The 71,656-nt window shown below is 44.7% G+C and overlaps 2 protein-coding genes across 9 annotated transcripts; both read right to left on the reverse strand.

Moving 5' to 3' along the window:
• Positions 1-32,997: 32,997 nt before the first annotated feature.
• On the reverse strand, positions 32,998-36,862 carry LOC133912483 (putative pentatricopeptide repeat-containing protein At5g13230, mitochondrial). 3 transcript variants are annotated; one of them, XM_062355246.1, is made up of 2 exons: positions 34,030-36,862; positions 32,998-33,912 (listed from the first exon to the last, which is right to left on the reverse strand). In XM_062355246.1, exon 1 carries the CDS (start codon positions 36,747-36,749, stop codon positions 34,266-34,268), a length of 2,484 nt encoding a protein of 827 aa, XP_062211230.1. In that variant the 5' UTR covers positions 36,750-36,862; the 3' UTR covers positions 32,998-33,912; positions 34,030-34,265. The 3 variants fall into 3 exon arrangements, with proteins under 3 accessions (XP_062211230.1, XP_062211222.1, XP_062211239.1); XM_062355238.1 differs by having other exon boundaries at positions 32,998-33,921; XM_062355255.1 differs by having other exon boundaries at positions 32,998-33,729; positions 33,816-36,862.
• A 6,229-nt stretch (positions 36,863-43,091) lies between these two features.
• On the reverse strand, positions 43,092-50,663 carry LOC133912498 (light-mediated development protein DET1-like). 6 transcript variants are annotated; one of them, XM_062355307.1, is made up of 11 exons: positions 50,250-50,663; positions 48,656-49,068; positions 48,325-48,553; positions 47,213-47,308; positions 46,838-46,906; positions 46,543-46,599; positions 46,374-46,454; positions 46,126-46,290; positions 44,723-44,818; positions 44,065-44,164; positions 43,092-43,754 (listed from the first exon to the last, which is right to left on the reverse strand). In XM_062355307.1, exons 1-11 carry the CDS (start codon positions 50,328-50,330, stop codon positions 43,618-43,620), a joined length of 1,524 nt encoding a protein of 507 aa, XP_062211291.1. In that variant the 5' UTR covers positions 50,331-50,663; the 3' UTR covers positions 43,092-43,617. The 6 variants fall into 6 exon arrangements, 5 of the variants coding, with proteins under 5 accessions (XP_062211291.1, XP_062211279.1, XP_062211270.1 ...); XM_062355295.1 differs by having other exon boundaries at positions 46,126-46,293; positions 47,231-47,308; positions 50,250-50,489; XM_062355286.1 differs by having other exon boundaries at positions 46,126-46,293; positions 50,250-50,489.
• Positions 50,664-71,656: the final 20,993 nt, after the last annotated feature.

Genomic DNA, 71,656 nt, shown 5'->3' on the forward strand with positions numbered 1-71,656 from the left:
TGACTGAGAGTTCAACAATAATGCCTATGCCTGCTAATGGGCACTAACCCAACCCAAACCCAACTCCACCCACACAACACAGCCCAAGAAATCCAACCCTACCTACCCCAAAGAACAGCTATCATAGACCAACCCAACCCAACCCACCAATTTTTCTCACCCAACCCAACCCAACCAAATCTTTGAAATGGGTTCAACCAATTCCCCAACCCATTCTCCAACCCATGGCTGAGGAACTACCAAACCCACAGGCCACGGCCCAATGCGAGTGTGGCACTGCTGCAGGTCGACAGCTAAGGATAAGGGGTCTCCTGAGTCCTGACTCCAGAGTCCTACCACAGCAAACCTAGGGGGCGGCTTCTTGGGCACTCGGCTTCTATGATGGCGGGCAGCAGCGGCCACTTCTATGTGGTGCCTCACCCTCCTCGTCTCCCCCTCGCTGAAGCGACGCCACTTCCTCCCGAGCTTGCTGGCCTGTTTGTCCTAAAGAAATTCTCACACCACATCCAAGAAAATCATCTTCGTCAAATACACGCGAGTGCTGGTCGCGACCTCCTTCCATTCAAGCGAGGCACTCCACTTTCCTCTCTTGCAGTCCTCCTCCTCTTTCCCTTCCCCTTGAAGTCTTCAACTGTATCAGCGTGGAGTCAAGATCCATCCGGACCTGGATTCATTTCTTCTTATTCTTGGTAAGGGAGCCATAGCTTGATGGGTGGTTTGTCCCAACTTGTAATTTGAGTTCTGTGCTGCAAGATTTTTGCTTTGCTACGAGAAATGAGATCCAAATCTTTCTTACTATATGGAGGGGCACCACAGTGTTACGTCCAATTTGTCGCGGATCTTTTTGCTATGTGGCAAGGGTACTAATAGCGCTCTGAGTTTTGATCCTTGACATTCTATTCGTATCAACAAATATGAACATTGCTTTCTTACCTTTTTTGATGTACCTTTATATTTTTATTTATACTTTTTCATTAAGCATTGTTCCCCTTATCTGTTCCCAAATTTAGCATACTTGTTTAGTGATGTTTGATGAAAATTGTTCTTATGAATGACTGTGAGTACAAGACGCGTCACACGATGAAGAGTTTGTGTATTTGAGCGAATATGCAGTTTTCTATTGGCTCGTGGTTTTCTATTGACCAGAGAAGACCCCGACGGCATCGCTATGCCCCAATCTGCTCGGCCTTCGCAGTGCCGCCGCTTCTAGAGCTAGTTTGTCGACTCTTACGATTGTGTGAGGATGGGGCGACGACCCATATGGGACCCATGGGTTGAACCCATACGAACCCGCAAAGACAGAACCCATTCCAACCCTACCTAACCCGCTTTCCCTGCAAACCCAACCCAACCCAACCTGATAGGTATGCAAACCCACTCCCACCCATCCAAAGCAAACTTAACTGTCAACCTAACTCAAAAAGTCTATTTGAACCTGACCTATTAGCATGCCTAACAATGCAGCATGCTCCTTCCTTCTTTCTCTTAGCATTCAACTTCGCCTCTCGTGCCCTCACACCTTTCAACAAAACGGTAAAGCCGAACCGTCATTCGGACTACAAATAACATCATGCGCTCCTTGCTGTTCCAAGCATCACTTTCTCCATCATTTTGGGTGGAATCTCTACACACAGCCACATACCTTCTCAACAGACACCCAACATAAACCCTCAACCACTCCACACCCCATCATGCCCTTTTCGGCACTCCTCCTACATATAGTCATCTCCAGCTTTTTGGGTACCGATGTTATCACAATCTATCCGCCACCATCCCACACGAGCTTGAGTGCATTTTTCTTGGGTATCTGGCTAATCATAAGGGCTATCGATGCTTGGATTTATCCACCAATCACATTGTTATTTCGAGACACATCATGTTCGAAGAACTCACCTTTCCCTATGCCTCAAAATCCACCCCTACACCCTCTACGTACTCATTTTTGGATGCAAATGATGAACTCCCCACCACTTTGGTGCCGCTCATGCCCTCCGCGCAATCATCGACCACTCCTTCATGTAGAGTCGACACATTTGTGACAACTGCACCTGCCGGCAACGACACCTGGTGCTGTCGCGCCCTCCCGCACGGACTCGAACCTACCAACTTTCGATCCTGCCGCTCGATCCAAACCTACAGCTGGGCTCTCTCCGTTCACGTCTGGCCCTTCCACGACAGTGCCTGGGCCTCCCGAGGCTTTCTCCAGAGCGGAGCATGTCATTCTAGCAATCGCACCTGCCGGTCACTTTGCGCCCGCTGTACCTGCCGCACACGAGCCAGAAGTGGCTCATTCTGCACCACCTCCAGCTCCTAGCTCCTTGACCGCCCATGTCATTCTTGTGCTGCCAACGACAAATGCCCACCTAATGGCAACATGGGGCAAAGACGGTCTTCGAGTTCCGAAACCCATCTTTGATCTCCAGGTGTATACAACCAAAGGTCTCTCTCCACTGCCCAAAACGTACCACAACGCACTCAATGATCCCAACTGGCTCTGTACAAGGCCCGATGGGTCTTGCGTGGCTTCTCGCAGCAATCGAGTCTCAACTACGACAAAACTTAAGCCTTGTTGTCAAGCCAGCGACCATCCGAGTCATTCTCTCGGTTGCTGTCTACAACAATTGGCTGGTGCATCAGTTGGACGTCAAAAATGCCTTCTTGCATGGCACTCTTGATGATACCATCTACTGCCAACAACCTGCCAGCTTCGTCGATCTGACTCGTCCCCAGCATGTTTGCTGCCTCAACAAGTCCTTATACGAGCTCAAATAGGCTCTGCACACCTGGTACAGTCGGTTCCAGACCTTCATTCTATCCATCAATTTTCACATCTCCAAGTCTAACCCGTCCTTGTTCGTCTACTCCAACAGCAACGAGATGGCATATCTACTTTTGTATGTGGACGACATCCTACTAGGCCTCCAGCATGGCCCTTCTGCACCAGGTCAACTCCTCACTGCGTCGTGAGTTCACCATGACAGACTTGGGCTCGGTACACTACTTCCTCGGCATCTCTACTCGTCGCACATCCAGCGGCATTTTTCTCTTGCAAGAGAAGTATGCTATTGAAATTCTGCAACGTGCTAACATGTCGCAGTGCAATCCGTGCGCTACACCCATCGAAGCTCAGCCCAAGCTCCCTACTGATGCAGGTGACCCCGTCAGTGACCTAACTCTCTATAGAAGTCTCGCCAGCGTGCTCTAGTATCTCACTTTCTCCCGCCCCGACATCGCTCATGCCATTCAGCAATTTTGTCTCCACATGCATGATCCTCAGGAGGCAACACTTCTTGCTGCTGAAGCGCATACTGAGGTACATCAAATGCACCATTGGCCATGGTCTCAAGCTGACCTGTGGCTCTGCCAGTGATCTTATTGTATACAATGACGCCGACTGGGCTAGTTGCCCTAACACTCGACGTTCCACCTCAGGCTATTGTGTCTTCCTCGGTGACAACCTCATCTCATGGTCATCCAAATGGCAACACATCGTCTCCTGCTCCAGTGCTGAAGTGGAATATCGTGGTGTTGCTAATGGGGTGGCTGAGGCATGCTGGCTATGCTAATTACTCAGCAAACTCCATCACCCACTCCGAAAGGCCACCATCGTCTACTGCGACAACATCAGTGCCGTGTATCTCTCCACCAACCCGGTTTAGCATCAAAGAAGCAAACACGTGGAGATTGACTTGCACTTTAATTTGTTCGCGAGTGTGTCGCTCTTGGTGACGTCCACGTTCTTCACATCCTGATGACGCTCTAGTACGCCGCCATCTTCACCAAAGGGTTGCCAATTGTCATCTTCACGGATTTCTGGTCTAGTCTCAATGTCCACTCTGCTCCCAGTTGACACTGTGAGGGACTGTTGGAATATAGTTGTATATGGCGTACATGAACTTGTGCTTATCCTGCATATCTAGCTAGCCACCTAGTTTAGCATAGAATAGATCTCTCCCTGATCTTTTTGATTGTTACAACCGTGTACATCACCTTGTACTATATATGCCTACGTGCATCAATGAATCAAGTGTAGTGTGATTCTCCAACCATCTCCAGTCTTTCAAGTTGTTTTTCGTAGGAGTAATTTAGGCCTTATCAGTGTAATCTAGACTTGTTGAGTGCCTTTGTATTTGTACAATTCAGAAAGAAAAATGATACCATATGTGGTGTTTGTTTCTGCATGTAGAGAAGTGGCGACGATGAGTGACTGAATGGCTGAACGCTGGGAAAGAAAGCATTCGGCTCTCGAATCCATACGAAGACTTGGCAAAGTGCAGTCTCCTTAATTTAGTGGTGATTGATTTTTCGTTGAATCTTTTTTTACATAAGTGCTACGCACTCGATAAAGAAAGTTTTTATTGAACTCAGTCAAATACATCGAGTTGTGAGAACACTCCCGACCTCTGTATATCTAAGATACACACAACTAATACCACATACCTTGATGCCGACCTAAAGGATCTATTTTCTGACCTAGAGGATCCATTTTAATAATTCCACATTAGGATCCAAATATAAAATTTGTTTACCAAAACTTAAAAGATTTCACTCAACTAGGAACTCACTAAGGAAAGTAAGTACTAAGAAGCTTCCTACTTTCAGGACCGAGAGACGGGTGCGATGGCAAGTAAATTAATCCTATGACATATGACCTCTCGTATATTTGAGGGCAGGATCCAGTTCACGATTTGACACGTGGCTTCCATTCCTCTATTATTTTTCTCACCATGATTTCTACTAATTCATTCATCACTTGTATTATCAGTTACACCATGAATTGGATATAGCCCTCAAATATGTGATATCGAGTCTCATAGGATTATTTTTGAGAAGGCACTGGTTGCAAGAAGATGCATGCATCTCTTCGCTACACAACATTAGTTTACCATCTAATCTATACTTGTTGTACCATCTAATCTAGAAAAATGATACCATATGTGGTGTTTGTTCCTGCATGTAGAGAAGTTGGGCATGTGGCGACGATGAGTGAGTGAACGGCTGAACGCTGGGAAAGAAAGCATTCGGCTCTCGAATCCGTACGAAGACTCGGCAAAGTGCAGTCTCCTTAATTTAATCGGTGATTGATTTTTCGTTGAATCTTTTTTTACATGAGTGCTACGCACTCGACGGAAAAGGAAAGGTAACATTCATTGAATTACTCCAGTATAGTAATCAAAAGGAAAGGTGGAACTTTAACTAAAGAAAAAGAGAAAAGGTGGTGTACATGTCACCTTCAGCTGTTGCATCAAAAAGTATAACTGGCCAATTGGGTAGCTTATTGTAAGCTAATATATGAAGCTTTAAGTGCGTAGCAAAGAAAATAAACAGCAGGCCAAAGAGGTGGCATATGTCCTTTTTTCGTAGAGGTGGAAAAGAATTCAGCGAGACGGTACGAAGACTCGGCCCAGTCTCCTTGGTTGCGGTAGATCTGAAGTCCGAAAGGGATTTTTCAGAATCTTTTCCACTCCAAAATAAGTACTAGGCTGAAGAGAAACGAAACGATGTGATGTATTGCAGTATTACTACTTCACCATACAAAGCAAAACAAATAAAAAGGAAAAGGACATTGACAAGGTAAGGTATAAAAAATGTAAGTCGTTATGACTATCAATATATAAAGAAATACATCGATTGACAAACTAAGATTATAATATAAAATACTTTCATGACATGAAATTATTTTTATTTGAAATATCATAGTTTCATAAAAATTGATAGTTATGATGTTATCTTGTATACCATATCCATGTCCTAAACGACTAGCATTCTCTATTAGAGAGAGCACCAATGAAAGAATGACACATAGATGCACTGCTAAGGGACAAAACAACACTGACACATTTTCTTTTCACATTCAGCTAGAAACTGCGCCAAAATATATGCAGAAAAGAAGTAATTGTTTTTTTATACTGAAAAGGAGTAATCGCTGTGTGCTTCAAGAGTGGTGTGAAAATGTTGTAGCCATTTACAGCCTTCATGCATGTACCAGTTTGTTTGTGTTAGCACTTCTCAAGGGTTTGTTTGGGCACACGAGGATTAGCACTGTATGAAAAAACATATATTTAGCACTAAGACACAAAGACTGGTGCACAAGGAGAGGAAAAGAAGTGTGAGGAAGCTTCCTAGAAGGTGCGATGGCAGTGTGCACTAGGAAGATGGTCTCTCGCCCACTACATTAGATTTTTTTAACTTTTTTAAACTAATATTTCATTACTAATCCGTCCTAGACTACATTCTCAAGAAGTAACCATGTGGTCATGCCAAGCCACATGCAATGGTGTGGCAGGGTGTTTGGAGCATGCCGGAAAGGTCTGTCAGCGAGGGTCATACGTGGCAGTTTTGTCACGTCATTCAATCATTATCTTGTCATGCTGGCGTGACAACATTTCTTCTCGCTTTAGAAAATCATAATTTTTTCTAAAAGATAAATGGAGATGATCATTATATAAAAATTATAGATTTTGATAAGATCTACAACTTTGTTATTATAAGTTTTCTCATTCCAAGTCTTCAGGTATCTAAATAATTAGTATAAGCTTCAAACAACATATTAGGCTCTCAGCTGTGGTGGCATGACATAGGGGTCTTCTACAAATTATTAAGAGTGAACCGTCCTAATGAGGAATTGACAATTAATAATTAGGGATGCATCCTACGGATGGGATAACCTCCGTATATGTATCCTTCATCCAATACGGTAGATTTGATAACCACTATGAGATAAATAAAACATGTGTGGGAATTTTCTTATCCTACACGAAAACCATCCCGGGATTAGGAATGAGTCATCTAGATATTCAGAAGGAATGCAATCTGAGAAGGTTATGCTCAGAGACTCCGAGTATGATACATTTGTCTGACCTGACTATATAAGAGGGGAGAGGGTACATCAAACGTGGAGGTCAGATAGAAGCAGAAACTACCCATTGAGATCAATAGTGGATTCAAGCCATGATCAGATTCAACCGACAAGAGCTTCAAGATCTAGAACACGAGAGAACTCACCAAGATTCATAGGAGTAGATCTAAACACACCTCTGTTGTAATTATCTTCTCCTAAGATTAATCAAGGCAGCACAGGACGTAGGACTATTATCCTAAGGGATGCATGAATCTGTATAAAATCTTGTGTCCTCCTCTTCAATATGCACTGTTAGTGAATAGGTATCCCTACTTTCAATAAGTATTTGCATACTTAACTTTAATAATCATCGACAGGTGGTGCCATCCAAAAGAATACGACAGACATACTTCATCAACTAAGCACATCAAGTTTCCGGCAATGGGCTACTCTGATGATAGGTTCTATGACAACTTCAGACCCGACATCTACATGAAGCCTGAAAAGTTGACGAAGGTTCCTCAATATGTGATGGCGAATTTTGGCCATTGATCCCTAGAGCTTGAATTAAGATGATTACTCACGTGATCATACAGCTGGTAAATCAGAAAACCCGACTACGACGGCGGCCTCAGTATCTTGTGGCTTTTGCCACTGAGTAGTCGCCAACATAGAGAATGACTTTTTGGATGATGAACCTCGCTTCTCAGATTTCGACACATCTACAGATGAAGAAGACATGCAAGACTACAATGTCAATACGCTCTCTGCTGATCACCAGGAGGACCTAGAGGCGGTTAGTATCGCAAGGAACAGTGATGACAGGGCATGATAGGAAGAGTCAAGTCCACCACACCCCACACCAGCATACGTTCGAGATGAGTAAGAACGTCGCAGGAATTGCTAACGGTCACCTGGCCGAATGATTTTTCGGCTCATTTGGCCATCAAGGCCATCAAGGTAACAAAGGCCAGTTTATTTCTGGTACTACCTAGTACCTGAAAGGTGCAAAAAAACCCTACTCTCTAATCCACCTCAAGGGATGTTGAATACTCTATGCCAGACAAGCAATATAAAGCAAGCTTATTTAGATAGGAGTAGAAACAACCTATTGAGATTGGATAGGAGTAGAAACAACCTTTTGAGATCTACAATAGACTCATGCCATGATTAGATACATCTGACAAGGGATTCAGGATTTAAAATGTGAGAGAACTCGCTGCCGAGATCCTTTGGATTAGATATAGACACATCCCCTTTGTAATTGTATTTTTCCGAGAATAATCAAGGTGGAATAGGATGTAGGGGTATTATCCGAAGCGAGGTATGAATCCGTATAAAATATTGTATCCTCCTTTTCGATATGCACATTTGATGACCAAGTATCCCTACATTAAATAAGTATTTACATAATCAACTTTACCAATCATCGACAGCTAGCGTCGTATGTGGAGCTATGACAAGACATGTTTTATAAACTAAGGGCATCAAATCCCCAGTAATGGGCAACTCCGATGACGGGTTTTACGATGACTTCGAACTTGACATCTACGTGAAGCCCGACGAATTGATGGAGGTTCCTCGATCTCCGGTGGCAAATTTTGACCATCAAGCCTCAGGGTTCGATGGTCAAGATGATCACTTACGTACATGATCATATGTCTAGTAGGTCAAAAAGCCCAACTGCAACTATGGTCTCAACATTCAGTAACTCTTGCTACTGAGTAGTCACCAATATATGGAAGGAGATTCTAGAGGATGAACCTCACTTATTGGAATCCGATGCATCTACAAACCAAGAAGACATGGAACATTATGGTGTCAATGCACTCTCTATTGATCATCAGGGAGACCATGCATATGTTAGTCCTGAGCATAAGAGCCCCATTGCAAATAAAAGTGATGATGGTGCTCCATGAAGAGAATTGAGTCCAACAAAATTCCCCTCACAAGCACACAACCAAGATTGACACCAACATCGCAAGAGTCACCAGATATTGCCTCACATTTCGTGTCGGGTTCATTGGTCCAACAAGGCAACGATGCACAGTTTGTATCTGGTACTGCTCGATACCTGCAAGGCGCTAGGGCTATACTCTCCAACCCGCCTCAAGGAGGGTTAAATACTCTAGAAGGGGTGCGGTGGTTGGAAGACATTGCTGGGATTATCACCGATGCATAGCAACGGGTAGAAGCCTCATGATCGGCAAGATCTACCACTCGGACTAGTAGCACACTCTTAAATGGCTCCAACCCAGTTTCTCCAACTCGGAGGAGAGAGGCTTGACCAGCTTACGAAAGGGTGCACTCCCAAGACCGACAAGTACATCGTGCGACACCTTCCAGAGACCGCTTGATCGAGATCTATGTTACAACATCATTGAAAGTCGCAATAGAGTGGAAAACTGAGATAGGTTTCCCAGAAGGATCTGACCAAGTTCCGGGAATCATGCTAATAATGTGATTCCTAAGGGTCAGGGCTATGACTCCAACTACCGGAGAGGCACTGCAGTGGTTACCGGCTGTCGATCTTTGACACTAGATCTCCGAGAAGTACGCTGGCTAGATAGATTCCGACTCAGCACATTGGTGAAGAACTGTAGAAGTTCTAATCCGTTATAATTCCTTCAGATCTATACAACAACTATCCAAGCAGTCGCAGGAGATGAGAAGCTTGTGGCCAATTACCTCCCCATGACACTTGAAGGGTTTGCTCATTCATGGTGATCAATTTTCCAGCAGAGTCGATCTACTCTTGGGAACACTAGTATGACCTTTTTCTAGCCAATTTCTAGGGGACCTATGATCGTCCTAGGAAGAAAGATGACTTGCATTGCCTTCGCCAATGGAGAATGATGAGACTCTATGGAAATTCATCAAGAGGTTCAGTAACATCAAGAATATAATTCCTGAAATCATTGACTCTTCTATAATTTGAGCTTTCCGACCAGGAGTGCGGAATAGGAGGCTAACTAAAGATATGGCCATGTGTCCGCCTCAAAGTGTCAAGGAACTATTGGATATGGCTGACTGATGTGCTGCAGTAGTAGAAGTAGTAGAATAGCGTCGTTACCTTGATAAGGGGGAAAAGATGCCTTAGCCTAGCCGGGAGAGCGAGACCTCCAAATCAACTGACAAGCACAAGCTTAAGAAGAAAGTCGATAAGGCTAGGAAGAAGAAGAAGATTGAGGCACCAAACATTATGGCTATGATTTGAGATACGGACTTCAAGTATCATTGTTTTCCCGACAAGGGTAAGAAACCCTCATTGGAGGAGGTCAAAAAAAGTGGTGTCCTATTCACAAATTAGATACAAAGGACTTGGCTACTTAATGTATCATGCTTAAATAGGTAGAAAAGAACTTCGGAACAAAGTCCTCAAGTAGGCCTTCTGACTCTAAACCCCAACAACATGAAGAAGATGATGAGGATGATAATATGCCATTTTAGAGTAGTGAGCATACCATCAGCCACATGTTTGGGGGATCTGCCACCTACGAGTCAAAGTGACAGTACAAGTGTATCAAGTAGAAGATTTGTGCCACAATTCCTTTGGTGCCAAAGGTCCTCAAGTGGTCTGACGTCCCAATCAAGTTTGAAAGAACAATTGTCTTGACTCAATCAGCCACCCTGGTCGTTACTCGATCAGGGTCAAGCCCATCATCAACAACTGTAAGGTAAACCGAGTTCTTGTCGACGATGCAAGTTCTTTGAATATCTTGTTTCTTGGTACAGTGGATGCTATGCGGGTACCTAGAACCAAGATCAAGCCTGTGAAGCATGCTTTTCACATTATAATCCCGGGCTCTTCAGCCAAACCTATTGGCCAAGTCTCCCTCCCGATCATTTTTGGGACGCCCAAGAAGTTTCGAACACTAAAGATTATGTTTGACGTGGCGGATTTTGAGACGGCATACAATGCTATTTTCGCTCGGCCAACTCTAGCCAAGTTCATGGCTAGTACTCACTACATGTACCGGTGCATGAAGTTGCTAGGGTCAAAGAGAGTCATTACAGTGCATAGAGATAAGCGTATGGTTCTGAAGTACGATAAGAAAAGTCTTGAACTGGTCGAGTAGTTTCCATTGTATGATGTTAATGTTGTACAGAAGCAACCCAAGCACTCTCGACCAAAGCTAACTCCTAAATCTAATGATGATATTAAGATTGTTCTATTGGTGCAGCCTAACTGGAAACCGTAGAGCACGAAGTAGGGGACCTCAGAGAGATCTCTCACAAGCCCAAGAAGAACTCGCAAGAACAAAGGTGTGTAAGACACTCAGCAGCTCGGCTGCAATACCGTATCGGGTTCTCAAATGATCAAAAGTCCTTTTCTAGTAGCATATAGGTGATATTTATACTAGGAACAACCCTCCTAGTTGGGTATGAACTGAAGTCACCACGTTGGAAGGTGGAAGGCCAACTGGTTGAAGCATTCACGAAGTGGTCTTCAATTCCTGCGCATCTCCTGGGCTTCTGCGCAGCCTTCAGTATAATGGTCATTACTCTCTGCTCGGAAGTCCAAATGACGAGCCGTTTGTTGGGTTGGAAAGTGGACTTGATAAGCTTTCCAACAAGTACTTATTCACCTCCAAAGGTTGCGGGATTAAGGAGTTATGGCTGCTTCTTTTGATGGTCCGAACTGTCAAGGTCAGTCTTGATGGCTTGTTGGTCCGATCCTCATGGTCCGATTGCTGTAGTTCGTCCCCACGTAGAGAAGCGTCCTCATCTTTATGTGTATACCTAAGTACAACCAAAGTAGAACACTTAGGTAGTATAATATTCTCATGTATATTGAAGTTAATTTCAGCTAGGAGTGAGTTCACCTCTTTTTGGAGTAGTTTTGCACGGCTACGCGTAATTGGCCCTTCATACACTTGCTTATGTGTAACTTGAGTAACCGGTGGCATGTCCTCATCATCCTCCTCCTCTTGAAAAGGAATCGTCCTCGACTCTTCCAATCCAAAGAATGGAGATAGATCGGCGACATTGAAACTTGTACTCACACCATAAGTACTTGGAAGATCAATTTCATATGCGTTGTCATTGATCTTGCGAAGCACTTTGAATGGACCATCGGCTCGGGGCTGCAACTTGCTCTTGCGTTGTTCAGGAAAGCGATCCTTGCGTAAATGCACCCAAACCAAGTCTCCTGGTTCAAATAACATCTTCTTGCGACCCTTGTTGGCGCGCTTCTCATACATCTTGGTCATCTTCTCAATGTTTGCTCTAGCTCGATCATGAAGGTTCTTGACAAATTCAGCTCGCTTGCTTGTATCAAAGTTCACACGTTCCTGCATAGGCAAAGGCAAAAGATCGATGGGAGCAGTAGGTTTGAAACCATATACAATCTTAAATGGACAAAATTTTGTGGTTGTGTGTACCGCCCTGTTGTATGCAAACTCCACATGTGGCAAGCTTTCTTCCCATAGCTTCAAGTTCTTCTTTAGGACAGCTCGTAGTAACGTTAACAATGTACGGTTCACAACTTCGGTTTGTCCATCAGTTTGCGGATGACACGTTGTGGAGAACAGTAACCTTGTCCCAAGTTTTCCCCACAAGGTCTTCCAAAAATAGCTCAAAAACTTTGTGTCACGATCAGAAACAATAGTCCGTGGCACTCCATGTAAACGCACAATTTCCCTGAAAAATAATTCAGCAATATGTGAAGCATCATCACTCTTATGGAAGGGAATAAAGTGCGCCATTTTGCTAAAACGATCAACCACAACAAAGATTGAATCCCTCCCCCTCTTGGTTCGAGGTAAACCAAGAACAAAGTCCATAGAAATGTCTTCCCAAGGGGTACTAGGAATAGGCAAAGGGGTATATAAACCATGAGGGTTCAAACGTGACTTAGCTTTGTGGCATGTTACGCAGCGAAGAACATGTCTCTCCACATCTCGCCGTATTTTTGGCCAAAAGAAATGATCAGCCAGCACTTTCTCTGTTTTCTTGGCACCAAAGTGGCCCATAAGTCCACCGGCATGAGCTTCCTGCAAAAGCATGAGACGAATAGAACAATCTGGAATGCAAAGTTTGTTAGCACGAAACAAAAACCCATCATGCAAATAGAATTTTTCCCAGCCTTTGCCATCACAACATTTAGAAAATGGTTCAGCAAAATATGTGCCAGTTGCATACAAATTTTTAATACTTTCCAGTCCAAGAATTTTAGAATCAAGTTGTGATAGTAAAGCATGTCGTCTAGACAAAGCATCAGCAACAACATTATCCTTCCCTTTCTTGTACTTGACAATGTAAGGAAAAGTCTCAATGAATTCACTCCATTTAGCATGTCTTCGGTTCAGTTTTAGTTGACCTTTAAGATGTTTTAAAGATTCATGGTCTGAATGGATCACAAATTCTTTAGGTAAAAGATAGTGTTGCCAAGTCTCCAAACTCCTCACAAGAGCATATAGTTCCTTATCATAAACAGAGTAATTTAGAGTTGGACCACCTAGCTTTTCACTGAAGTATGCAATAGGCCTTCCTTCCTGCATGAGCACGCCACCAATCCCTACACCACTTGCATCACATTCAATTTCAAAGGTCTTACCAAAATCTGGAAGTGCAAGGAGTGGGGCTGTTGTCAACTTCTTTTTCAACTCTTCAAATGCCTTATCTTGTGCTTCACCCCAGTGGAATGGTACTTCCTTCTTTGTCAACTCATTGATTGGGGCAGCAATGGAACTGAAATCTTTCACAAACCAACGATAGAAACTGGCAAGTCCAAGGAAGCTTCGTACTTGGCTCACATTTTGTGGGGGCAGCCATTCTCGAACAGCTTTGATCTTTTCCTCATCCACCTCCACGCCATGAGCTGAAACAACAAAGCCAAGAAAGACAACCTCGTCGGTGCAAAAGGTGCACTTGGCAAGGTTAGCATACAAGCATTCCTTCCTCAAAACAGCAAGCACACATTTTATATGTTCAATATGTTCATCAAGAGACTTGCTGTAAATCAGGATATCATCAAAGTAAACTACAACAAACTTGCCAATGAAAGTCCTAAGCACATGATTCATCAATCTCATGAAGGTGCTAGGTGCATTGGTCAAACCAAAAGGCATCACTAACCATTCGTACAACCCAAACTTGGTTTTGAAGGCTGTTTTCCATTCATCTCCTTCTCTCATGCGGATTTAGTGATAGCCACTTCTCAAATCAATTTTTGTGAAAATGATAGCACCACTAAGCTCATCAAGCATGTCATCAAGTCGAGGTATGGGATGCCTATACCTTATGGTGATGTTATTAATGGCTCGGCAATCAACACACATTCTCCATGAGCCATCTTTCTTTGGAACTAAAAGAACAGGAACTGCACAAGGTGAGAGACTTTCCTTTACGTAACCTTTGTCGAAGAGCTCTTGTACTTGGCGCTGAATTTCTTTTGTCTCCTCTGGGTTGGTCCGATATGGTGCACGGTTAGGAAGTGGAGCACCAGGAACAAGATCGATCCGATGCTCTATTCCTCTCTTTGGTGGCAGCCTTGGTGGTACTTCCTCTGGAAATACGTCTTCATATTCCTGTAACACATCAAAAACATCACTGGGCAAAGTAGAGGGTAAGTCGTTAGTGGAAAGAAAATTGCCCTTGTACAGGAGTACAAAGAACATGGCATTGGGTTCACTCAATTCTTTTAAATCCCTTTTCCTAGCCATCATAACTAAACCCTCTTTTCCCATTGGCTCGGTTCTTTGCAGCTGTGGAGTTTTATTTGGCCTTGGAGACACTCCCTCACTATGTTTGTGGGTCACTCCCAATTGTTTCTCACTCTCTCGCTGTTTTCTTTTCAGATCATCCTTTAAAATCTCCTCCGGTGACCAAGGAAGCAAAGTGACTTGCTCTCCTTTGTACATGAGAACAACCTTGTTGGATCGACCACAGATCTGAACATCATGATCATACAACCAAGGTCTTCCCAACAGCAGCTGGCAGGCTTGCATTGGCACCACATCACACTCCACTTGATCATTGTATCTTCCGATAGAAAAAGGAACAGTCACAATGTTGGTTACACGCAGCGCACCGCAATCATTAAGCCATTGCATTTTGTATGGAGAAGGATGGCACCGCTGTTTTAAGCCCATTCTCTCAACCAATTCTTGACTTGCAATATTATTGCAGCTGCCATTATCAACAATGATCCTGCATAATTTGTCCTTGATCATGCCTCGAGTATGAAAAAGATTGTGTCGCTGTCCATTCTCTTCTTTCGCAGCAGTAACACTAAGCACTCGAAGAGAAATAAAGCAATTATTATCACCTTCATCGGGTTGAATCACATTCTCATCATTTTCAAGTTCTTCGTCATATCTTGGACCATCTTCCTCGGGATCACTTTCAGATTCCCATTCACCATGCTCATTCACAATCATGGTCCTCCTACTTGGACATTGTGCAGCAACATGTCCACGACCATGGCACTTGTGGCACACAATTTCTCGGCTACGTGTAGACGAAGTAGCAGCCGAAGCAACAGGAGGGGCTGCTGTACTTCCAGCAGGGCGTTGTTGGGTTGTAGGTGATGAAGCTGTAGAGACCGCCATCTTCGAGGGAGCAATGGATGGAGAAGATCTAGTTGCAGCCCCTTGGAACCGACCTCCACCAAAAGAGGTACCGGGCTGCTGCTTGCGCCAAGGTGCTGAAATTGGATTGCTTCCATAAGACCTTCCACGTCCCTCTTGCTAAATTTTTCTCTCAGTGCGCATAGCTTGATCAACAAGGTCTTGCAAAGTATTATATGGAAACATCTCAACAAAACCAGAAATTTCATCATTGAGACCACCCAAAAATCTTGCCATTTTTGACTCGACATCCTCTCTAATTCCAGCCCGCACTAACAGCAACTCCATCTCCTTATAATACTCATCAACCGATCTTTTTCCTTGCTTCAACATTTGCAACCTATTGCGAAGGTCACGCTGATAGCTTGATGGTACAAATCGTCTCCTCATCACTCTCTTCATCTCATCCCAAGTGTTGATATGATCACGTCCCAGCACAAGCTGATTTTCTTGTATTTGATTCCACCAAGTGAGAGCATAACCAGAGAACTCAACGGAAGCAAGGTTTACACGTCTCTGATTAGAGAGATTATGCACTCTAAAAATCTGATCACATTGCTCTTCCCACTCAAGATATGCATCTGGATCTTCTCTTCCAGTGAATTTAGGGACACTCAACTTGACTCGAGGAATGCTGTCCGGATCATTCCTATTGTGACGACCACGATGCTGTCTTCCATCATGACCAGCACCTCGACGGCGATCTTAGCGCTGTCCAAACCGCCCGTGGCCAGCAAAAGGGTTTTCATTATCATCAAATCCTTCATCAGAATCATTATGAATTTCCTCTTCATCATCAAAGTGCACACGACGACCCGGTCCATGTCCTCCTCCACGCTGATCATCATAATCAGCATGCCTACCACCACCACGACTTCCACGACCATCTCTGAAACGGTCATGGAAACCATTCCCAAAACCAGAATTTTCATCACCAAATTCTTCACGGTGATTGTCTTGATGTTGACGATGTGGACCTCGACCACCCGCTGCGGGAAGGTGTTCATTGAGCATCCACTCCATTGCCTCCAAGAGCGAGTTTGCCATTTGGCGTAACTCAGCCCGTGCAACAGGGGGTTCTTCATCTCCAAGGTTACCACCACGAACACTCGAATCAGATCCTGCCATGTTAGAGAGGTTGCAAGAAAAGTGGAATAGGAAAAATTTATGGAATCACACAATCTCACCTCTTACTTACCAATGTTCTTACTCGTTCTCAAGGACTGTGAGTGTGCTAAAGTGACAGTACCGCAGCTGTGATTAAGCGATTGAAAGGATTACAAGACGAGAGGTCCGGCTTCAGGTTTTTGTGGAGCTATAGGTGGCTGTTCAAGGAAGGCTATGGTACTGAAAATTCAAGTGCGTAAGCTGCTCAAAAGATGTGTAACGTTGCTGTCACAAGCACCACAAACTTGAGGTTTTGAATTTAAATCTTGCAGCTACATAATCCACAATATAACCCCTTTCAACTTCTTCTATTTCTTTTACTCTTTCTTTTTTTCACTCTTTCTTTCTAACCTTTTTTTTTCAGCAAACACAAGATAACAAATATGGGGTGCGGATAATGAAATGAAAACAACACGGTGCTAACAAAAAAAATGGTGACGAACAACTAGATGAATGCAAACAACACGAGATTAACAGTACCAACAAAAGGCTATAGGATTTTTTTTTGTGTGGCTTTTTAGTGGACTATAGGATAGATAAGTGGGTGATAACAAAACCTACCGTGATAACGATGGCTCTGATTACCACATGATAGGTACCGATATGAATCGGCAAGGGGATGGCCCAATCTTCACGACAGTAGGATTAAGAACAAAGGATAACTTGCTGTAGAAACAGAGGGTAACTAGCTTTATACCTGACCAAGGTTGGATGCGACCAAGAGATGGGGAGAGAGACGCCGAAACCTTGAGGACTTCGACTCGATCTCCGAACGATCGCAGAACCACAAACCGGGACTAATCCACACAAAACGGTGCAGCCTAACTGGAAACCGTAGAGCACGAAGTAGGGGACCTCAGAGAGATCTCTCACAAGCCCAAGAAGAACTCGCAAGAACAAAGGTGTGTAAGACACTCAGCAGCTCGGCTGCAATACCGTATCGGGTTCTCAAATGATCAAAAGTCCTTTTCTAGTAGCATATAGGTGATATTTATACTAGGAACAACCCTCCTAGTTGGGTATGAACTGAAGTCACCACGTTGGAAGGTGGAAGGCCAACTGGTTGAAGCATTCACGAAGTGGTCTTCAATTCCTGCGCATCTCCTGGGCTTCTACGCAGCCTTCAGTAAAATGGTCATTACTCTCTGCTCGGAAGTCCAAATGACGAGCCGTTTGTTGGGTTGGAAAGTGGACTTGATAAGCTTTCCAACAATTACTTATTCACCTCCAAAGGTTGCGGGATTAAGGAGTTATGGCTGCTTCTTTTGATGGTCCGAACTGTCAAGGTCAGTCTTGATGGCTTGTTGGTCCGATCCTCATGGTCCGATTGCTGTAGTTCGTCCCCACGTAGAGAAGCGTCCTCATCTTTATGTGTATACCTAAGTACAACCAAAGTAGAACACTTAGGTAGTATAATATTCTCATGTATATTGAAGTTAATTTCAGCTAGGAGTGAGTTCACCTCTTTTTGGAGTAGTTTTGCACGGCTACGCGTAATTGGCCCTTCATACACTTGCTTATGTGTAACTTGAGTAACAGGTGGCATGTCCTCATCAGGATTGGTCATTTGAGCCCCACCTGGTCGCTCAGGGGGGTCATGATCTTGAAAATATCAACCGCCCACTAGTGCCTGCCGACCTGGGCCCTCCTGACAAGGGACCCCCTTATTCTTTATATCGACAGTAGCCCCAAGCTATACTGCGGGTGGGGTGGACTGAGTAGTTCACTGTATGGTTCTGAGGTTGCTGGACTCCATTTGGTCATGGTCGGACCAGGTCGGATCACTTGGGCCTCGTGTGAACATAAGTGCGCCCAGGGAGTGGTCATCTATGAAATCATGTGATGAAAAATTGGTTTGAAAATAATAAAATTCACAGAGCAAAGTGATTTAGCATAATGATATTAGGATAATATTCATAAGTTGCTAAGATGCTGCTTAGATATACTTATACGCCTGTTTAGATATGCTTATACGCTGGTGATGCAATATACTCGTGTGCGTAGTGTTGCGTGAACTGATCTTGAGTCGAGTCAGGAAGGACTTGTGCTCGTACTCATTTGATTCATGTGCAGGTGTTACTCGAAGGTGAATGTGGTCGATGATGGATCGACGAATTAGGTTCAGGGAGGAACTGAAGTTCGGTGACTAGGTTCAGGAGGAACTGAGGTCGTGGTGATTGAGGATGCGGGAAGTTCAAGCTGAGAAAACAATGCATATGGAGACAAGGTTTTGCAATGGACGGGGGAGGCGATCTGATCGTAAGAGGACGTGAAGTTGAATTCTTGTTCGAGTCGGAGCAGGCACGAAGGAGTCATGTGGTAGCTGGACTTGAGACAAAAATTAGTGTCAAAGACAGACTCTGAGTTGGTTACGTACATGCATGTATGCACGGGAGATGTTGCATGCATGATTACGTGAGAGTTGTTGGCTAATTAGCTTAATTAGCAGAAGTTGTTTGTCCTCTTGTGATTAGAGGAGGATAGAGACCAGGTTGAATATGACTTGGAGTTGTAGTTTGATTCGGTCTTGTGCATGTGACTATCTAATAAATAGAGAGGTCTATTGTATTGGGTAGACAACGCAACAGAGAAAAATAGAGAAACCCTAGAGAGGGTTGTTTTGGGATTTTGTGAAAATCTTTGTTGGATGCTTTGGAGAGGCATCCTGTAAACTCATCTATGCAATGAAAATCAAGTTCGTGAGTTGATGAATTGCTGATTCGGAATTTTCTCTCTGTTATATATTCTGTGTGCTTGGTTTTAGTTTTTGATTAATTTCGTGTTTTTAGCAAGTTTCATCTTGGTTTAATCCATCCAAAACCTTGCTAAAATATCAAGTGTTTGATCTGAGAAAATTTTGAGTGGCTTTGGTTTGATCTCGAGTAGCTTTTTGGTCAACTCGACTAGGTTTTGATCTACTCAATTCTGGTTGATACAGCCTACTTTGACTAGGCATAATTCTTGATCCACATATCCAATTGACTCAATTCTCGCTGGAATAGTTTATTATTTGAATCTAGTTTTTGTTATCCAAATTCGAGGGCAATCGGACCAACGGATCTTTCTCTACATCGTTTTTACTAGATCATGTACAATCTATTTCGAGTGGAACACCGAGTTTAAATTGATTTTTGATTTGGGAGAGTGAATCTTTCAATTTTGTTTCCACAATCATTCACCCCCCTCTGATTGGGTGTTTTGTGCATATTCGATCCTACATCGTCAAAGTGGCCTGCTCTTGGGGTCGACTCAGGAAACCTCATCCCAAGTGGAGGTTTAAACGTCCGGAGAGAGAGATCGTGGGGGAGAGAAAAATGTGAGTGGGAAAGAATCATGGGAGAGAGAAACATTAATTATCACCGAATCCGTAGGAATTTCGGTTCCCCATGTGCATTTTTGCAAATTTTGGTTCCCCAGCTCTCGAGCATCCTAGCGACGAAAGTCACGGCGGCGTACGTTCTCAAGTGCTACCACCGTTGCGACCCCAACTTCAACCTTTAGACCATTTGGGAGGGGGTTGTGCCCTTCGGTCCTGCAGCCATGGAGAGGTTAGAGGCGGAATGTCAAGGGTCAGCGGATTTTGTAGGGTCTATCTTCCAGGTGGAGACCATCGAGAAGGCTGTAGAAGAAGAGTAAACCTCGAACTATAACTTAGGCTTGTATTATGCATGAATGAAGCTTTTAATTTCTCTAATAAGCTTGTCTCGCTGCTACGGTTGTAGAGTCCCCGAACTGACCACCCTTCCTGCTCGCTCTGAGCCCCCGACCATGCCTGTTGATAATGCCGATGAACAGCATGGTCTGAAAGCTGTGGCCGAGTGCGAGCTTAGGTTTGCAGTCGAGCGAGAGATCCTGCAAAGTGATCTTCGAGATGTGTTGGCCCTACCATCACTAAGGCATGTGTAGTCCCAGTCTATCTAAGTGAGACTCGACCAGCTGACTCATGTGTAGTTTGTGACCTGTTTCCGTGTCCAGCTTGTCGAGAGGAGTTGTTGGTAGCAAAGAGAAACTTGGAACGAGTGATGAGGGAGGACAACCAGCAGCGGGCGTGTTTCTACGATCATCTCAGTCAGGCATTCACCCGCTTCAACTCACTACTCTGGACCACTGACATTCAGATCCACCCCACCCCTAGAGACACTGTAACTGGTCATGTCGACTGGTTTTTGGTGGCCTCTGAGGAGGCAAGTGCGCTCAAGCAGAGGCTGCGTGGGAACATCAACGACCACTTGTTTGCGAACACACTCCATAGTGCCTGCCTTGCCTTCGCTTGTGTCAGTGAGCACTTCCCTGACCTAAACCTTGTTCCGGTAATCTCCGAAGGCTTCGTCGGCGTCCGGAAGACCACGGAGGAGCTTCACGACCTTGCAGGGTCATTTTATTTTGTGACTCGGTCTTTGCTTTGGTCTGTCCGGTTCGACCTAGAGAAGGGCATCTTCAGATCCTAGGGATACTAAGTAAAAACCATTAGAAACAGCCCCCAGACATTACCCAAGTGGTTATTTTGTAAAGCCAGGACCTGCTTTTATGTAAATTTTCTCTGTGTTCATGTGGCTAGTACGTTTTGAGTGCTTGTTATTTTTAAGGGGGCAAGGCTTTTCGTACCGCTCGCTAGCTAGGTTCGTGGCGCTTAGGACAACCCTAGGCACGACAAGCCCTTTGGTGGCGACCAGCACTCGACCCGAGTTAGGGCTTGTGGCTTCGTGATCGTTATCCCCCAGCCACCTATATCCTTGAAACTGCACAAATGGCAATTTGAATCCCCACTCAAACGGTTTGGTACTCACCACATGAGCGATCAGGCAAAGTAACTAGCAGCACGGAAAAATAGGGGAAAACAGGAAAAAGGACTACATAATCTAACCTGCTCTAGCCCCGACTGTCTGGTTGGTAGAAAATCTGCTGACCAGGCAGTCAAGCCTTTGAATTGAAAAGACTTACAAGTCGGTGGGAGACTATTCCTTTCTGGGAAATCCTGCAAAACAAAGAGTCTGGTTTTTGAATTGGAAAACTTACAAGCCATGTTCCATGCTTGTTGGAAAGATCCTGCAAAATAGAGGAACAGGCTCATCTTCGAGTAACCCTACACATAGAACTTTCACAATTGAGCTATGTTCCAGGAGTTGTCCAATTCACAGTCGTCCTTCATGACTAACTTGACTGCACCAGGTCGGGTAACATCAACCACCTTGTAGGGCCCCTCTCACTTAGGGGAGGGCTTATTTTGACTACCTTATTTTGGATTTACCTAGGATGAGGTCGCCTACGACCAGTGTCCGCTCTCGCACCTTGCAGTTGTGATAGCATCTGAGTTTTTGCTTATATTGGGCTGCTCGAATTAGAGCACGATCGCAGAACTCTTCGATCAGGTTTATGCCATCCTCTCGTCGCGCCATCTGGTCGTCGTCCGAGTAGCTGGTCACTCGGGGAGACTGAAGGGTGATCTCAGGGGAGAGCATTGCTTCTGCACCAAAGACCAAGAAGAAAGGAGTTTCGGTTGTGGCCCTGCTGGGGGTCGTTCATAGCGACCAGAGTACTATGGGGAGCTCGTTCACCTAGCGTCTTGAATAGCTCTTAAGTCGATCGAAGACCTAGGTTTTGATCCCTTGCAATATCATCACATTTTCCCTTTTGACATGTCCGTTGCTTTGGGGGTGTGCTACCGGCTCATAGTAAACCTTGGTCCCGATCTCTTCACAGTAGTCTCGAAAGGCACTACTGGCGAACTGAATCTCATTGTCTGTAATTATGTGGTTTAGGCTGCCAAACTGGACTACCAGCCCCCGTATGAACTTAATCACTGTTGCGGCGGTGATTTTTCTAACGGGCTCAGCTTTGATCCACTTAGTGAATTTATCAATTGCCACGAACAGGAATTCAAAACCGCCTAGGACTTTAGGGAACGGTCACACAATATCGAGCCCCCGGACAGCAAAAGGCCAAGAGAGTGGTATAGTTTGCAGTGCTTGGGATGGTAGGTTGGTATGTCAACTATGGTACTGACATGACTCACACTGTTTCACCAGCTCGCAAGCATCCTGGAGGGCCGTGGGCCAATAAAATTCTTGCCAGAACGCTTTTCTGACCAGGGTGCGGTATGAAGTGTGGCTACCACTATGCCTCCGTGGATATCAGAGAGCATTGTGCTCCCCTCTTTCTGAGTGATACATTTCAGTAAAATGTTGTTGCTCCCCTTGCAGTAAAGGCGTCCCTCTACTAGGGAGTATTTGCGGGTTTATCGCGTGACCTTTTCTGCTAACGCATCATCGTCAGGGACTGTTTGATTATGAAGGTAGTCCAAGATCTAATCCATCCAGGTCATACCCGAATTGAGCAGGGCGAAAGCATGATGGCCACCCGAGGTCGACGACACCAAAGGAGGCGTCGCTTCAAAAGGTGATGCCTCTGGTGCTCCGTTTCCAAGCGGAGCATCACCTTCACCTTGGCCCGAGGCTATGGTGGATGGTCATGTGAGTCTTTCTTCAAAGACTCCGACCGGAACAGGTTTGCAAGAAGAAGCTAGACGGGCCAGCTCATTGACTAGGAGATTGTCCTTGCAAGGGACATGTTTGACCTCGAAATCGATAAAGCGTCGCTCCAGCCTTCTCAATTCAATGAGGTATGCCACCATTGTCGGATCAGAGCACTAAAACTCCTTTTGCACTTGGTTCACAACTAGTAGCGAGTCCTCTATCGCTAGCAGGCGCTTTATCCCAAGTGCGAAGGCCGCTCACATTCTGGACAAGAGGCCCTAGTACTCTGCAATATTGTTAGTGGTCAAAAAACATAATTGAACTACGTACCTGAGGATGTCACCGGTTGGTGAAGTCAGGACCGCTCCAGCCTTCGCTCCCTTCAGCGTGAATGATCCGTCAAAGTGCATGGTCCAGTGCTTGTAAACCTCTAGTCATTGTTCCAGATCAGGCTCGATGGACAACCATTCGGCCATAAAATCGACCAATGCCTGGGACTTGATAGTCATTCGGGGGATGAACTGAATATCAAGCTCTACTGCCCAGTTTGTTGTTCTTCCTGCCGCATCCCTGCTATGGAGAATTTCTCGAATGGGGAGCCGATGATGTTACCTTGATTTTGTGGGTCTGGAAGTAGTGTCTGAGTTTGCAAGAGGCCATCAGTATAGCGTATATCAGTTTCTGAGCCTTTGGGTACCGAGCCTTCGCGTTGTATAGGACCTCACTAACGTAGTACACTAATCGCTAAAGACCTTCTCACTCGATGACAAGAACCGCGCTTGCGACCTGGGTGGTAGCTACAACATATAGCAAAAGCTCCTCGTCTGGTTGAGGAGCGATCAATACAGGAGGCAACGAGAGGTACCTTTTGAGATCTTGGAAAGCGGCCTCCACCCCCGATGTCCACTAGAAGTGGTCATTTTTCTTCAAAAGTTTGAAGAGCGGCAACCCCTTTTCTCCCAGCCTCGAGATGAACTTGCTCAAAGCTATCACACGTCCTATTAGTTTCTCGACTTCCTTTAACCTGGTCGAGGATCACATCTGGTCGACGGCCTTGATCTTGTCAGGGTTCTCTTCTATTCCTCGGCTGGACACGAGAAAGCCGAGCAACTTCCATGCTGATACTCCGAACGTGCATTTTTTTGGGTTCAACCTCATGCGGTACTTTCGAAGGTTGTCGAAACAACCACATCATCAACATACGCCTCGACGTTTCTACCAATTTGTGGTCGAAGAATAAGTTGAATACACCACTGGTAAATGGCACCAACTCTCTTCAAACCAAAAGGCATTTTTACATAACAAAAGACCCCAAAGGGCATTACAAAAGCAGTCTTCTCTTCATCTTCCCTGCACATGCTAATCTAATGGTACCCTGAGCGGGCATCTAAGAAGCTTAACAGATCTCTGCTGATGCTCAAGTCAACAAGATGGTCCATCCAAGTGAGAGGGAAGAGATCTTTCAGGCATGCTTTGTTGAGGTCGGTGAAGTCAACGCACATCCTCCGCTTGCCGCTGGGTTTACAGACCATGATTGGGTTAGCCAGCCACTTTGAGTAATTCACCTCCCAGATGAAGCCTACTTCTAGGAGCTTGTCGATCTCCTCACGAAGTGCTTCCTTACAGTCGGTCACAAACTGACATGCCTTCTGCCTTACTAGCCGTGCGCTCAGTTGTGCTGATAATTTGTGCTCGATCACGTCCTTAGGGACTCCGGGCATATCAGATGGACTCCATGAAAAGATATCCATGTTCGCCCAGAGGAATGTGATGAGCGCGAGTTCCTATTTGGGGTCCAGGTCGACCCCTATCTGGATCGTCCTGGACGGCTCAGAGTCATCTAGGCAAACTGCCTTGAGCCAATCGTCTTGACTGGCGATGATATGGACCTTCATCAGGTGGCCACTGGGACCTGTGTTCTCGGGCTGTGACCCAAGAGTCAGCTCAACCATGTCAAGGATCCTCTTGTCGCGGTGTAGGGCCATTTTTGCATTGCCAAAAATGGTGATTGCCCCCGCCGAGCAAGGGATCTTGATTCCTTAGTAAGCGTAGTGGGCGATGACCATGAATATGGCCATCGCTGGACACCCCAAGATTGCATTGTAAGCAGTCCCAAAGTCCATCACATCGAACAGGACCCTTTTAGTCCTAAAGTTGCTCGATGAGCTGAAGGTGACGGGCAACTCGATCTGCCCCAATGGCTTAGCCGAGTCACGAGTAATTCCAAAGAAGGGAGGAGATGGTTTCAACATGCTCCTCAAGACCTGCAGGGAATCCAGCGTGTCAGCAAAGAGGAGGTTGATGAAACTCTCACCATCGACTAGTACGTGACCCAGTAGGATGTTTTGTACCGTGGACTCGATCACAATAGGATAAGGACCAAGGCGTCTAACATACGCGGGGTGGTCTATCAGGCTGAAGGTGAGGGGCACCTCTGACCACTTCAAACGTGAGGTCGGGCCTGGCGTGGTCGCCCATACTTCACGAACCATTGATTTGTATTCCCTGTTCGAGGAATATGTTATGGCTCCCCCAAAGATATGGTGTACCATGTGATCGGCCTGCTAGAAACCCAGTGCCAACTGGTTGGGGTCAGCCCCATCCTCACTGTTGTCATCGCACCTAGATTTACGCTCCCCAAGCTCCTTGTCGATGAATCCCCGCATGACCTTGTATTTGGTTAGGTCGTGGGCATCGATGCGGTGGATCGGGCAGTAACCTCGGCCCTTCTTTTCGTCCTTTTTGCTCAAAGCACCAGCGCGGTTGGCCAGTCTGCTCGACCGCCATGACCTCAGGCGGTCCTACCTTGCATTTGCTCTTCTTCTCCTTCTGGCCAACCCCCTTGGAAGAGGCAGGCTGGTCGGAGGTTGGTTGTGGCTTAGGGCCCCTCTAGCACTCTCGGGTCTCAGCGGCCTACACGCATTTATCCACGAGCTCGAAGAGCTCGGTGGTACTTCGAACTTCCTTGGTGGCCATTTTTTCGGCCATCTTCTGGTCTCTAACCCCCTTCGGAATGCTATGACCATCGACTCACCCATGATTCTTGGGATGGTATTCCGGCGTTCGGTGAAACACCAAATGTAATCTCGCAGTGACTCACCCTGTACTGCCTGACCTGGTACAAGTCATCCTCGACCCCTGGTCTGGCGTAGGTCCCTTGGAAGTTGGCGACAAACTGGTCGCATAAGTCCTCCCAGGAGTGAACTGACCCGCGAGGGAGGTTCATAAGCTAGGACTGTGCTGATCTGGCCAAGGCATTCAGGAAGTAGTTCGCCATGACTTTCTCGTGGTCTCCCATAGCCTGCACCATGGTGGTGTAAATCTGTAGAAACTCCTCGGGATTAGTTGAGCCATCGTATTTTTCGGTTAGGACTGGCCAGTGCACCTCTCGTAGCCGGGTGGATAAGGCATTGCACCCCATCTCGTAACGGGGAATCGCTTGCTGATGGGCGATGGTGCACGCTCGGGGAGAGAGGCGTCGGTCTTGCGGTCCTGACCACTGGGTGGAGGAGTCCGACGCCTCATTGCGATCGGGAGGTGATTTGTAGGGCTGCTTGCACTTTTCCTTCTCCCGACGAGCCCGATCTTCCTACTACCGGTCAGCCCTCTGACCCTGGATCATGCCGCGGAGGTCGTGTTGACGAAGAGAGTCACGCAGGTTAGTGGGTCGGCTGTCCCGGCACAGCGAGGGTCTCCGAGTACTTTGTGTCACGAAGGGAGGACGGGTTCTTTCCTATCGCGTGGCCTGCTGTGATTCTTGGCGATCGCGGCCTTCACCAGTCCCTACAACAGACGTGGTGTTCGCTTTCATGGTTTGGCATCGGGCGGTCTCCACCAAGATGGTAAGGTCACGTATCCATGGCGCTATTGGCGAACCCTCTGGCATGGCCACCAGCGGGTGGCTGAGAAGCATTCACACAATCTGTAGATTCTGCGCAGGCGTCATAACCTCATAGTCGATCTGCTGAGCGTGGAGCGGCGATATATTGCGAAGAGGGGAGCCCCCAGAGCTTGCGTCATGTGATGGTTTAGACAGCGATGCCACCGATGGTCGTGCCCTATGCGGGGGCTATATCGGAACGCCTCCTTGTTTGGTGTCAGGCCGGTTTCCCTATGGGCGCAAGGCCTGGAGCTCGCTAACGGTGCCTGGGACACGAGAGCCTCCACTGCCCCTTGCTAAATGGTCTACCATGCATACTTCACGTTGAGTCTTGAAGCTTCCGAGCTCCGATTCGGTACCCTAGGCTTAGAGCATACCGAGCTCATCTGGGTCATATCCCATGACGAATACCTCACGGCGACCAGGGTCCTCGGAACGGAACTCAGCGGTTGCCGTGGATCTGGCCATAGGTAGCCTAATTGAGTTATCAACACTTACCAAAACGTGAAAACGCAACCCACTACCTGGCGCGCCAACTGTGGAGGGTTAGTCCCTGACAATATATCCGGGGTATGCCAGACGATGGGTGCGTGATCAGCGTTTCCAGTGGCTGTTGGTGAGTATGTTTGTGTCGAAGGAACTCCAGAACACCAAGGTTTATCCAGGTTCAGACCTTCTTTGAGATAATAGCCCTACATCATATGTATTTTCTTATAAGTTGGATGATGAACTTCCCTCTTTTACAGGCCCGGTCCTCCCCCTTTCATATAGAAGGAGGTGAAGTGTACATACAAGTAGATTGTGCCAAAATATGGTGGCTGCCCTATACCTAACAAAGACAGCTACTCCTAGGTCATCACTACGGGTGGCGGGCACGCCCGGCCCGACATGGTCGTCCTGCACGTCCTATCCCATCCGTCAACCACCGTCACGCCTATTGCATGCTCGTCACACCCGCCTGCCCGACCGCCACGCACGCCTGTCAGGCAGTCCCGTAGTATTAAATGCCACGGGACGGATCACACAGTCTCTGCGCCAGCCCTCAACTTTGCTCACCTAAAGGGTATCTGGGGAAGGAAAACGCATGAATGGATGGCATTAAATGCGATTAGATTGGTTAAGTGAGTATCAGTCCCGCGACTAGCCCTCGCCGGTCGCGGGGTTTCCATTTGCTTTCAGGGGACTGGTTGCGCGAGCCCCGCCTGGGCGCATGAATGGGGCCATGGTCTTGAAAATTTTAACCGCCAGCTGGCACCTACCAGCCTGGGCCCTCCTGACAGGGGACCCCTTATTTTTTACATCGACAGTGTTTGATTGATTGGTTGCTATCTCCTCAATTGGCCATGGCCCTTTATATTTATAGGGTGGGTCGGTCTTGCCCCATTTTGAGTCGGAATCTACTGAAACGCATCTTCAAATCTGCCTCGATCTCTTTCCAAAAACCCCAATCTGACTCGGATCGGAAGTTCCGATCGTGTCGGAATGTCCGATTTTCCCAAACATGGGAATCTCTATTTGGATCAAAATATTTAATCGGAAGTTCTGATTTTTACCATCGGAAGTTCCGATGAGTTGGAATATCCGATTTTCCCAAACATGGGGTCTCGTTTTGGATAAAAATATTTAATCGGAAGTTCTAATTTCTACCATCTGAAGTTCCAATGTGTTTGAATGTCCGATTTTCCCAAACATGGGGGTCTCGGTTTGGATCAAAATATTTAATCGGAAGTTCCAATCCATGACATCGGAAAATCCGTTGTGTTCAAATTTCTAGGCCCAAGACTCTTCACAAGATGTCAATTTCTGTCATCAACAATAGTTTACAACACTACAGCCTAGTAATAACTCAGTACTAAGCAATGATCCAGTTCCAACATGTAGCTTTCTAACTTTCAGTACCCTCAGTCAAGCACAGTTACATGGTTAAGCAAATGTCAGTTTTCAGGTCATCCTCTGTTTTTTTTTTCATGATTGAAGCTAGTTCAGTTCAAGTGTTATACTAATTACATAGTCATGAGTGCTACTGTAATAGATTGTCCAGGTTCAGGTTTGATCAACCCATGTTTCTTGTCAAGTATCAGGTTAATATCTAGTTAATTAGTTAATGTCTCGAGCATTTCTACTTCAGTCATCGTAGATGTAGTCCGTAAGTCTAGCACTCCTTGCATGGCAAGTTAACGGAGTACACATTTCATGTGAATATATTACATTGTTGCCGGCAGCCACGACAATGGCAGCTGCGATGGACCATTCCACATCAGTTAGCAGCGTATACCAGAAAGTAGCATGACGACCTACGTTCAGTTCATAGCTTCAACAATTTTAGCTACAGTATGCATGTGTTCTTTCTTGGTTTAGCACTAGTAGTAGTATGCGAGCTACAAGGTTGTTAGCTTCAGGCTTGTATTAGCTTGCTACTGGAACAAAAGCACATATCGTAAGTGTGGAAGCTTAACCCTTCTCTAATCAAAAGTGGCTAGTGCTTGCTAATACTAACAGATTCATGTACGAACAACTAGTATGAACAGGGAGAAAGGCATAGAAATCAGAGGCAATAAGAAAGCGAAACTCTGCTAAAGGTGACACATACCTTAGCCGCAAGATCACTTCACTCCCACTGATTTCTCTCAGCCTCTCCCAACCCTACCGTCGTGTCGATTTTGTGGATTTTTTTGTGTGTTTTTGTGCAGACCACAAGCAGAGCAGGAGGAGAATATATAGTGTAGACTTGAACCTGGGTCGGGGTTAGTTTCTACTTCGATTGAGTTCCTGATCTCTATCTGCAAGTATATGTGGAGACCAAGGAGGTATGGACGTGGCCATGTATTTACTATTTTCCCTTTACTGCAGCTCATTCTTATCTCAGATTTTTCCTTATTTCTTTCGCTTCAGCACAAGGTGACAAGAAGGTATCTGCGGCAGAGAGCTAGAGATCGATTCTAGGCTGAAATGCACTAATATACTTTGGCTAAATCCCTTCTTAATTTTTAATTACACAATGGTCCTTGTCTCGTATTATTTTTTTAATTAAGATCTTACATAGCTTCTGAGATGTATATATGTCGTTGCCCCAGATATAAGACCATTGATCCTTACCATCCTCTGCGGTGAAGTGATGCCAACTATGTTTGCAGTGCCATTAATTCTTCATATGCTTGCTCTGACAAAGGGAGATTAAAGAAGGATGGTAAATCCTGTGTGCTTACTATCTGCAGCTGATATCCTTGGGTTTTTAGCGTAAGTGTATAGCCTTGAGTATTTAGCAGAAAGGATATTGTCTGTCCACAAATCCTCCCAGAATAGCACTGTATCACCTTTGCCAATTGTACATCTAGCTATGCCTCTGCAGAGAACAATGAGTCGGAGGACATCCCTCCACCAGAATGATCCTACTTCTCTTGAGCCATGTGACACTTTATGCCTACAATATCTGTTCCATATGAGCTTAACCCAGGGCAGGTTTTGTTTAGAGTAGAATTTGTGCAAATGCTTGAGTAACAGAGCATCATTTTGTAATCTGAGATTAATGACCCCAGGCCACCCTTGTTTTTGGGCATACACACCTTGTCCCAAGCTTCCAAGTTGCCCCCTTTTTTGCTTATATCAGACCCTCTCCATAGGCATGGTTTCCTTGCTCTATTGATATTTTCAATGACTATGATAAGTAGCTTGAGAGTGCACATTGCATCAGTGGGCAAGGATGATATTACAGAGTTGACCATTTGTAGCCTGCCTGTATAAGATAGAAGTGATGAAGTGACAGAGAGCCTCCTCTCAAGTCTATCCATAATTGGGGTTAGATCTTGCACTTTTGGTTTGGTCGTACCTAGTGGCAGCCCTAGGTAAGTGAAAAGAAAAAATCCTATCTGACAACCAAAAGTATGGGCTAGCACTTCCATTTTTTCTTGTCTCGTATTGATTGGTATCATCATTGATTTGTCATAGTTCACCTTTAGCCCTGTTGAAGTTGCAAAGGTTTGCAAGAGAGCCTTGAGACATACTAACTGCTTTGCATCTGCCTGCATGATCATGAGAGTATCATCTGCATATTGTATTAATGGAAAGTCCATGTCTCTGTCTTGTGGCAGTGGGGCCTGAAAGAGATCTTGCTTGTTGATAGGCTCTGTTGATTACATATTGTAACAATTCCATGGCCAAAACAAATAGCAAGAGGGATAAAAGGTCACCTTGTCGTACACCTCTTTTGCATTTGAATTTCTTTCTTAGTACTCCACTAAGAATACCGAAGATTTGCCTGTTGCCAGTAGCTGCCTAACCCATTCCAACCACCTGCTAGGGAATCCTAGCTGTCGCATCACTTGTATGACAACTGCATGCTCAATTGTATCAAAGGCCTTCTCAAAATCTAATTTGAGAATTATGATCTCCCTCTTAGAATTATATACTCAAAAGACTAGGCCAAACAGTCGTGTATAGTTCTTGTTTTAATAAAATCATATTGGTTTGCATGGATTAGTTTGAGGATTGTCTTCTGCCAGCATCTTGGTTAGAAGTTTAAGGCTGCTGTTCAAAAGAGAGATTGATCTAAAATCACTGACTGTCTCTGAGAGTTTTTCTTTGGGACTAATATAATGCAGGAATTATTTATGCATTACAGGTTCAGCTCCAAGTTTTTCTTTGAGACTAGTGTAATGTAGGAATTCATGCAACTTCTGGCTTGTGGATTTTATATGGCAACAAAATGTCGCTCTCTACTGCAGACCAGAATTTGGAGTCTTCCCCCATTCGATTGACTTGCGTTCTTGCATCTCAGAGAGCTACGGCTAGGAAGAGTTGAGAGAATGGGAGGATAATTTGATTCAAATTCAAATGCTTCAAGTGATTTAGCTAGTTTATGAACGGAAATAGCCGAGTTTTGCCACTTCCCATGTACTCTTTTTTTTTATTTGAATTTTCGTTGCCCAAATTTGCAGTCTATCCATAATGCAGAATCATGGAAATACTCGATAACAAATTTATCAGTTTAGCCATGCAAACATTAAAGTTCTTTCAATTTATGATTCCAAGATCAAACGTCCAACCAGTAGCTAGGACGGAAGCCATCAAACAAAAACTTGGAAAAGAGGGAAACAGCAGCGAGCGAATCATAGATACTCCCCCAATGTTTGGTTATCAACATATGGTTTTTCACATTGTAAAACTTGTATAAAAATACAGTTTCGTGGCAAGAATATACACGATGAAACATGGGGGGAAAAAAGGAGCACGAGCACTAGACAAAATAACTGAGAAAATAATAAACCATGATCAAGTATATACCATCACATTTACAAGTAAACGAATATTAATGCAATCTTTGGAATATAATAAAGTAGTCCACCAAAATAATCAACAGTTTTACAGGGAGACTCTCTTAGCTCACCAATTTATCACATCTTGGACTCCTTCCACAAAACTACGACACTAAACTCACATTACTATCAAGACTAGAATAAGGTAATCCACAAAATGGATACGCTCATAGTTTCATTCGCATTGCTTAACCAATTTCTTCTACTAGATGAAGTTTCGCATATGCAAACAGTTACTAGTGACATCATCTTCAGCACGCACTACCTTCGTTGCAGGTGTCTCCAAATCTGGGTGATTAGTGCATCGCCTCCATAGAGAACGTTTTTTGAACGAGCAGAAACAATTACTTGGTTTGGGCTGTACACATATTTTAGAGTGGAGCTCTAACGTGCTCTTTGTCATTCTGCAAAGATCTGAAAGAAAAAAGCAGAATTCTGCAACTAGCTTTTTGTCATTCTGCGAGCATCAAATAGCACTATCTGAGTTTCTTGATCTTTCACTTTTTCTTCATTTCAAGCAATTATAGGTATGATGATTGCAACTCTTTCCAAGCTTCCTCATATGCCACAGAAACTCACATATTGATATGTCACTCCAAGCTTGTAGATAACAATGAAATGAACTGGAAGACTTCCATATTGACAAAGATCAAGGGTTTTGATAAATGGAAAGTAAGCAGAGTTAGAATTGCAATGGCATCATCGAAGTCTGTATTCCGTTGTTAGTAAACTGCATGGGACCAACCAGTCATTTAAATATAGTTTACACGTTCGCACTTACCATTCAAAAGTTTAAAAGTTGATACAGGTAGTGAACGTGGGTAAGTTTGTGTTCATCTGCCATACCTCTCAGTATTCATGAATGAATGGACTTAGGAAACCAAAACTCCTGGAGAGTTAGCACTGATTTTCTGGTCTTTCTTTGTAATAATGACCTAATTCCCGGTCAGTTAGAAGGCACAAGTAGAATCTTAAATCACCGCAATGACCTGTGTGTTACCACTGGTTGCCAGAAATCCTGGTCAGGCCCAGTTTTCCTTTTCTGGAAAAAGACCGAGTTGCAGTTGAATTCAAATTTTGGGTGGCCCCTTTCAGACATGTAAAATCCGCAAAAGATTATTGGATGAGATAGGAAAACCCAATAACTGCTAGAGAAAGTTCTCTGACCTTACAGAGTGATAACCTTCCAATATGCAAGCTCGTGATTACCAAAGAATATCTCCCAATAACCATCTCAGCTTACCCTACGATTAGGGATGCAAGTTTTTGCTTTTTTTGGGTCATTGGGTCAACCCAAAACTCACTCAGTTGAACTAAACATGCACTTCCACTATGCCAAGTAAGGATGCAAAGAAACTGAAGTAATGACCCAAAACTACCCATTGGGTACCCACTTGCATCCATACTTGTGATCTAGTGATCTTGGATCAAAACTGTCTCTCCACTCTCCAAACCAGTGTCCGCTGTTACTTATCAAAACAAGCTGTGTGCATGAATAAACAAATGGTTCCAGGAAATTCTGGTCTGGAGAAACATATGTTAGAAGTCTTACTGATGTCCTAGTAGCACCTTTGTAAGTATGAGAACAGAGCATCAAGAAGATTCACACAGCTTGGGCTGTAAAAGGCAAAATGTTCCAAATCTTCACCACCCAGTTGGTGGCAACCTGCAATGCCTGGAGAAAAACAAATGAAGTTGGCATTGATGCCATAACTATGTTTAGGCTCAAAAGAAGATAAGCTTTTGTGCTCAGTTAACATGAGAAGGGTTGTAGATTGTCTACCCAGTAAACAGTTGAGCTCAACAAACAGCAGGAGATTTTCATCAGCAGTGCTCTTACAGATCCCAGCAACAAATCATCTTGATAGTTGTTTCATCCAGAAAAATCAAGTGTGCATGCAATATCCTGGAGTTTTATCATGGCAAAGAGTTTTGTTCTAGACAAATGTGCAACCAGCAGTATATAGAATATGTAGTCTATGCATAACTTCCTTCAATACATCAATGAACAACAGAACATTACCAATAGTCACCACAGGAGCACAATCCTCCCTCAAAATGATGAAAACGATTTAAGTCCCTTACGATGATTTCCCGTTGAACTATTTTAGATATCACCTTAAATATGGTATGGCAGTCCAAGCAGGAACGCAAATTCTTCATTATCCGTATTGGATGGCCCGGAGGTGTCATTACAAGGCCATATGCTAAAGCCAGCCTCTCGCTATGCACCCACAGCATGCGAGCCTTTTGTGCCTCATCTACATCATGCAACACTACATTAATGTCAGGAACATAGCCTTCCCTACTGGCCTTCAGGTTTAGCCATTCCAGCATTGCATTTATCACCCGCATATCTGGATGGTCTGCTGATCCCACTGAAAAGGAATGAACTTCCCCCTTGATCTCAACCCAACTGAGACCAGGCTCTTTCTTTACACCAATGTTCCTCATTGATTTCCTCAAAAGAGCAACTTGATCCAAACTTCCTGCTGCAGCATACATATTTGATAGTAAGACATAGGTTGTCTCATCGTGTGGTTCAATCTCGAGTACCTTCTCTGCAGAAAATCTTCCCAGTGATACATTTTTATGGACTAAACAAGAACTAAGCAATGCACGCCAAACCATAACAGATGGTTCTGAAGGTATATCCCCAATAAACTTAAGAGCATCATTTAGACGGCCAGCGCGTCCTAGAAGCCTAACAATGCATGTGTAATGCTCCATAGATGGTTTGATTCTGTGCTCAAATTTCATAGAATCAAACAGAGAGAGTCCTTGACTCACTAAACCCGTGTTACTGCAGACAGACAGGAGAGCAACGAAGGTGATGTCATTGGCTTTAATATTGCTTTTATTCATCCTGTCAAAAAGTTCTAGAGCATCTGCAGCATGTCCATGAAGAGCGTATCCTGAGATTATGGCATTCCATGAAATTACATCACATTCTTTTAGAGTTGTGAATACCTTGAGAGCATCCCGAATGCATCCACACTTAGCATATGTATCAATCAGTGAATTGCTAACAACGGTGTCGCTATGGAATGTGGATTTCTCAATCAAACTGTGAATCTGAACAGCATGTTTGATAGATGCTGTGCCCGCACAAGCCCGGAGCACACTGGAGTATGTAACTTGAGTCAAAAGCATCTGAGCAGCACGCATCTCACAGAACACACTCAAAGACTCTTCTCCAAAACCAGATTGGCAGTAGCCAACAATAATTGTGTTCCAGCTCACCTCATTGGCATTCCGTAGTGATGAGAAGATCTCAAGTGAACTTTCCATGTTTCTGCACTTGGCATAGAGATCCATTAGTGCATTTCCAACAAACAGATCAGACTCATGGCCTAACTTTATAGCAAGATTATGAATCTGCATCCCTAGATCCAAGAAGGCGATATTTGAACAAGCTTGCAGAACACCGGACAAACTAAATTCGTTAGGCACCACAGAAGACAGCATCATTCTGAGGAACATCTCAAAAGCCTGCTCATTCTGATAGCTCTGAGCATATCGAGAGATCATAAAGCTCCAAAGTATGACATCATTATGGGGAATCAACTCAAAAACAATTCGGGCATCCTCAATGTCTCCACATTTTGCATACATGTCAAGCAAAGCGCCACCTACATGAGGCTCGGTATCATAAAGTGTCTTCACTGAGCATCCATGGATGTTCTTGCCAAGCACAACTGATGACAAGCAAACTGCAGCCTTGAGCACATTGGTAAGCACAAAAGGATTAGGCTTAGAATCTGCCATCCTCATCTTGGAGAAAGCAATAAGCGCATCCTCTGGACGGTCATTTTCAGAATAGCAAGAAACCATCGCTGTCCAGGTGACAGCATCCTTCCCCACGATAGCATCAAACACGCGGCTCGCATCACTGACGACCCCACAAAGCGAGTAAGCATCAATCAGTGCCGACCCCACAAAGGCGTTCCGGTCATGGCCCAACTTGCACGCGCAAGCGTGCACCCCGCAGGCAAGCCCTGGCGCATCCATGGTGACCACCAGCTTCAGAACCGTGGTCAGCACAAACTGGTTCACCTCGTGCCCCTCCCTCCGCAGCCTCCGGAATAGCACCGCAGCCTCCTCGAACTCCCCGTGCAGCGCGTGGCCCTGCACGAGAGTGACGAAGGACACCATGTTCCGCTCGGGCATTCCGTCGAACAACCTGCGCGCGCAGGCCATTGTCCCGAGCTTCACGTACATGTTCAGCAGGACGTTGCCGCAGAAGGTGTCCAGACGCGCCATGCCTCCGCGCTGCACGACGTGCGCGTGCACGGCCTGGCCGGCGCGGGCGTCGCCGCGCGCGATGCAGCGCTGCAGCAGCCTTGCGCACGCGTAGGAGTCGAGCCTGGGGAGCGCGAGCGAGGCGAGCTCGTCGTCTAGCCACTGCAGCGCCGCATTGGCAGCCAGGCCGCAGCGGGGCGGACGCTTGGGGTGGGAGAAGGTGGGGAGGAGGAGGCGGAAGCGGAAGTGCCGGCGGATCATCCGGCGGCGAGGGGAGGGACAGCGCGCCAAATTGGTTTTCGGTGGCTAAACCGCTCGCTCCCATAGTTACATGACTGACATGGAGCCTCTGAAATGGTGATTTTACCAGGCAATCTGAGCCGTCGCCGCTCACACAAACGTCCCAGATTCCTTTTGTGCCTCTTTTCTAAATTACTACAATACAAAACTCATTTATTTACAATGGCATAGAGGAATGTTTGGTAAATATAAAGGTAAAATCTAAAAATTAGTCTTATGGCATGCACACCTATTTTGATCCTGAAAGTATAAAAAATTGCTTACGAGTTTGACAAATTTACTTTTCTGAAATTTACTTGCTGCAAAATGGTTCACAAATTGTTCTTTTTTTTATTGAAAATATGTAGTAGCTAGATCTAATATTACCTTTGAATGGTCTTAATTTGTTCACAAAATTTGTTAAACACCCGATCTAAATTGTTGTCACGGCCCAGAGTTTCTAAACACATAATTAAGTGCTAATGAGCATCATTTGTTTTTGTTTTGAGCCATATAGACTTGCAGTGTGGATTAAACCGAATTTAGTTGAACTGGGTTTAACTGATGCGTTGTGAAGCATCTCCTAAAACTTCTATGGAACCTAGGGCTGGTGATAATTTTAGAAATTAGTAGATGCCAGGAGAAGAATATAATTGAATTTTCCCAAATTTTTGGGGATTGTTTTAAAGGCATAAAAATCAACACAAGTTAGAAAAGCTTGCCTCTTTGGAGAATTTTCATTTGAAATTGGTGCAAGCTTTTTGAGTCAAACAAGTTCAAATGGGTTCTTTCTGAGTTTTAGTTTCAAGCAAAATTTGTTTTGCAAATTTTGGACTTTGGGAAGGCATTCAAATGGATGGCTAAAGTAGTGGGGATATTTTGCATTGCCAGCACTGTTCACGGCCCCACCTGTCATCCCCTTCGCTCAGACACCGCCTCTGCTCCCCCTTCTCCCGCTCTCACAGAGCAATGCGGCGCCGCCTTTGTTGACGTCGGTGGCCAAGCCGCAATTGCCGGCCAAAAGATCTCAGCCCCGGGCGCCTTATTTTTCCCCTCCCCGCCCTCTGCTTTCTCTCTCTCTCTCTCTCTCTGCTCCTTCTCTCACGCGGCCGGAAAGCAAAGCGCAGAGCACACGCACTGGCCGCCGGCCAAATCACCGCGCCGCCGGCGTTTTCCGCCGAGCCCGAGTAAGGTAGAGCACAGAGGGGGATCGCCAAGGCCCTCCTCCGCCGTTTCCCCTCCTTCCCCGGTCGTTTCCCGCATGGGTTGGAGCAGCCCGCGCCTTCTTCCCCAACGGCGGCAGCCGAGCTCCGCCGTCCTCCGTCGCCCCGCTATTCTACAGCCTCGCCAGCCTAAACCGCTGCACGGTGAGCTTCCCCATACTTCTGTACGCCTTATGCGCGCGCCGTCTTCTCTCTGTCCCGTCGCCGGCGCGGTGTTCCGCGGTGGTTGAGTCGCCGCCGCCTCCCCACGCACGCCGTCGGTCGGGCCGCCATTGAGCTCGTCGGTCGGGAAGCGCGCCGTTAGCTCTACGCACTCACGTAGAATGTATTGGTGTGCTCGGCCGGGCTTATTGCGTCGCCGTTCGCCGTCGGTACGTCAAAGCCGTGCCGCCGCCGTGCTAGTTTTGCCCCTCGCCGCCGCTCGCCGTGCTCCGGCCGTCGCCGGCGTCGACATGTGCCCCACCGTGACCGCGTGCTCGCGCTAGTGCCGTTTTCGCCCTCGGCCGAGCCGTGCAGGCTGCCGCTCACAGCGGGCAGCCACCGCAAGGGCCACCGGCCGTCCTCCAGTTGCGCGCGCGCAACTGCCGTGGCTGATTTTGACTTCGGTCAAGGGAGCCGGCCCCACCGGTCAGTAACTGGGGCTGGGACGGTGCCGGTAGAAAAAGGTGTGGGCCCATTTGAATATTAGAGAAAATCGGAAATTGCGAAATGAATATCTGTTGAGTTGATAAATCGGCTGAAAACTTGAAAAATGCATAGGAATTTATGTAGAGCTCCAAAATTCATGAAACTAATTTTGTTGGCCTTGTATCACCATACTCTGCACATGAAAAATACTAGGTGTTATGAAATATGTAATTAAATTTATTCAATTAATGAAATGTGTTTAATCTTCAATAATTCATAAACAATTTTGGACAAGTCCAAAATTGGTAAATCCAATTTTGTTAATCTTGTTAAATTATGCCATGTTCATTAAAAGTGCTAGGGTTTATGAAATGCTTACTGAGGATTAATGAATTATCAAAATGGTTTCAATCTTTAATCATTTCATAATTGGTTGGTCCATAAATCAAATTGTGTAAATCCTATTAGTGGGTTCCCTGTTCACTTAAAAGAGTTATCCTCGTGTTAAGTATAGTTAGTTTTCTTTTAGGTTTAAGCTTAGAGTTAAGCTTAATCAATCTAGGAAGTTGTTAAATGTTAAACAATAATTCAAATAAGGAAATCCTTAAGGCTTTTAACTCATGGCATAAGTGCATTGCATCTCCACTGTTGTCTTACAGTGAAGCGTCGTTCATTGCATGTCATTCATATTCATTACATTGCACGCGTGATTCTTTTAGGGAGCTTCGACCCGGCGAGCGAGGCGAACGAGTCTGTCCCCGGAGGTTCCCGCAGTGGTGATCGTGACTCGGGTAGCTGTGAGCAGCAGCTAGGGCAGCAAGGCAAGCATCTATCATATTGCACCGTGTCTACTTGAAAATCTAATATGTTATCTACGCTTATGTATACATTGCATGTGTCGGGTTCCGAGTTGGGTAGAACCTATGCCTATGCATTCCTCCATTTCGGTCACGTGTCATGTGTTATTCCATTGGAGCCTAGTGGTGTCGTCGCGGTCTAATTTTAGTTCGCTATGCTTAGTGGTACTTAGGCTTTCCGGTAGAAGTCGATGACGGTCTCCACCGTTGTCGCGAGCCTAGGGCTTATTACCTGTTCGCATTTGTGGTTATGTTGATGATGTGTCGGTTTGGTGAGTGGTGAGTTGAGACGAGGTGTGGGCGGTGTTAGGGGTGTCATCTGCTCACGAGGAGTCCTCAGGCAGTTCGGGGAGGGAACCCGGACACCGTAGACCGCTTGCACCGGTTAAGCACCGATCATCGGTGTAGTCGGCTTTAGCACTTACCTTACTCACCACATGCTGATATAATAGTAGGCGAGCCGATTACCTTCGCAGACGTGGTCATGTGGGCCTCGTCATAGACGGTGTGAGTCCGGGCTTTTAGCGGTATTAGTTTGCTCGGGGAGTAGTTCTAATACCGCCGTGCCGAGCTATGGTTGATCCACATGGTTGGGCCTGGTTGGGAAAGGTTGTCACGGGTACCCCCTTATGTGCATCTTAGCGGGTGGCACAAGCCGTATGGTCCCTGTGTCGTGTGGGTCCAGGAGTATCCCCCTGCAGGGTGTATAATCAGTTCGAACTGCCGCGCTCTCGGTCATGAGCATCGCTATCGCTTATCTCCACCGAGCGACCATGTTTTGGTCGTAGAGTTTCGATGTGGGTTGTGGCATGGTTGGTTTGGGTGGTTTGTTCGGTATGTGGTCGGTGGTTTGGTGGTAATGGTTTACTTTTATACATTTGTTGTCTATATATCTGTTCTGATCAGTTGGTTGGCAGGGTTTGAGTGGGTGGTCGGTTAAGTCAGTTGCTTACACCTAGAGTCTAGGTTGCTTACCGCTTAATGAACTTAAACATGTCTTAATCCTTGCTACAGCTTTAAATGCATGATCCTTGGAGTCGAGAATATATATACTCATACTGTGTAAGACTTGCTAGTACCTTCGTACTAAGGGGTGCTGCCCTTAAGTTGTTTTCAGGTTCTCAGGTTGGCGAGGAAGAGGCGGTGTTCGGCTACTTTGTGCCTGCCGATCAGGGTGGCGGGCAGGAGTAGCACCTTCTACTCCGAACTCCGGCGCTTTTGGTATGGAGCCTAAGGGCATGCGGCTCCATACTCTTTTGTTGTATAGGTTTTTCTTCCGCTGCATAGTTGTTGTTGTTCCTCTTTTGTTGTAAATTGTGGAAGCAGTTGCATGTTTAATAATTGTAATCCAGTTTAATTATGTGCTCTCTATTAAACTGTGTTGTGATATTTGAGTTGGAAGGCATGTGTTCCGATCCTAGGCACAAAACACGTGCCGGGACTACCGGAATGATATTCTGGTTAATCGTCGAGGTTGTGATCATGAATAATGATCCTCCTGATGATTAGTTAGAATACTATTTGGACGGTTCCTCACAATTGTCTTAACCTGTTTGATCCATTCTAATTTGCTTACGATTTTTCACAAAATTGCTTATATAACTACATTTAAGAGGCATACAAATAGATGGATTTTTTATCAAATATTTTCTCTGTTTTTTACCACATATTAATGTTGGTCACAGATGAATGTTACAAGTCCATATTAAAATAGTCCAAAGATGGAATAAAATGCTCATGTTTATACATTTTTTTTTACTAACAATAGATGTGCATGCCATAAATCTAAAGTATGCATATGCAGTTTTTAGATATGTCCAAATATAAAATCGTATTTGGAAAATATACAGAGAAAAATTGTAGGTAAGCCTAAAGATGGCAACGGGTAGAGATTACTTCAATGCTTGCCCGCGGGTATAGATGCGGGTTTGATCTTAAACCCGACGGGCAAAAAGATCGCGGGCAAGAAAAAGGCATACTTGTGCCCGTGAATCTGTAAATCTGCTCCAATCACGTTACATGTGGGTCTATATCACCACTAGGTATATAGGAGCTTAGGTATATAAATTCATCCTAATTACTCGCAAACCCCTGCTTTAGGCGAGCATACGGACGTGCCCGCGGGTATAAGATGCCCGCGGGTAGCATTTGTTACCCGTGGCGGGTAACAGGTGCGGATGCAGTATAAGCTCACGGGTACAGACTTAGGTAGCCTCTATCCGTAGATATTTGCCACCTTTAAGTAAGCCCACACATATAGGACACAATTCTTGAGATTGGTTTTAGCCTTAACCCTAACATTTGAGAAATTGAAAGAAATATGTTGCATCGTTGGAATATCACCGAATGGTACCAGACATTTTGGACATAGCTTTCTACGCCTAACTAACTCCCTTTTTGTGCTCAAGATGGTATTGAGGTGACTGTTTGTCAAAGTGTCAAGTTGCGGTGAAGGTAAAAATGTCGTATATTATAGTTTTGCAAACTATAGTGTTTTCACTTTTTCACCAGATACTTTATAACATGTTTCTCTGAAATACGGTCTCTTCTAGGTAGGCAAGTCCACGTAAGAGCACGCTAGGCTTGTTTGATTTGGTGTCAATACAAACCTTACCAAAAAATGGCATGCGGTGCGTTTTCGTTGGCCGGCTTAAATGCTCTACTCGTTGCATCATCAAGCACCAAATGACTTTATTTCCTAAGCCGTGTATCCAATTTGAGATCTGTTTGTACTATTAGATGTCTTGCAATTAAATCTACCCGGTTGAATACATTTTGATGAAAAAAATATTAGATGACATATAGGTCCCATAAGTCATAGTAACAAAATTAGCAAATTTTGATAAGGTTGCAATCCAAACATCATTGTTTTCCCCATATTTTGCCAATGGCAACGAAATGGTATGGCCACAATCCAAACAACATGTTTTGCTAAGTTTTCGTAACACTAAATTTGAAAGGGTTTACGTTGGATAGCATCCAAACAGACCGGCTACCTACCATTGTAGCGGAAAAATAACAATTCATCCCTCACATCTGTTCATCCTCTAGTTTCTTTCAACTTCGGCAGAAGGCATGCCTTTTTTGTATTTTGAAAATTCAAACTTACTGTATCTATAACCATTTGACTCCCAATCCACTAGAGCATCATGTTGCTTACGACAAAATCTACTTTGTCGAATCATATGCTCATCATGTTATGAAAAAAAGTGGATCCAATAAAAAATGAGTTGATTAAGGATGTGAAAGTACGTTTAGACCATCTAAGTTCTAGTTCTCTTAAATATAAATATAAATATGTATTTTTAAAAAAAAAATACTAAAAAATAGTTATATATATTCTAAATATATTGACATCTTATTAGTGCAAAGACCGAAAGTTACTTTCATTACCTAAAATAATGGGTAGAAAATCCATGTCCTATGCATGTACACTATCATTTTTATTCTCAGAAAATTCTCAGGCAGTGATCTAGTTATTCAAATATAGTTTATGTAGGTTCTCCAGCTAGAGTTCATAAGAAATGGAACTATGAACCCAAATTTCCACAGATCTTGTTCCATTCTGCGTAACAACAAAAACTTATTAGCGGGACAAAATGGATGGCCCCGTGTGGTAGTCGGAACAAATTGCTAAATAATAACTTTTATAGTACAATAAGACAAACCAAAGCTATTGCTAATGCTATTTCCTATCTCACCAACCATGCTGCGCCCATTCAACCATACAAAACAATTTCTCAGCTTAGTTCAGCCTCATCTCAAGCATCCAACTATACAAGCTCTTCTTGCATAACCTCAACTAGTACTGACCCAGACCAACTTCTTGGACCAGACTCCAAGCCATACACACCTTAAATCCAGCAGCAAGCACATCTGAAGCGTCACTCAAGGCAAACTTGCTATCTAGAAGCATAGGTCAACACTGCAAAGCCGCATTGACAACGATGGATAATGAGCATCTTTGCATTTTGTACTTGTTTGGAAGGGAAACCAAACTACTCAATTCTCATTTCTCTTGTTACCTATTGTAACATCTGCCAACTAAACATCCTACTGCATATGGCCAAAATTTTCAGCAAATAGTGCTGCAAGCTCACTAATGACAGAAATACAATTACAAGGCGACAGCTAACACTATTTCTATCTCCTGAAATGAATATTGACAACAGTTGGCTGCATATAAGTCTGTTGAATCGAAAGTGCAAGTGGGAAAAATGGGTGAAACAAGAAGGAAGAGATTTTTTTCGCTCTGCTGTCAGAAGCACCAGAATCTGAACCTACAGAGTAAAAAAAAAGGAATAATTATGTTAAGTAAAAAAAACTAAAACAAACTCATACTTTGGGCGCTTGCAGAAATAAGTGCTAATACTTTCTTTCTAGCGGTACCCATTCCCAATAGTGTTACAGAGGTAAGTTGACCTACAGCTTGGCCTGTGGTATAGGATTCATGATTGTACCAATGTGGTGTTTGTTTGACTGTAATTGGTCTCGACAGATATATAATGATACAGGTTTATACTGATTTAGTGCCACACAGGCTAGCTCTAGAATCTAGAGGCATGGTCATAGCAGTGGACCAGGAGTTACCTGGCTTGATCTTAAATTTGACAACATTTGGTTGCCTCACTGATATAAATTTTATTGGATGCTCTGTGCAATGCCTATGCCGATCAATTGCTGAAATCAGCTGCAAAAAAGAGGAAACAGAACATTGCCACAAATCAGATAACAGAGAAGGAAAAATAACCATATCATACACTTCAACTTATATGGCAAACCAAGATGATTAGCAGGCTGCGTAAAACAACAAAATGGTGCTGCAAAACTTATAATGCTCGTTGCTATCATAGCTACTACGTAACCCCTCGAACTGCATTGATTAGTTTTACATCATATTAAATAAATATATAAATTGAACTGACAAGGTAATTTTCCTCGTGGCTCAGCGTATTGCAGGAACATGGCAACATAATTTCTGGGAAATGCCTCACGTACAAAAAATCATGTACTGAATCTGAGACCGTATTGACTACTCAAAGATGCTAATACCCAATGTGGCAAGTAGAAAAAGGTGGTAATAAGTGTGAAAACACAATGAAACCTTTATGATAGATATTTCCGGTCTGCAATTTTGAACTTGAATATAGGACCTGGAACTATACAAGTGACACTCAACCCAGAAACTAGCCAAACTGAGAATATACACTACTACTAATGTATATTTCAAACAAGTCATAGAACGTACCTTCTCATCATACCTAAATAGGGATAGGTCAAAGTATGGTGAAGGACTCTGTGACTGGCAAGTGTAAGGTAATGACGCCATCATCTTTTTCACAAACTGCCAAATATAAAACAAGAAGCATTTACCAACAGCATCTTCAAACAGAACAAGATAACTAATCACAAAATACCTATCAAGAGCCTAACAAAATGAATAATAGGAAAATATCAAAAAGTTAACTACCCATGACTGATGAGCATCAACTGAATAACTAGAAAAATATCTACTATCTATTATTGGAGTACTTTAAAAGTAAGAGTTTGCAGTGGTGGTGTCGGCGGCAATGGTTCATTTACCTCACCCCTTCTTGCACCTCCTAAAAGAATTTCTAACAAAAAATGTAAATGAAAGACCTCAGCAAACAGAAAAGATTTTTAACAAATTTTAATCTTATACCGACAAACTCCTCCCACTCTCACAAATTCTCAGTCGCCACCACTCAACAGGATTGTAGAAGGCCCAGTGGCCGGCCCCCATTGCCCTCTTCTTCGCCTTCGAGCATCACGACTAGAGGTCAACGAACTGGGGCAGTATGAGTCTTCTAAGCATTGCAAAGCACAGACACTCATCAAATAAAAAAAAAGAATAAAAAACCCATCTGCATCAACTAGTGGTATTCCATCCTTGTGGTTTTCTTCAGAAAGATATAGTTTATTCTAAATTCACAAGCAAACGATCTTCCATAAACTTTATATATACTTGGAGACACACTCAAAGCTTGAAAACAAACAAACGATCTGTCCTACACTTTATATATACTGGAAGACACACTCAAAGCTCGAAAACAAACAAACAATCTGTCCTAGACTTTATATATACTGGAAGACACACTCAAAGCTTGAAAACAAACAAACGATCTATCCTAGACTTTATATATACTGGAAGACACATTCAAAGCTCGAAAACAAGATTCAACTGTTTTGGTTAATATAGTACAACCAGCACATCACTTACATATTAAATACCAGGTTAATTAACTCTAAAGATAATGAAATAAGAGACCTTTTTATTTAATGATCAACTAAGAAAAATAACACTTCATTAATAAAATTACCACAGTGACATCTTAGCCTATGAAATATTATACACTGCATTAAAAATATATAACACAATGGAGAATCAGTGTTGATGTATATACATATATCTACATAGTTTAGTACTTTAATATGTGTTAAGCGTGCAGATTTTTACTTTAATACATTGAATTTGAAATATGAGGAGATACCAATGGAGATTAGCATATCAACCTCAGCCATAACAAGGCAATTGACAAGATTACATGCACAAGTTCTCATATCTTGTGGAACTAAGAGCTAAAATGGTCTTTGAAAAATGGATCGTACTCCTTGTTTTATCAATATTACCTGCGAGGAGCTGCTTGCTTTATTTTTAATAGCGCGCAGTTGATCCAGAGCATGAACATCATTGGAGTGCGACGAGATAAAATTTCCATGGGAAGAATTTTGTGGATTTGCATGGAAATGGTCGTAAAAATATTCAAACAAAGAATAGAGCTCCTCCGATGAATTCTGCTGACAATTTATATAATAAGCTCAAGACAAGAAAAGCAAATGGTGTAGTGAGCAATATCTGTTTCCATGCTAATGAATACCTGATAGAGTGAAACGATTTCTGTTGTCTCCATGTTGTACACAGCAAAAAATGCTAAATTTTGATCAGTGCTTCGAGAAACCTAGAGATATCCAAAAAGTATTTGCAATTACATGACATCCAGATATGCAAAATCTACTGGGAAGATAACAGGAAAAATATGTGTTTACCCCTCCATCCACACTACCAAACTTGATAAATAGGTGATGGCGATCCAAAAACTGTACCTGTTCAACTATCATGTTGTAAGCACCTCTTGCAAATAATCTTTGATACAAAATGATGTGTGTTTAGTAAACAACAGAGGCCCTGTCATCAAGGTCATGCTATTATTAAGAGCTAAGCAGCTAGCTAACATGAACCATATTAATTGCCAGTAAAGAATTGCAAAGCTTTTCAACTAATCAGAAAAAGGGAAGAGAAAACAATGTGAAAATAAGATACAGCAACGAATATACTACCTACCTTCCATATGATAAGATCAACATAGTCTTGAAAGTGAAAATAAAACTTCTTCTTCAGATGTTGGACCCTCTGCGAATAAATCCACTGGTTCAAAGTTCAAACAAGAAAAGAGAGTATTTTCTCTTCAACAAAACATGGCTATAAAGGCAGTAACATCGCCAACAAAAGAATAAGCAATAAGAATACTACCATTTCTACATCCCAAAAGAAGCAATAATCGCTAGCCAAAAAGGATGTCCATAGTAAATAACAAATAGGGGGTAAATTAAACAAGAAAAACGAGATGGATCTCAGAGTACATGTCTGTGATCTAGAATGAACCACAGAAGTTCAAACATTATTGGAAAATAATTCAAACAAGATAAGATAGCCAACCAAAGTCTGATCTGGAACCTCATTCCAAGTCTTGCGAAAAATATATGACAGCAGTCGTTGCTTGATGCCAGGAAGAAAAGAACCCCCACGATCAGTCTGCAGGCACCAAGTCCATTAAGAACATATATATATTTTTCTCATTTAGATTTATCAGGCACAAGTTCAACACTAGAAAATAAACAATCAAATATTTCAGCACACATATCCATATTCGTCAACCACAAGTCGTATCATACAGTTACAGAGTACAAGTTTTTTGCAACCAGAACAAAAACACATGCTGCTTCCAATTCAAACCAGAAGTTGATGAAGTAGTGATTCTATATCCCTTGACCCATCAAAATTGGACAGTTTGCAAGAGTAAAAATTCTCAAATGCTTTCCTCCTTCAGCACTCAACATCTCCTAATGGTTTTTTCTTACCTTGTTCTGTGTCTAGCAACCACTTCGTCTCTTAAACATTACCATCCTCAATATGACAATATAATACCTCAGCTAGGGGCACTTGGAGTTCTTTCTTCTAACGGAAAGTTAACACAAACATCTACAGATCTACTATCACGTCACTCTGTTACTGCAAGTAATACAGCAACCTATTGATCCTTTCTGACTTGTGATAATGACATAATGAATGATGATTTGAGTTGATAACAAGGAGGGAAACAGCTCTAGCCTTGCTTTCTATCTTCAAATATCTCTAATATAAAAAGAATTCAAATTCAGTGTCTTCCAATGCATCAGAAGCAATAAAATACTACAAAAGGACAGAATTACAGGGCAATCACCATCCATTTGGTTAATAGGTAAATGAGACTACTACAAGTACCAACAGACCTCCAGGTAATCTACAATTCTACATTGATAATATATTCATATGGAATACTTAACTTCAAAGACTCAACAGTATTATAATGATATTGTCGGGTAGATTAGGGTGGATGTCTAATGAGTAATGACCATGCTGTATGCTGTAGACATGTTCTAAATGAAATGTTGATGCTAATATGTAAAGACAAGTTAACATGTGCATGTTACAAGCCCAGACAGAAAATGAGAAAAATAATGGAAAATACTTAATATCTGGCAAGTTGCAGTATTAAGTTTTGCAGATACCTGGACATGTGAATGAAGAAACAGCTCATCATCTTCCCGGCAGAATGCGCCAATTCTGCGTACCTCAACGAGGTTGCCTGAATCTCGAATTTGTAGGATATGTATTGTTTGGTATCGCAGAGAGACAATACAAAGCAGATCCTCGTACAAATAAGCACCAATACTGTGAACCAGATTGATAAAATCATTGCAGAAAGCCTTTTCATCCAGTATCACACCATCTTCTAGCCTGATAACACAAATACAGATTTCCTAATCCACCCAAACAATGGAAACAATGGTTACAAAATGTATCTAATTTAGAACTGAAAAATGCACAAGATAATTGCACCTCACAAGATAGAACGTTATTTTCTCTATTGATGGCACCCCATGTATTGCACCCTCAATGGGACTTTGTGCAGTTGATGTTGCAAATAAGCCAAATTGATGGCATTCCATGTAAAGGAAAAAGTCCTTGCAGATGTATTCATTGCTGGATGCAAGCGGAATCGAGTATAGCTGCTTAAAGAAGCTATCAAACTTCTTGGCTTTTGGCGGAAGATCATGAGAATCACCTTTTTCATTGCATGAATACGTCAACCAGATGGGACGGTATACAATCAAATCTTGGTGGTTTCGGCTAAAAGCCACAAGATATTTCCCATCATCAGTGAACTTGCGAAATGAATAATCCGGGCAATCTATGTCATATATAGTGTGGCTTGGGACCAAATTCTCGTAGAACTGTCTAACAGTGTTAACCTGCCAAAGGTATGGTAAGAACAACAAAAGGCAAATTTGATCTTCTTAAGTAGCTGGACAAAAGCTCTAGCAAATTGGTAAGAGAAAATTTGAGTTCAATTTGAACTTTGAAGATCTTACTACCACACTTAATTGTATGTCTTTTATAACAGTCATTAAGGCAAACAACTGCATGAAAAGCTTTTCCCAAGTATACAGAAACAAGTACAAATTGCTCACACATAACAAAAGTGTATGCTGATACATCATAGTTATCCAGATTCTTAAACTTCCAAATCTCACGTGTGTCCTCATCTAACCTAAATTTAGTTGTTTGCTTTAATGACTGTTTCATCTTCATAAGCATCGTAGAAGATTATTTCATGATTATTATGTCCCAAATTAGGCAAATGTTCAGTTGTTTACTGGTGGAATGTATGTTCTCCCATTTCCATAAGCTGTAATTACAAAAGAAAACGAATTACTCAATGAGAAAGTTCCAACTTGTCATGTCACTGTTCATATTTTCAGTGTCTACACTGTACTCGATAGCATAAACTAGGTAGCTAACAGAATTACATAGCAATGTATATTGATAAGGTTATCTTGTATGATAATTGTTGTACAAATATGATTCGAGTAATTCTGTACAAGAATAATTTAAAGAGACATTATCCAAGACAATTCAGGCTTACTTCAGCAGTACATTAGTCAAATACAACCTTAGAATTGGCAAGACAAGTTAACAAGCATTTGGTTCTTTGCCAGCATTTCAGAGTTTGTGAACTAATTCTTTGCAAGCACGACAGCAATAGTCCACTAGTTATGTCATCATGTGGCTTCTGAGTAGGTTAGACCAGGGGTGGCTGCAGGGTTTAGGTGTCCTCTAGTGCCAACTCCCCAAAAAGGAACGTAAAAGGCTATGCTAGATATCATCTCCAACCTCCCTATCCTCCTATTGCATAGACATCACGCACCAGCCCTCTGACGCCCACAAATTATACGACCGTGAGGAAACTGAAAACAGTGTGAAGCAGCAACCACAGCTAACCCTCTCCTGTGCGGCCGTCTCCCCACTCCACCGAAGCCGACCGCTATGCTCATCCCCCAAGCACCCGCCTCGAAGGACCCCTATAGTCTATAAGCCTATAACAGACACGGCACGGACCGAATAGGGAGCAGAGGGGGAAGAAGAGGCGTACGGTGGCGCCGGGCCGCGGGGAGAGGAGCTGGCGGTCGAAGACCCTGGAGGCGAGGTTGCCGCTGCGGAAGAAGCGCACCATCTCACCGCGCCGAGCGTGGCCGCCTCCGCGGCGGCAGCATCGCACGCGCGCGCTCGCGACGCGGGTGGGGACGAGGGGATCGGACGGGGAGCCCCAACGGGATCGTGTTGGGCGGGGAGTTGGTGGGGTTCTCCTCGGAGCTGACCAGATCTTCGGTTGTGGCGGTGGTGAAATTTTGTGGGAGGGGAGGGGATCTTCGGTTGTGGCAGTGGTGAAATTTTGTGGGAGGGGAGCGGGATGGGAGAGACGGAGGTGGCCGGTGGGGGCGGAGGAGTGGTAGTGAGTGGTGACGCAGCAGGCGGGGTGGTTGGGATGTGAGACCGGTGCGAGGAGATGAGCACACGCCTTGCATGTCCGAATTTGTCCCCATTTTTTAATAAGCACATGTGATCTTTGAATTTTAATTCAATAGAGTATGTGTGTATGTGAAGCAAGAAATCTCTAGCTCTGAATTATAACTATAAATAATTTGATTCCAATTGATTTTAGTTTGATTCCTTCTCTCCAAACAACAACCAACAGGTCAATTGATTTGATTCTGGACAACCAGTATTAGGGGTAGCAGGAACAGTAAACAGCAATTTTATCAGCCAAACCCCACGGCAAACACAACTACCAACAGATAATACTCCCAACGGGATTGGATAATAATATTAGCAGGGGTCGCAACAATATCAACTAACAACCGGCAGTAGTAATTTCTTTGGCAACAACAGCAGGAACCAGCAGTAGATGTAGTTCACGGCAGAATCAAGATTGCTTCAAGAACTTGCGCAAAAGTGATAGGAATCAATTCTACCAAGAATTAGCAAAGACAGAGGGAATCAACTTACGACAGTTGTAATCTAAAATCCTAGATAGGTTCTTCCACCCGTGAGCAACAACCCATGATCAGAAGATGATGAATTCCACCACGAATCCAAGTAACACACCCAAACTGATCACGCTCTCACCACTCTATGATCAGAAAGGTAGATGAGATAGGAGCACCCTCCACCTCAGTTCCAGAGGGAACACTCGATAGAAATTATGAAATAAACAAGTATCACAATACAAGGGTGTCAGCCCAAAGCTTTAAGGCATGCAAGTCAGCCAATACACCGATTGAACTCGAACTAGACTAGAGATATAGTTAGACTTGATATTGTTTTGGTCATTGATACTCGTACATGATGAATTTTGAGGCAAGGCCAGATCCATCGGAAAGCTCATCAAAAACTCTTTCCAAATAGAAACAATTTTCAAAGCATTACCCTTTTGAAATATGTAAATCATTTCACTTTAATTCAGAATGACTAGCTGAAATGATTTGAGAAGCAATACGCTCATCATCATCATCAGTTGGTTTATGGGAAGGTAACCAATCAGATGTTTTTTGGCCATGTTCGACCCCCCTTCCTTGCTAATCAGGCGAGAAACCATGGGTGCGGGGAGAGGGTTTCCTTTTCCCAGGGAAACATTCCAAAGAGGACAGATTTACTTTTGGAAACCAGAATCAGACCGAATGGAAAGGATCGGATTGATGTTTGTGGCCGGTTTTGGAACATCTCACAACTTGGTCGACAGGATTCTCAGGTCTGGCCACATCTATCCAACAATTCTCTCCATCGAAAAACCTATGCCCAAACTCTCATGGCCGGTCGTGCTGGCAACAATGGCTCGGGTTTAGTGACGGGCATTAGGGCTAGCCATGGTGGCCTCTCCAGTGCTGGAACAGGAGGTCATTCTCAAGGGAGCCGTGGTGACAAACCAAGGGATGGAAAAGGCCCTTCTGGCAACCTCGTTTTTCATCTTTCAGTGAAATTAGTTCATGTGGGGGCTTCGAAGGTCAGCCTGGTCCTGGATGCCAGCTTGGTGGATCTTCCTCTTTCTCCTTCGACGCTTCAGAAACAAGGCGGGTGCCGTTGAATGTGGGCAAGGCTTTCAACCGGCAAGGTGGTCGTGGCTGCTACCACCCTAATGTGGCTCGACCGCTGCCATCTTTCAACCAGGTGCCGCAACTTTCAAAGGAGTCTACTAATGTTAAGGCCAAGGGATCCAAACTTCCTTACTGCTTCCGCTGCAAAACAAAGGGACACACCCAAGACTAGTGCAAGGAGGTTCTCTACTACGAGATTTGCGATAAGAAAGATCACAAAACAACAAAGTGCCCCATTCTCAAAATCCCTAAACCAAATGCATTGCTATTTGGTTTTGGGGCGAGTAAGTTGGGGTTCTTACAGCTACCTCCGGTCAGTGGCCAAGGCATTGTAGTTGATCCTACACCTATGGTGCTGATCAAAATTTCGGTGGAAGTCTCTCGGCTGAGGTTGTACAAAATGAGTTACAACATCTCACCCGACTTGACTGGAAATGGGAGGCAATTAAGCAGGGAGATGGTAACTATCTTGTGACCTTTCCGCCTGGCAAAGAGCTTCACAAGATGGTTGACATCGAGTTATGTTTGAAAGCCTATGGTGTTACCTTGGCTATCTGTGAATGGACGTCATCTGATGACCCCAAGCCTTCCTTTCAATTGGACAAGGTGTGGGTTCACGTCGATGGAGTCCCGACCATGCTGCACCATTACTTGGGTATTTGGGCCATCGGCACAATTCTTGGGGCACCGCAAGAAGTAGACATGCAATGTTTAAAGAGGTGAGGAATAGTGTGTCTCCAAGTAGTGATGATGGATGCAAACTTACTCCCTCTCAGGTCTGATGTTATTTACAGCATTGATGGATATGACATATCCTTTTCCTGCGAACGTTCTGATTTCCAAGTGGGAGATGATCCGCTCCTTCCACAAGACGGGGAGCCGGATTTGGACGAGGATGACCTCTTGGAAGAGGAAGATGTCACAGGTCAGCAAGACCATTTGAATAAGAAACAAAAAAAATTACACATCAAACAACAACTCAAAGTAGCTAGCCAATTCGGCTGATTCGATGATGGTGGACACGGGGGTTTCTAATCGAAGCCTTCAGCTGGAGTGCATATTAATGGCACATCACTTTTTTATTCGGGCCCTATGAGGCCTTCGACAAGTTCTGGGTTGCATGTCTATTCTCGAAAAACGTCATTTGCAAGAGGCTCGGTGGCTCCTCTCTCGGGTCAGCCGGCCACGGGTTCTGACCCAATCGGATCCCCCAAAAGCAGGGTTGTCCAATATGGCGTTCTCGAGGTGCTACCGGCTGCCAGGGAGTCCACCGCAACCGAGCAAACTTGTGCCAGGTCGGAATCTAACCAGACTGGCACCACCATCAGTATGCAGATACAACAGGGAGTTGCCATGAAATTGAACCCTTAGTGCTCTGAGGGTGGCATGCATGGGAAGCAGCCTCCAGGGAGGGAATATGCACTAGAAAGTAATATGACCGGAGGCATCCAGATAGGTGGAGAAGGAAACAACTAGACATCTATGTCCTGGAGCATTGATACAGGCCACAAAGCATACGCTGATTTGTGTCCCTTGACGGCGACTGCACCTTGGATGAAGGATGGTATGACCAAAGGCATTGCAGCTGACGTTGGGGGTGGTGTTCCTGGAACGCCGCCTCTGAGTCAACAGGTTGGGCAAGCTCGGACATCAGAAAACACGAGAAGCTCCACGCCATCAGCTACATCCTCTCCTGAGCTCCGTCGTAGCGAGCGAAATTCTGCTGCACTTGGAGCTAGAGGAGTGGTGGCTATGGATGAAGACTCACTTGTGCACGCTAAGAGAAGCACGGCCACCAGGAACCTTGATGGCCTAGTCACTGCAAAGGGCAAATTGGAGATGGGGACAAGCAAAGCGGCACCCTCAACATCACACCACGTCTCAACAACTTCGCCAACAGGTACATACATGTGCAATTCAAATTATAAATGTCTTTCCTCCAGTGATCGTATTTTATCAATATGTCAAAACTTGGAGTTGTAATGCGTACGAATGATTTGGACACAGTTTCGTCCATTCATACGTTAAAACAAATGGAAAATGACACTGTGAGACTAAATAGGAACACTACAGTAAGTTCAAATGAGACTGAAAGCAGTGAGGATGAGTCAGACTCATATTCTTATGATCCACTCTTATCCCACTTAATAAAAGATTTAACGGAAGTGGATGGGGATGAGGTTGAGCTAGGTAACATGGAATGTGACCTTCAGCCAACAACTCGAAGCCTAAAATCTCGATCAGCAAAGTTAAACATAAGAGAAGGCCAGAAAATCTAGAAGATGAAGGTAAATAACAAAACCAATATTGTCAATTGAGAGGAGTATTCTGGAATAGCAGAGGTCTCAATGACCTGGCTAAACTTCGATGCATAAATGATTGCGTTCATGACAATAAAAGCTGGATTTCACTGCTCTTCTAGAATCAAGGAAAAGAGAGGTTGATGCGGGTTTGCTCAATCGCCTATCTGGTTGTTTGGATCTAGAGTGGCACTAATTGCCCCCTAGGAGGAGGTCTGGTGGCATTTTTATTGGGATCAACCATGCCACTTATGAGATCATCCATATTCCGGATGGAGAGTTCTCTATTAAACTCCATCTACGAAACAAGGAGGACTTATTCATGTGGACTCTTATAGCAGTGTACGGACCTGCCCAAAATGATCTAAAACCAAAGTTTCTAGAAGAAATGGTTAATATCTGGCGGAATAACCCTCACCCCCTGCTAATTGGAGGGGACTTCAACATTATGAGATTTAGGCAGGAAAAAAATGATGAAAGATTCTCAAACCGCTGGCCGTCACTGTTCAATATTGTCATTGACAGCTTGGATCTAAGGGAAATTGACCTATCTAGCTGGCAATACACATGGGCAAACAACCATCTCAAACCAACTTTTGAGAAACTGGATCGTATGCCAATGGCCATAGAATGGGAATTAAAGTACCCTTTAGTCATTGTTTAAGCTCTCGAAAGAATAGAGGTTTCAGATCATACACCTATTTTCCTTGACACCGGAGGCTCGATCCCTCAAGGTGGTCATAGACCCTTCAAGCTTGAGCTGGGATGGCTAGCTCGCGAAGGGTTGGCAGACCGGGTGAAGGTGGTTTGGAACAAAACGAATAAAGGATGAACACCAATCAAAAAATGGACAAACAAACTAAGTGCCCTAAGGCGTCATCTCAGAGGATGGGCTGCTCACACTAGTGGATCCTATAAGCAACAAAAGAAAGAACCGCTGCATACTATAGATGCCCTTGACAAAGTTTTAGAGTCAAGGGATTTATCTTATTTCAAGCATCAGCTAAAAAAACCAAGCCAACGAAGAGTTAGTAAAACTTCTTCATGGAGAAGAGTCAAAATGGTATCAAATAGCTAAAGTCAATCAAATCCTCTATGGAGATGATAGCACACACTATTTTCAAATGATAACAAATAGAATGCACAAAAAACAAAAAAATTTCTGCCTAGAGCAGGATGAAGGAAGAATTGAAGGAGAAACTCAGCTAAAGAATTACATAAAAAAATTCTATAAGACTTATTAGGACCACCTGGGACAAACACCTTCTCCATGAGTGAATCATGGATCAAGGATATACCACAGGTAACCGATGTCGAAAATGACAGAAAAGGAGGTCCGGGACGCAGTGTTTCAAATGGAACACAACAAAGCCCCCGACCCTGATGGTTTCCTAGCGGAATTTTACCAAACTTTCTGGGAGGTAATCAAGGCAGACTTGATGACTTTATTCCATGAGTTGCATTTTGGAGATCTTCCACTATATAGCTTAAACTTCAGGGAAATCATCCTAATACCAAAAACTAAAGAAGCTTATCACATTCAACAATATAGGCCAATATGCCTATGCCTTCTCAATGTTAGCTTCAAATTTTTTATAAATGTGGCAACCAATCGCATAAACAATATCACAGACCGGATAATCCACCCCACCCAAACGGCTTTTATGCAGGGTTGTAATATTCTAAAAGGGGTCGTAATCCTATATGAAACTATTCATTAACTCCATCGAAAAAATTTAGATGGGGTCTTACTAAAAATCGACTTTGAGAAGGCTTATGATAAAGTCAAATGGCCTTTTCTACTATAGAGCCTCCAGATAAAAGGTTATCAATGAAACGTTGCTTTTGGATAGAACAATTCATATCTGGAGGAAGTATAGCCATCAAAGTAAATGATTCAACTGGTCGATACTTCCAAACTAAAAAGGGATTACGTTAGGGAGATCCTTTATCTTCGATCCTTTTTAACATTATTGCGGACATGCTAGCAACCCTAACTGAAAGAGCAAAAAGCGCAGGGCAAGTAAAGGGAATAGTCCCCCATTTAGTCAATGGGGGTCTATCTATTCTCCAATATGTGGACAATACAATACTCTTTATGGAACATGACTTAGAAAAGACCAAAAATATGAAACTCCTTCTTTGCACCTTTGAACAATTATGTGGTCTAAAGATCAATTCCATAAGAGCAATTTTTTCTGTTTTGGCAAAGCAATAGACTGTGTAGCCAATACGAAGAAATATTTGGATGTTCTAAGGGAGAGCTCCCCTTGTGCTATCTTGGTATTCCAATTCACTATTGCAAACTTCGCAACTCGGATTGGAAAGGAGTCGAAGAGAGATTTGAAAAAAGAATGAGTAGTTGGATGGGCAAGTATTTATCGGCGGGCGGTAGACTTGTCCTCCTCAACGTAGCTCTTAGTAGCTTTCCGACATATATGACATCTTTCTTCCTGATCCCTCAAGGGGTACTCAAAAGACTAGATTACTTACGCTCTAGATTCTACTAGCAAAATGACAGTCACAAAAAGAAGTATCAGCTAGCTAAATGGAGTGGCCTCTGCCATCCCGAAGATGGGGGGGGGGGGGGGGTTGGGGATCCTAAATCTCGATGCTCAAAATAATGCTCTACTTAGTAAATGGCTATACAAACTAGTATCGAAGATGGGATTTGGTAGAACCTTATTCGAAATAAATATTTGGTGGCAAAACCTCTTTCACAAGTTAGCTGGAATGCTGGGGATTCTCACTTCTGGGCAAGATTGATGAAGGTGAAATGACATTTTTTTTTTTTTTGTTTTGGTACTTTCACAGTTAAAGATGGCTCAAAGATTGGGTTTTGGGAGGATACTTGGCTAGGTAATTTGCCTTTGAGCAGCCAATATCCATGCCTCTATGGCATAGCTTGTAACAAACAAGACATGGTAGCCAGCGTTCTCCAATCCTTTCCACCAAACATCGCTTTCCTCCAGGATTTGACCGGGCCTAAATTGATAGTATGGAACGATTTGCTACCACGCCTTATCAATATCAATCTTACACAAGAACCTGATGAATTCCAATGGAACTTGAACAAATCAGGAAAATTCACTATCCAAACTCTATACAGGGCCCTTTTAAATAATGAAGAACTACGAAGAAACAAGAAAATTTGGAAGATTAAAATATTGCTAAAGACAAAGATCTTTCTGTGGTACCTTTTTAGAGGGCTTCTTCTAACAAAGGATAATTTAGCAAAGAGACAATGACGGGGTAGTAAAAAGTGTTACTTTTGTCACAAAAATGAGACAATTAAGTATCTCTTTTTTTATTGTCGTTTTGTGAGATCTCATGGTTTATCATTCAAGTAGTTTCTAACCTTTACCTTCTGAGAAGTGTTCCAAATATATTTGGCAACTGGCCTTGGGGGATTAGTAAAGAATGGAATGATAAAATAATGGTAGCGACGGCAACATTCTATTGGTCGTTGTTGCTGTGGGGGATCAGTAAAGAATAGAAATGATGTGGTTTTTAATGAAAGAAAAATAAATTCTCCTTTGTAGATTATCTTTACATGTATGCGCTTGCTCCGTACCTAGGATGTGTTGCAGCGACAGGATCACCGATATATGGTGGTGACGGCATGTACTCGTATGGTACATGCAGTCATGGAGATCTTCTTATGGCAATCTAGATTTCGGATTGAAGGTCCGACATAAATCACGAGATGGTTGTCTTTGTTTGTCTCCTTTCTTTTCTTTTTGATCCTTTTTGTGGTCATGTGCATCCGTGCTATGCAGAAGCTGGAAGTGTACTTTTATGTGTTTGTTTTATCTTGATGTAATGCTAAGGGTCAATAAAGCTCACTTTATCGAAAATCCTCCCTTTCTTTAAACAAATCCATCCTCGGCTTTGGAGTATTGTTTAATGATTTCTTCTTTGCAACAGATGTGTTATTATCCTTGGCAACCAAATTAGCACCTTCGAAGGTATATTTGCTAGAAATAGCCACAATTAAATTCTCATCATTATTCACTTTAAACACAATAGGAAGAGAACCAATTTGCATAGTAGAATTATGTGACTCAATGAAAGATGTTTTACAAGTATTAGGCGAAACAATTAAACCAGTGCAACTCTTTTCAAAGGTGCAAATAAAATTAACTAAAGGCTTTATGGTCATATCCATGGTTTTTAAGATGTTGCCTAGGCTACAAGGCACACACCTTACAAAAAGCAATGAAGAATGAGGGAGGGGAAAAAGAGAGAAAGAGATGGAGGGGAAACAGCCACTAAGACCAAGTAGCTGTCACCTCCCCCGTCCCCACCAACTCTAGCGCCGTAGGCCGATACAACTCTTCCTCCTATCAGTGGCAACAGTCGATCTGGAAGGGGGCGGTAGCAGCAGTTGAGATGGCAGGGGTGGGGCAGTGAAGGATGGGAGCTCCTGGAAGATGTAGTGGTTGGATGGCGGAGACAAGGGTAGTGAGCGGTGGTGCTACTCTACGCTGTGTGTGTGTGTGTGTGTGTGTGAGAGAGAGAGAGAGAGAGAGAGAGAGAGAAAAGGATAGTGACCGATGGCGCTGCGATGTGTGTGTGTGTGTGTGTGTGTGTGAGAGAGAGAGAGAGAGAGAGAGAGAGAGAGGAGGGAGGGCTAGTACAAGGCATTATAGTAGGAAAGGGGTATGGGCTGGTTGGTGGGCTAGGCCAGACCCCCTCCCCTTTTTTCCTTTTCCTTTTTATTCCTCCTCCTCACTGTTGTTTCTCTGTTTCTGGGTTGGGTATGGCAGCGCCTCATAATTGCCTAGGCGATTGGAATGGGTGGGTTGTCGCGCCTCGCCTTTACCGCCTTAAAAACCATAGTCACATCATCCTCTCCTCCTTGAAGCAAAGACGTCCTCAGCTTTGAGGTGATTTAAGCAACACCTTTCATCTTCTTCATAGTAGCAAACACCTCAGCTTATAATTAGGGGTGCAAATTAACTAACGTAATGGTACCCACCGACTATCTTTAGTTCAACCAATAACACTAGTTTTCCAAATATGTTATTGATTGAACTAAAGAGGGTCCATGGGTACCCTTAGGTTTACCCATTTGCACCCCTAGATGTGATAGCACTTTGTTTCAGCACATGATGCACTCCCTTGTGCAAAAAAAATAGTTATTGGAATGACATCCATGTGTTGCATCAAGATCAAACTCTCTTGTGCACAAAAAAATAATTACTGGAACAACCTCCATGTGTTGCATCAAGATCTAACTGACATGGTCTGCTTAACAATAAATGGCACGCACGTATAATTTTCCACTAAAAATTTTACTCTCACCTTGTGAGTAATTTTAGTGTACCACTTTGATTCATCCATTGCATATAACACAGAGTAGGAAGCATCTACTTAGACAAAGACAACACATGCATTAGATTTGAACTAATAGCATTTGTAAAGTTACCATCAATAATTAAGTTGCAAACCTTGTCATGAATTTTGTAACCTAATTGAAAAAATATTACAACGTTGTCCTTCGCGTCATCAACGGTGCCATCACGTAGTACTTCTCGGGCCAGCATAGATAACCCTTTCAAAGCATCATCCACATCCTCAATTTAGGTTCATTATGAGCATCACCATGTAGCCCCCGCTATAAAAGAAATTTCAGCACTTCCACCTATGGCCTTCTACTCTTTTACATCAATGGCACTAGAAAATTTCTTTTCATGCTGCTTAGGGGAAGAAGAAATTTTAGCAACAACGGTCTTCTCCTTTCTACTATACAACAGCCTATTCTCATTTCCAACATGTTGAAGTTTTTTTCTTTCTTACAAACACTTCCACTAGATGGGGCATAACCTGCTGCTTGGGACAAAGAAAAACTTTACCTTGTTTGACTAAAGCACTTGGCATGTGATAAGAGATTCGTGGTTCAAGCTCTTTAAAGCACACGTCGCCAATAATAGATGCACTCTTGATGAACGAATATTCTGCTTGGTGCCTAGAGAATTTTAGCCTTTGGCAGATACCTCCCTCTCCTTAGCAATCCCAAGCAAGCATTTACGATTCAATGATCTGCAAAGTATTTTTCTATTGTACAATTCTCAATGAAATGAATATTTCTGTTCTTAACAAAAGAGAACTCGACACCAACATGGAACGACTTGTGCATCCAATCATGGTTTTTTGTCCACGGTTTTCCAATTATCAATGAGCATGCATTCATATACCTAGGAATAACATCACATGTGACAACATCATTACACCTAGCTATTGAAAATTTCTTGACAACTAATCCTCACATAATCTCCCTTCCAATACATATCATATGGCCTTGAATGTGGAGTTGTGAGCAATCCTGATAAATTAAGAAAGGTCTGACCTGGAAAGTGGACCTCATGAAAATCACAAAAAATAGTAGGGAATGACTTTGATGCAATCCAACAAAGTGTGTAGCACAACAAATCGTCGCGTGCCTATGATGCATCCATATCGCAGTGACCAATGTTCCGATCCATGGCTAACTGTACAAATAAGCAGCAAGAAATAATTTCCCAAATAATATACCATGAGCAATCTAAATCTGATACCACTTCATGAGCACACGACTATGATGCCTAAATCTATCCTGATCTTTCACAGTACCTCCGGAGCCAGGTAGCGACTAGGGGCCGAGGCGGTCAAGGACCGCCTCTCTCGACCAGCCTTCGACCATGCCTCCCACGTGCCACCGCCAGGCTCCGGACGGATTACCTCCGGAGCTGGGCAATGGCTAAGGGCTGAGGGGGTCAAGCACCGCCTCTCCCAGCCTAGCCACATGCTTCGAGGCCACCAAGCCTCACAATAGAGGCCTTATTCCTAGGTCGCCAGGGGGGTGGGTCTGTCCGGGTTTCCTGGAAGGCATTGTTTGATCTTGGAAGTGTAGTTGCCACGTATCAAGGGATTTCCTTGATAGATCATGTTGCGGTACCACCCGTAGGACATCTTCGGGTGGCGCGACACGCCCACGTATCACGAATGTGGCATGCCTAGGTCAACTGGAAGGTAAGACTGCCTAGATTTTCTGGAATGCATTGCGTAGTCTCGATAGACAGTGAGGCCACTTGCAAGACAAATTATGCCCAAGGTGCCCTGGAAGGCATTTGCATAGCCTCGGGTGTCGAAGCAACACCCCGGGGGGATATCCTCGGTGGCGGAGTTGTGGTGCTCCGAGGAATGCTGTCGCAAGGAATCCTCGTTGCACAACATGCCTACACACCGCCAGCGTAGCATGCCTAGGTCACCTGGAAGGTAAGACTGCCTAGGTTTCCTGGAAGGTATTGTGTAGCCTCGATAGTGTGTAGATGCCGGTTATCAAGGGACTTCCTTGGTAATGTAGTTGCGGAGCCCTCGAGGGGATTTCTTTGGAGGTGTGACAAGCCCACGCACCAGTAAGTATCGCTTACCTAAACCCAAGGTCATCTGAAAAGGTTTCCCAGAGGGTAGGCTTTGCCCTGGTCAGAAGTGGAGCCCACACACCGCGGGTGTAACATGCCTAGGACACCTGGGAGCCATGACTGCCTAGGTTTTCTGGAGGGTATTGTGTAACCTCGATAGTGTGTGGACGCCGCATATTAGGGCATTGCCATGATGTGAGGATGTGGTGCTCTAAGGAATGTTGTCGCAAGAAATCCTCTCTACACGACATGCTTATATACCGTGGGCACAGCATGCCTAGGTCACCGCCAAGGCATCAAGCCTAGGTTTCCTGGAAGGCATTGCATAGCTTCAGTCCTATAAATGCCACGCGTCAGGGCACATCCTTGGTAAACAGTGTTGCGGTGCACCCTGGACGTTTCCTTGGGAGTACGTCAAGCCTACACACCGCGGGCGTAGCATGCATAGGTCACCTATAAGGCAAGACTGCCTAGGTTTCTTGGAAGGTATTGCGTAGCTCAGATAGTGTGTAGGGCCATCGGCATTAATACATGCCATGGAACCTTACAAAACCTCCGGCAAAAATGGAGGGCCTTTTACAAACCTCCGCACAACGGAGAGTTTTACAAACCTCCGGCAAAAACGAAGAGTTTTACCAAACCTCCGGCAAAAACAGAGAGTTTTACAAACCTTCGATAAAAACGGAGAACCTTACTAAACCTCCGGCAAAAACGGAGAGTCTTTTACAAACCTCTGGCAAAAACGGAGAGTTTTACAAACCTCCGGCAAAAACGGAGATCCTTACAAAACCTCCGACAAAAACGGAGAGCCTTTTACAAACCTCTGCACAACGGAGAGTTTTACAAAACCTCTGACAAAAATGAAGAACCTTACAAAACCTCCGGTGAGAACGGAAAACCTTACCAAAACCTCGGGTAAAAACGAAGAGCTTTACAAAACCTCCGGTGAGAACGGAGAGCTTTTACAAAACCTCCGGTAAAAACGGAGAGCTTCACCAATCCTCCGATAAAATGGTGAACCTTATCAAAAACCTTCGGTAAAAACGGAGAGCTTTACCAAACCTCTGGTAAAAACGGAGAGCTTTTCCAAACCTCCGCATGACAGAGAGCCTTACAAAACCTCCGCACCACAGAGAGACTTCTGAAAACCCCTGCGATGGAGACGTTTCTTCGAAAACTCTACCAAGCAAAAAGATTCTGAAAAGAGCTAGCGGGAATGGTACCCTGGCATCTTAAAGGCTAATGCCTCCATGCCGAAAGGGTACGAAACCCACTGGTCTCCAAAGAACACCGCACACAGATCGAAAAGGTACCAGGATCCCCCTCCCTACAGGGGAAAGTATGATCACATTACTCAAACATGTATGGTAAAAGGTAACAACATTACCCTACCATCTCCTCCAAAACCACCTTTTACGTGTTATTTTATAAGGGTTATACTAACATTTAATCAAAGCCCGCGCCTCATAGAACAGGAAACATAATGGAACCCTCGACTATCCATTGCAGAGACAGCAAGGTCGGGCAGCGGCTGAGGGCTGAGGGGGTCACGGACCCTCTCTTCTGCCGGGCCTTCGGCTTTGCCTCAGAAGCGTCATCGCCAGGCTCCGGACGGAATACCTCCGGAGCCAGGCAGTCGCTAAAGGCCAAGGGGGTCACGGACCCTCTCTTCCGCCCGGCCTTTGGCTTCGCCTCCGACGCGCCGTCGCCATGCTCCGGACGGAATACCTCCGGAGCCGGGCAGCGGCTAAGGGCCAGGGGGTCATGGACCCTCTCTTCCACCCGGCCTTCGGCTTTGCCTCCGACGCTCCATCGCTAGGATCTGGACGGAATACCTCCGGAGCCGGGCAGTGGCTAAGGGCCGAGGGGGTTGTGGACCCTCTCTTCCGCCCAGCCTTCGGCTTCACCTCCGACGCGCCAGCGCCAAGCTCTGGACGAAATACCTCCGGAGTCGGGCAGTGGCTAAGGACCGAGGGGGTAACGGACCCTCTCTTTCACCCAGCCTTCGGCTTCGCCTCCAACGCGTCGTCGCTAGGCTTCAGACGGAATACCTCTGGACCCGGGCAGCGCTAAGGGACGAGGGGGCCGTGGACCCTCTCTTCCGCCCGGCCTTCGGCTTCGCCTCCAATGCGCCGTCGCCAGGCTCCGAACGAAATACCTTCGGAGCCGGGCAATGGCTAAGGGCTGAGGGGGTTGCGGACCCTATCTTCCACCCGGCCTTCGACTTCGGCTCCAATGCGCCAGCGCCAGGCTCCAGACGGAATACCACTAGAGCTGGGCAGCGGCTAAGGGCCGAGGCGTCATGGACCCTCTCTTCTGCCCGGCCTTCGGCTTCGAATCTGACGTGCCGTCACTAGGCTCCTGACGAAATACCTTTGGAGCCGGGCAACGGCTAAGGGCCGAGGGGGTCACGGACCCTCTCTTCCGCCCGGCCTTTGGCTTTGCCTCTGATGCGCCGTTTCTAGGCTACAGACAGAATACCTCCGGAGCCGGGCTGCGGCTAAGGGCCGAGGGGGTCACATACCCTCTCTTCCGCCCGGCCTTCGGCTACGCCTCCAACGCACCGTCACCAAGCTCCGGACGGAATACCTCCAGAGCCGGGCAGCGGCTAAGGGCCGAGGGGGTCACGGACCCTCTCTTCCGCCCGGCCTTCGGCTTCGCCTCTGATGCGCCGTTTCTAGGCTACAGACAGAATACCTCCGGAGCTGGGCTACGGCTAACGGCCGAGGGGGTCACGGACCCTCTCTTCCGCCCGGCCTTCGGCTACACCTCCAACACGCCGTCGCCAAGCTCCGGATGGAATACCTCCAGAGCCGGGCAGCAGCTAAGGGCCGAGGGGGTCACAGACCGTCTCTTCCACCCGGCCTTCGGCTTCGCCTCCAACGCACCATCGCTAGGCTCCGGACGGAATACCTCTGGAGCCGAGCAGCGCTAAGGGATGAGGGGGTCACGGACCCTCTCTTCCGCCCGGCCTTCGGCTTCGCCTTCGACACACTATCGCCAGGCTTCAGACGGAACACCTCCGGAGCTGGGCAACGGCTAAGTTCCGAGGGGGTCGTGGACCCTATCTTCTGCCCGGCCTTCGACTTCACCTCCGATGCGCCGTTTCCAGGCTCCTGACGGAATACCTCCAAAGCTGGGCAGCGCCTAAGAGCCGAGGGGGTCACGGACTCTCTCTTCCGCCCGGCCTTCGGCTTCGAATCTGATGCGCTGTCGCTAGGCTCCGGATGGAATACCTTCGGAGCATGGTAGCTAAGGGCCGAGGGGGTCACGGACCCTCTCTTCCGCCCAGCCTTTGGCTTCACCTCCGATGCGTCGTTTCCAGGCTACGGATGGAATACCTCCAGAGCCGGGCTGTGGCTAAGGGCCGAGGGGGTCACAGACCCTCTCTTCCGCCCGGCCTTCAGCTTCGCCTCTGACGCGCCATCTCCAGGCTCCGGACGAAATACCTCCAGAGCCGGGCAGCAGCTAAGGGCCGAGGGGTTCACGAACCCTCTCTTTCGCCTGGCCTTTAGCTTCGCCCCCGACGTGCCGTCGCTAAGCTCCGGATGGAATACCTCTGGAGCCGGGCAGCACTAAGGGATGAGGGGGTCGCGGACCGTCTCTTCCACCGGGCCTTCGGCTTCGCCTCCGATACGCTGTCGCCAGGCTCCAGACGGAATACCTCCGGAGTCGGGCAACGGCTAAGGGCCGAGGGGGTCGTGGACCCTCTCTTCCACCCGACCTTCGGCTTCACCTCCAACCACCAGAGAATTGGCTAAAGCCGCCATACCCACCATTGCAAGCATGCAACCATATGCATGGCTTTATGCATGCTCCAGCCTCGCTGTCGTGTGGGACGGCGTTCCTCCGACCTTGGCCAACCTAGAACCCTGGGTCGGTACAGGAACTCCAGACGGCGCAGAGGCCTTCTAGCCCCTGCGCAACGAAGATCTCACCGCCTCAGGAGAGGAAGCGGCCGAAGCCACAGCCAAGTAGGCCGCCTTCCAATGGTTCTAGGCGGTCCAACCCAGAAATGCTCCCAACTAGGCTTGGTCCCCAGGTATCCCCTTCGACCACACCTAGGATACCCCGAGCGAGCCAACATCTTCAGAAAGTTTGTCCACCCAGCGCCCTCCTTGGACCCCTCAGGCAAGAAAGGGTTCCAAGGAGATGAAGGGCTCCGAGGGGGGGGGGGCATGCGGACCCCACCAGCGCCTCCGACACCGCCCTCGCAACACCAACTGTGCGCAGGGAACTCCAAGCTCGCCTCATCCAGGGAGGCATATTCAGAACCACTTCAGCTCCAAAAGCCGGTTCACCGGGCGGTCTCGATGGTCTCCCAAGGGGGAAGGAAACCCTGGGGAAACCACAGGCTCCAGGGCACACCGTCTTCGGCAGTGACCCCAATGACAACTCCAAGCTCTGGTGCCCCCGGAGGCACACGGGTACGTCCTGCACGGACCAGGGCGTGACCACAACACCAACGACTGTCGCACCCTCATGACCTTCCAGGAGTAATACCTCATAAGGCAAGCAGAATACCTGGCCGCAGAAGGAGCTGGTGAAGGACGACGCAGAGTTCGGAGGCCTGGGGCAAACTCCCGGGTAAATCCCCAGCCCCTCAACCTTGCACCATCACCAGTAACCCTATTACCAATGGTACCATACCTAGAAACGAGAACTGATTCGGGAAAACGCCGTCGCCAGGCTCCGGACAAAGTACCTCCAGAGCCGGGCAGCGGCCAGGCACCAAGGCGGTCGAGGACCGCCTCTCTCGACCAGCCTTCGACCACGCCTCCCACGTGCCGCCGCCAGGTTCCGAATGGATTACCTCCGGAGCCGGGCAACGACTAAGGGCTGAGGAGGTCAAGCACCGCCTCTCCCAGCCTAGCCATAGACTTTGAGTCCGCCAAGCCTCACAATAGAGGCCTTATTCCTATAAAGGTACGTCCACTGTTAACTAACCAGTAGTTTACCTAGTGATCCGTCTTTCATGCGACAAGGTTAGAGTCTGTTGGAGCCCTCCAACCATATTGTTAGAAGTCTTTTGCAATAGATAGCTACTAAGTAGATGCAGTAGAACTTAGGTTAGATAGCGAACGTTGTGATACTTCCCCCAGATTGACCCATTTTTTCTACCTTCAATACATTCGTAATGTTCCTTCTTCTTAAACTTCGTCTCCAAGCTTGAGTCTCCTCCTTAGAAGAAACTCTCGCCGTACTTGCTGGGGAAAGACGAACTCTTGCTCCAACAATGCTCTATGAATACAAGGCGTCGGATCAATTTTGGGCGAAGGCCGTCAACACCGCTTGCCATGCAATCAACCAATTATATCTCCACAAGATTTTGAAGAAGACCGCCTACGAGCTTCTAATAGTGGAGCATGTTGATCCTAATATTTTAGGTGATGAAGAAATTCCAAGCGAAGTAATCTAGAAGATGGAAATTGGTGAAATCAAGGCTCAAGAGTCCCAAGAGCAACATATGGTCAATAATGATCAAGGTCAACCGTCTTCATCAACTCAAGTAGAGTCATCAAAATCAACTCAATTGCAAGATCAAAATCAAGATCAAGATCAATCTCATGATGACTTCAACAAATTTCTTGATGATGATAAACTGTGAGACATTCAACCCCAATTTCAAGTGTCACACCCAAGTGTTCATCAAAGTATTCAAAGATATCACCCCGCTGGATAATATACTTGGTGATATACAAAAGGGGGTAACCACTCGTTCTAGAATTATAAATTTTTATGAATGTAACTCTTTTGTTTCCTCTTTGGAATCATTGAAGGTAGAAGATGCATTTGGAGATCCGGATTAGGTAACGGCCATGCAAGAATAGTTAAACAGCTTCAAAAGGAATGAAACAAATATATGGTGGTAAAAAAGATGCGTGCCAAATACTAAAACAAATCCAAAAATCAATACGATCCGTATCACGGGAGGACCCCGCACCCCAAGCGTCCGAATTCAGATCATATATCAACATGTGAGGTAACTTTCTAACACTTCCTCTCCTCGAACCACCTCTTTTTTGCTCAAATTAACTGCCTCACTACAAAGCCAATATGACAGCCTTGCAAGTCACCATCTCCTCCCCTCTCGCCTCCATGTTGCATCCATTTAACTACAGTTGTGTTGTACTTTTTGGGTGTGTTTGGTTATTAGGATAAGGTTGAATGGGAGATGGACATCTATATTTTTTAAGTGTTTGGTTGTAGAGCAGTGGATAGGATCATGTGACTTTTGAGAATATTCCTTAAATATATTGGATGGAGTGATCCATTTAGCGTGCGTTTGGTTCGCTGGATGAGTCCATCCGAGAGTTGGCCATTCGGTTTTTGAGCTGTTTGGTTCAATAGATCAGGTGGATAGGGCGGCCAGGCATCAAGCATATTCCCTTATATGTTGAACGGCATGGTCCAGGCGAAATCAGCTGGATGAGCTATCCAAGTTCCATCTCGCTTGTACGTTGGCTTGTTGGCTCCCGTTCATGTTTTTTAATTAAATCTCAATTTTATTTAAAAGTGTAAAAGTAGTCTAAAAATTCTAAACATTTTTATAAGCAAACTAGCAACCCGTTTTAATTGGTTTGATTAAAAAATGAACCAATATTTAATTAAAATTTTCCAAAGAAGTCTATTTTTTTTATCATCCTATCCACTATAATCCCACCAACCAAACAGAAAATTAACTCATTCTATCCTTAATCCTACCAACCGAATAGAAAACTTGCTCATCCCATCCATCCTAACCAAACAGAAAATTAGATCATCTCATCTAAAAAAATATGGATGACTCTATCCCATTCAACCTCGCCCTCCAAACACACCCTTATTTTTGGGCGGATGAGGCCATCCATTTTGACTAATCATGATCATTAATAAAATAATTAGTGATAATTAGCATGTTGTATTGCTAATTAGTATTTATTACTATAAGATTATGGTTGTTAAGTGTTAGTGTGTTTATTAATGCATTATTGGTATGTCGATTAGAGTACAATTAATGATAATTAGCATATTTTGTTGTTAATTAATAATTACTACGATAAGATTAGCAGTATAAGTGTTAGTGTGTTGATTAGTGTATAGTTAACTATTATTATTTAAAAATTAAGAGATATAATTTAGTTAATTACTCTCATCCCATTCACTCATCCCTCCAACTAAACAGAAAACTGACATATCTCATCCACCCAACCAAATAGATAACTTAGATAATCCTATTCTATTAATTTTTATCCTCTAACCAAATATATCCTTAGTTACCGTGAATTGACAGTCGTCTGGTCACTCGCCTTTGAGTTTTGGAAGGCATCCTATCGATTTGACAAGGGTTTTGTATTTTTCCCTTGTTATTTTAGGGGTTGTTATTGGCCGGACGTCCTGAACACTAGTGTTGGATGCTCCATTGTCACACAATTATGTGATTAGACGAACTCCCACCGTCCCATTAAGAAGCCGTATTGCACGCAAACCACCCGCTGCACAAGTGCGTTGATGAGAGGATTTGGTCCGATCATTCGATACCTAACGATACATCAATTTATAGAGACTCGATGTTGATGATCTAAGACTACCGATTAGAATTGAATGTAACTCTCATGATTGCTATACCACGACTCTATTGATTATCAATCATACACAAACACAGCTGATCTTACCAATAAGACTAATTCTTGTATATGAATTAGGAACACAAGCAAGAATTAAAGATGAAAAGAGTCGAGAGAAATTCCGTCCTGTTCCGATCCGTTTTCTATATTTCTTCGGACCATTTTCGGATCTTTTTGGACTTATGCAGAAACGGGACGAAAACATGACAATTAATTTGAAAACGGAGTCAAAATGGTTTTGATGTTTTTCCAACTGTATTCTGGAATTTCCGTTTTCAATTGGGAATTTCCCGTCGAGATCCTGTTTTTCAATTAAGCCTAAATAGCCCACATGCCAGCCGAGACACACCTGGATTTGGCGTGGGACATTCTTGGGCTGCTTCTTCGGTCGGCACGGTGGCTTCTGACCGGTGATCGCGATGAAGTCGGCGTTGATCTCTGCTGCGTCAGCAGCACTGAGACCCCGCGTCTCTTATAGCCGCCGGCCTCCATGTTCCCGAGCTTCTTGAGCTGTCGCACGTCCTCCGCTCTGTAATCCCGCCAGGCCGTTCTGTCCCGCAGGTTCCACTGCCACTGGGGAGCTTCCTGGGCCTCTTCCACCGTGGGTGCGAGCTGGGCCGCCACGACTCCTTTCGCCAGCGATCGGGCGGCAAGGGTGGAGGTGTCGCAACCTCCGGCTGTAGACGCCGTACCGGCGAGCACGCCGGCTCTAGCGAGGAAGCCGAGCAGCAGCACTACAGTCGAGTGCATCGCCAACGCCATGTTTAGTTAAACAGAGTTGGCAGGACAAACTGTTATTGAGGTTGGGGATGGCCGGACCGTCGGAGGGGGCGCGTTCAAGTTTGGGGAATCGGACCTAAGAAAGCTTCCTTTTGGCACAGCTCTCCTGCGCTAGCTGCCTGTTGTAGCGCTGCTCCTGTGCTTGTCCTGCAGCGCGCGCTCGTTGCAGTCTGCTATTGTGCCGAATGGGATGGCTCGATGGGCATGACCTACTCTGTTAGATACTTAAGTATAATCTTGATCATGTGTTTAGGGTCTATTTGTTTTTTTTATTGTGATTCTGAAAATCCGATTCTGGATTATAGATTTTGAAAACTAAATTGTGAAAAACTAGATTTAAAAAATTGAGTGCTATTTGGTAACTCTGGATTCTTAGATGTCTTAAATGATTACTTTTTATGTGTTATATCTATAATACCTCTAGCTATTGGATTGTGATTTAGAACATAGTTAGATCTCAACCCTAGTTTTAGCCCATATATGTCAGAGCGTTTCACTTAGTGCTGTTTTGCCTTTTGCTTTTCTCTGCTCGTTTCGGTGAACTGAGCAAGCTATTCAATTCGATTCGATTCTTGGTGCAATGCAATTACTGAGATTTTCCTTTAAAAAAAATCATGTGATGCATACCATCAGCGCGAGTTATTGATTGGTACGTAGCATCGCTTTCAACTTGGTTGAGGTGGGTGGTGAGTTGCACATAAATATACTAGTGATAGCCATGCATCTATCTTTGACATAAGCTGAGCACCGTGGGCAATGTCGCACAACATTAAAGGGTATGAGGATGTGCGCGCATGCATGTGAATTGGTTACATGCATGCCTGTGTGCGCTAGTGCATGTACAAGTGTTTGTGCACATATATGAGGATGTGCGCGTGTGCAGAGGCACGTTGAGTCATACAAGAAATAGTCTTGGTTATGGGCGACACAGGCTCGGTGATGTCACTACTATAGAATATATCATTAGTGATAGTTTAAAATCATAATCAGTGGTCAGTATTGAACCGTCACTGATTACTCGGCACTAATAGTCACTGATTATCAGTGCCGATTATAGAACTGGCACTAAAAATCTCCATCACTGTCCGTTCGTGGTTCCAACCGGCAGTGACAGGTGGAATATAACCGCCGGTTGCAGTGATATTTGTTTCCCACCCTTTTCAAAATTTGGCAGTTGTCGCTAATAGTGTGCCTATTTTCAAATTTTGACCGTTGCCGTCAATAGTATACGGCATATTTATAGACACACACATATAAATTTAATTCACAAGACGTCAAATTTCATCACAGTATATAACTACAAACACATATAAAT

Source organism: Phragmites australis, chromosome 1 (genome assembly GCF_958298935.1).
Source record: "Phragmites australis chromosome 1, lpPhrAust1.1, whole genome shotgun sequence".
Taxonomy (NCBI): domain Eukaryota; kingdom Viridiplantae; phylum Streptophyta; class Magnoliopsida; order Poales; family Poaceae; genus Phragmites; species Phragmites australis.

Bases quoted from the DNA above. Each gene is read 5' to 3' on its own strand.
- LOC133912483 (XM_062355246.1), bottom strand. From the start codon at position 36,749: ATGATCCGCCGGCACTTCCGCTTCCGCCTCCTCCTCCCCACCTTCTCC.
- LOC133912498 (XM_062355268.1), bottom strand. From the start codon at position 50,330: ATGGTGCGCTTCTTCCGCAGCGGCAACCTCGCCTCCAGGGTCTTCGAC. The intron at 46,455-46,542 runs GTAAACACATAT...GGATATCTCTAG, and splicing joins TTGGTAGTGTGGATGGAGGG to GTTTCTCGAAGCACTGATCA. The intron at 44,165-44,722 runs GTACGTTCTATG...TCTTTTTTGCAG, and splicing joins TATTTAGGTATGATGAGAAG to CTGATTTCAGCAATTGATCG.